Source organism: Neomonachus schauinslandi, chromosome 11 (genome assembly GCF_002201575.2).
Source record: "Neomonachus schauinslandi chromosome 11, ASM220157v2, whole genome shotgun sequence".
Taxonomy (NCBI): Eukaryota; Metazoa; Chordata; class Mammalia; order Carnivora; family Phocidae; genus Neomonachus; species Neomonachus schauinslandi.
Window position 1 is genome coordinate 97,820,943 of NC_058413.1, and position 63,890 is coordinate 97,884,832.

Here is a 63,890-nt window from a genome sequence, read left to right on the forward strand (position 1 = left end):
TAAAGCATTGAATTGCAACTACACGATTATATGTTATGTACCAAAATGTACTTTTAAAAAACCATGATGCTTTTTTGGCACAAGCGACATCTAAACGCTGGTGATAACATTAATATGAAACAACAGGCCAGTTCCTAGAAGTTCCAGGTAAACAAGCTTCTGCTATATTTCCAGGTCCCCAGACACCAGCAGGCCTTCTCTTTTCTGTCAGCCTAGAAACCCCAGAGGCTTGTAAGCCTTCTCCTTTATGCGTGGCCAGCTCCTGTTTACCCTTCAGGTTTCAGGTGAAGTGTCCCATCCTCCAGGATGCTTTCCTCAATTCTCAAGGGCCCCAGTAGAGGATCAGGTCATGCCATTCTGTAATTGTCTGCTTCCTTGGCTCTGTCCTCCACTAGACTGTAAAATGAGGGCAAGACCTATGTTAATTCCTGTATCATCCTGGAACATGGTAGGCACTCAGCTCTTTGTTGGATGAGTGAACAAAGATGAATCAGAGGAAGAAATGCAAATTAAAATCACCTGAGCGAGGTAAAAATGGAAAGCTAGAAAGGCATATGAAAGTTCCGTATAACCCAGGGGCCCTAGAAAAGTTTTGTAAATAAAATGAACAGAAAGGCCTGTCCCCATCCCCGTTTCTCGAACAGGCGGTATTCCGGAAGAAGCGCCACCTTGAGCTTTTCCTTCCTGTCTCCCTGCAGGCAGTGCCGGCAGTTACCCCTGTGGACGAGGAGAGCTCGGATGGGGAGCCAGATCAGGAAGCTGTGCAGAGGTAATGTGACATCTGGCGGTGCTTGCAGAACGTCCTTGGGCAGGCTCCCCTGCAACCAACGAAAGGTCACCTCTGCCCAAGGAGGTGGCACAGTGCAGCTTCAACATTTGTGTGGTCTCTTTGCTCAAGCCAGATGGCGTGTTCCCACATGGAAGTAACAGAAGACTACCCAGAAAATGTCATTTCTGTAAGCGCCATTGGAAGTCCCCTAAGTGACAGCAATAACCATAAGAACTTTTTCTCTCCTCCCTCCTTCCTTATTTGCCCCCCTGCCTTCATATTGCAACTCTGATAGTATTCACAAGGCGCAAAGCCTGCTCCTACCTGCCAAGAACTGTTTACTGAAAAGGAATTGGAGATTTGTGATGACAGTGATCCTAGCTAGTCTGGCCATGGACCTCTGGCATGGACTCTTCCTTTCCAGGAGAATGAATACCTCTTGTACTGTGTGCTGTATGCTTCTTCCATCCCCTTGTACCAACAAAGAGATAATGAAAAAAAGAATATGGGATTCGGGCCAGGGACAGATGCAAATATCTATTGTTGGCAGAACCTTGTTGAGAGATGCCTAATTCACAGAAAACGGCAGTGACCATCAGGCATGCTGTGCTGTTCGTTTTACCTCAGTCCCATTAGCCGTGGTCCGCAGCTCCATGCATGCCCCCTTGTGGCAGTCGTCTTTCTTATTTTCCTGGGAGGGGGGGTTTGACCAGAATCCAGCATGTATTTTCCCAGAAATACAGGTGTTCTTCAAAATTATATGTTTTTCCCTGAGGGAAGTTGAAATAAAATGGTTTTCACGGGCTCCTGGGGAAATTTTGGGTGTCTTTATCAAATGGGTATTCAACCACTCATGGCTCACCCTTTGGCAAGTTTACGTACCACTAATTGCTGTATAGTCTGTTAACTGGTTTTAGCTGAAAGAGGCAAAGTAGTTAAGAACGAAGCAGGAGCACTTTTTCAGAACCTGACGGTGGCTGGCCAGTACTCTCTTCTTTACCCACCGTAGCTCTGTATGGGGGCTGCTATTCAAAAAGAAGCTGGCCCCTTTTGGAAAGAAGAGTGGAGAACAAGGTGGTGGCCGGTGGGCCAGCTCCTCCTACAGTTTAGCCAATAGAAGAAAAATCGTCGTAACCTTTTTTTTTTTCCCCCTCTTGATGCTATTGTCTCTATAGTTTGCTGATAATAGGGTATATGATGTTGCAAACGGGCCCCTGCTGGTGCCATGAAAAAAAAATTAGGAAACTTACTGCCTTTGTCCCTTCATTATACAGTAGCGTTTCACTTTATCTTCTTTGTCTTGGACTTCCCTTCCTCCAGCTCCACCTTCTTTCTTCTTTAGACCAACATTTAAAGGGTAAAGTGCCCATCAGTCCTGACATCATGGAGAGGGATGATGCTTCTTTTATGCATGCCCAATAAGAGCACAGTGACCGAGGAAGCCATCAGCTAGATGGAGGGGGACCCATGGCTTATTTTTGGTATTAACTAAGTAGTGGATCCGATAGATCTTTAGAACGAAAGTCATCAGCTTGTCAACTCCTTAGCTTTGAAACTTCTGTTTTCTTGCCTTGCCTTCCTCCCCCCCCGCCCCGCCAAAAAAAAAACAATTCTGAATATTTCATGCAGTTTCGTTTCTTCATCCTTTAGAGAATGTGGTTCCCTTGGGACAACATCAGTTTTTCTTCTCTGATAATTGACTTACAATCATGGGGCATGAGAGGAGGGGGGGTAGTTTTGGAAATCACTCATCCTCAAAGGGAAGGATCTGTTTGCTGTGACTTGTAAATGAGGACAATCTCAAGACCTGGGGGGGCCGTTGGGATCTAGAGACGTACTTGGAGTCCTGAATATCTGTCTCTCTTGGCTCATCTCTAGGAATAATACTTAGGGCTCATTTCCTCTGACTTGTATTTTGGAAATTTGGAGGGACAAGAAGAATAACAAGTGGAAAATAAATCCTTCTATCGAATGGAACGAAGGAAGGAAAATCAGTCTTCTTTGTGAGCTACATCTGTTTTCTCTCTTCTCTTAGTGTCTACTCTTAGGTTCGAAATTCAGCCACTTGAGTGGTAAGCCAGCTTTTCTTGGCCAGCTGACCATATTTCACTTTCATCCAGCCAGGGGTCTGTTTGCCATGGAGCCCTTTTTGCTCTGGCACTATTTCATTCTGAGTGCTTTGGATTAACTTCTAATGCTTCTTGCAGAGGAATATTCCTGTCTGTCTTTTTTACTATGAAATGTGCTCCTGCTTGTTGCAGGTACTTGGCAAATAGGTCCAAAAGACATACACTGGCCATGACCAACCCTACAGCTGAGATCCCACCGGACCTACAACGGCAGCTAGGACAGCAACCTTTCCGTTCCCGGGTCTGGCCCCCTCACCTGGTACCTGATCAGCATCGGTGAGTAGCCACATGAGCTATGTGAGCTCCTTGAGGCTCATCGGGCAGGCACCCTTCTTGCTAATCTTACAGTGATGGTGACGAGCATCGAGGCTTTAAGTAGCATCCTGAGCTTACATCTTCTCAGCTCCTTGCACTAAGCAGTGCACAGGGCCGTGTGAGATTCTTCTTTCCCATTACCTCGTAGACATGTTTACGGTCTGCAGTTCATTCTCGTGATTCTAGGTGTTGACTCATAGATGAAATTGAACTTGAAACCTGCGAGGAAGTGAAGTTCTCAGAGGACAGCTGGACATGGGAGGATCTGTAGCCTTATCGGTAGACTTGACCGTTCATAACCCATCACCTTCAAAAGAATGAGCATATCTTACCATGTTACCACTGAACAGTGAGCTTGGACATGGAGGAAGGTACATCCCTTTGTGAATGGTAGAGCAGAGGTACTGCATTCTCTTGAGTGTTGTGCTCAAGAAGTCATTCTTGCATATTCTGATGGCTGAAATCTTTTACTAGGTCTCTCTTACATTTGTACTTCATCCTCTTGAAGAAATAACAAGCTTAACCTTCTTCCTGGCCAAGAAAACTTCTTAAAACTGAATATCCAAGTAAGCCTGGAAGCACAGGGGTGTGACACTTGGCTAGATTAAGAAGGTGATTACCTTCTGTGAATACTTCGATGACTAAAACCCTTGGCTGTGTCCCCTCTAAAGCTGTCCCTAAGCTCGTGGGCCACACTTTCCAGGCCACCACCAACTGCTGAGCTTATTTTATTTCAGTCTTGCTGGGAGGACAATGAAAGCAGTCTTACTTGAGAAAGTTGAAAAGCAGTCAAGTTCTAAGGAAATGAAATTTATAAATGTGTTGTTATGAAATCTCATAACCAGCTCACACTGGCAAGCTTGACACAATGTTTTTATTGTGGTGAGTTACCCATCGGGCGTCCTTATAATCAGCAGAGACCGTGGACTCTGCGCAGACGGAGTCTGAATTAGCGCCCTGTTGGCACTCTTGGAAGAAGGGAGATAAGCTATTAGAGACGACTGTGAATAACAGTCAGAATGGTCTGGTCGAAGTAGCAGGAATGACGGCTCTCCAACAAAAACTCCGGCACAGAAGGACAGTATTTTCCTAAGGAAAATCTCTCCAAACCTACACTGTGAGGGCACTGCAAGAGAAGGGACTTGGGGTGATGGTTGGAGAGGTGCCCTCCCACAACCCCCCCCCCAAGTCCCCCCCCCCGGCTTAAATTTTCCATGATTTCTCAACAACGCTGAGCTCACCACTGTTAGCCAATAGAACCTTTATTTCTTTTTTCTCCCTGTCTCTGTCTTCCCTGCCTCCACAGCCTGACAGTTGTTGAGACTTTGTCAGGGTCTGTTGTCCAGCCGAAGTCCCTCGGGTATGCTTGTTTCATCGTCCATGTTCCTCAGGAGACCCTCCTGTCGGGGGAAACGTGGAGATTGGCGCCTCTCCACAGCCTCTCTCACGGGTCTTCTACCCTGTGTCCGTGTGTCTAGTGAGGAAGGCTACGTCGGCCACAGCTCCCTGTGTGTGTGGTTGCCGCCCTGCCTACAGTCACCATCCAGGCCTTGCCTGCTGGAAATGTGTCCACCGTCTGTGTTCGTGTGAACACTCGTGGTGGAGTGTTTCAAGGGTTTCCTGTGGCCAAGCCAGTTTGAACTGGAATGAATACTTGATGAGCGGCAGACTGTGCAAGGTGGGGCATTTATGCAAACTCAGCCATTCTTGGTGGGATTCCTGTAAAAACACGGCAGCACGAGAGACTGAAGGTAGTCTGCAGAGGACAAGAGCGCCTTTGCAGGGCCAGAAAACACTGGAAATGGGTGGCCTAGACAGATTACTGAGTTCCTCTCGTTTTCCAGAGGAAATGATTCAAGAATAGCATATATACATCTATTCTTCTGGGGTGTAATTCATGAAATCCAACACGGAGACGGAAGAGGGCTCTGATCAACCGTTTCGATCCTGGAAATGTGTAATTTTAAAAGCTAAAAAAAAAACCAAAACGTGATTTTAAAAAGCGAACACAGGATGGATTTTATCTAGGTGGGGAATCAAGTTCCTATTTGAAAAGTGTAGTGGGAACGTCAGCCTGATATGGGGCTGTCCTGAGTTTGAACATGATTGCAAATAAGAATAAAACACAATGGATCCTGTGAGTGCTTCTGAAATGAGCAACTCCATCAGAACTCTTCCTCTGAAGTTCCTGTGCCCGACTGACCAGGGTCAGTCTCTGCACAACCCGAGCTTCTGGAAAAGTAACGAAATACCCGGGCCTGGGAGAGCAGCTCTGAGGGGGGAGGGTGGGTTTTGTGCAGACAGGCTGAATGAACCCCTTGCAGAACACAGCTTTCTGAGTGAATCAGAAATGGGTCCATTATCAGAAAATATCGAAAGCGTAAGGGTCGAATGTTAGGAGAAAGTAGTATCTGCTGTCTTTGACTCCAGACCCCTGAAGTAGAAACATAGGAAGTACGGAGGAAGTGCTCCCGAGGGCGGCTTTCGTGATCCCCATTTCTGGAGAGTGTCTGCCAAAACCATGCGTCTTCTGTGTTACGCATGTGTGTTTGTGCTCATTTCATCAGCGCACCACTGTGTCGAGCTTCCAGTAGAGCCTGAAACCGAAGTGAGGGTAAAGGGCTTGCCCCCACGGCCACAACCCTGGACCACTCCGCACAGTCATCAGCACCCCCCCGCCTTCCCCAACCCTCCCCGTCTGCATTGTATTTGAACTCGCTTGTCCACCTGCTTCCTTAGCCTTGCTCTGCTTCAGTCCAGAGTGAGTAGCTGGCAAGGGGGTACATCATTTCACCCATAGTTCAGTGTGATACCATCTGCCCTGGACATGAAACCCTGGTCCTTCCCATCAGCTGCTGGAATGCTGCCTTGGCAGTCATTTATCTGCTTACCTCAACCCATAAGCATCTCTTTCTGATTAGGTAACGGGTCGAGGTGTTAGCGTCTAACTCTCATGCTGTCTTCGGCTTTCCTTATCGACAGCTTTTTCTTTCTTTCTGTAAGATCCCGGCTCTGTTCTGACTGAGCAGTGGGATTTTTGTCCACATGATTCCTCTTTCGCTAGGAGGTTGGGGGGAGGCGTGCTGCTCTGGGAAGTTAATTTTCACAGTGGCCAACTGTATTTGCGTTGACCAGGTACACACGCAGGATCTTGAGGCCCGCATTCCTTGAGAGTGTGCCGTCTCCATCTGGGGCTCAAAAGTCCCCCCATCCTCCCGCTTGAACCTCCACCCTCCACTTTCTAGCCCAGAACCTTTGACTTCCGAGCCAGGCCTTTGCCACAAAGCTGACCATAGTTTCCTTCTGGTCATTCGGAGAGTGCTGCTCAGGGAAAACTGGGTCAAACAGTGGATTTGAAGTTTCGAGAGGCACTAGACAGACGTGATTATAAAAGCCAGATCTCCTATGCAGCTTGGCCTGAGGGCCACTGAGAAGCTCCTGTCTCTGACCTAGTATATTTGTAAGAACTTGGATGTATTTGATCCCAGGACCTCACCAGGCTTGGAAAGTAAGCCAGCTAAAGGTAAGTGGAAGTGGAAGCTGTGCAGCTGGAGTTCTCGGAAGGGCAGCAGGCTAGGGCCGCGGCCGGCCTCTGGAGACGGCCTGGAGGTGGCGTAATGCGCAGGGCTGCTCGAGCAGCCAGCCACCTTTGCGTTCTGGAACAGCCGTCCCTGGGTGATTTGGTCCGAGCCGCTGAGTCCTCGCCCCTAACCTTCTCTTCCCATGTATTCAGCTCCACCTACAAGGACTCCAGCAGCCTGCACCTCCCCACGGAGCGTTTCTCCCCCGTGCGCCGGTTCTCAGACGGGGCCGCAAGTGTCCAGGCCTTCAAAGCTCACCTGGAGAAGCTGGCAAGCAGCAGTAGCATCAGACAGCTGCAGCAGGTAACGGCGGGGGCGGCAGCCCCTCCGGAGAAGCGCGGGCACGCCGAGCAGTCGCGCGTGCAGGAGCGGGCGGGCAAATCGCCGCCCCGTCCCCGTCAAGGTTCAGATCCGTGTAGCTTCCTAACGCTCCTTCCCTACTCCTTGGTACGTACGGCTTTCCCCAGGCTCAAACAGCCCCCACGTCCTCCCCCCGCCCCCGAAGGGCCTAGATTTTCCTCCCGTCTCTGTAATTTTCAGAGAGGGATTCCTGGGCATGGGTTTCGGTGGGAAGCCCCAGGGAAGGTGCTTCTAAGCAGCCTTGGCATTCCTCTAATGAGTCATGGGCACTGGGTCTTGCTGGAGCCTGCTCGGCGTTGTTGCCACCTGGCATGGTCTGCAGTGGGTATGGGATGGGGCTCCCAGAGGAAGGAAGGGTACCTCCAGGCTTCCGTTAAGGGCCAGTTTCCTTTCTGCCTTCCCGATGACCAGGCTTCAAGCGACAGGTGCTCTGCACACAGATTTCACACCGGACACTTCCACTGGCCCACGGGCCACCCCTGGTGTCTTCCATTCGTTCACCCGGCACGGAATGTGAACGTATTTAGGACACGAATACCTATATACAGCTGGGTCGGTTGTTCATTAAGGACACTGCTCTTCTCTTGGGGCTCTTCCTGCCCCTGAGACCTTGGGGCAGATCTGCATCTGCTGACGTCCCTGCATGGGGTGGGCCCGGCTGCGCCCCATCTGTATTACCTGCTTTCCCTTCAGGAGTGCGAGCAGCTGCAGAAGATGTACGGGGGGCACATTGATGAGCGAGCCCTGGAGAAGACCCAGCAGCAGCATATGTTATACCAGCAGGAGCAGCACCACCACATTCTCCAGCAGCAGATTCAAGTAGGCCTTCACTCTTTGCTCGCTTCAGCTTGTTTGGAGTTTGCTCTCAGGCTGATTTGCCTGTGAATTTTGGAGGAGATCACGCAGGGCAGAATGGAGTTATGTTTATGGTTGACTTGTTTGAGTAAAGGTAATCAAACTTTTGGACAAACCACAAAAGCATAAACCTCAGTCACAGATAGTTCTTTCTGTTTCTTCCCTTCCCGAGAATAGCTCTGATTGATCCTCAAGCTGACAATTATTTTTCTCCTTTCCCCCATATGTTTAGGATTCTATCTGTCCTCCTCAGCCTTCTCCGCCTCTTCAGGCTGCATGTGAAAATCAGCCAGCCCTTCTTACCCACCAGCTCCAGAGGTAATGAATCACTGGTCTCACGCCTCAGCCGTTGTCTCTCTAATTGCTATCCTTGGCCTGCCTCTTATGGGAGGGATTGACTGACTTCAGCATTCATCTTGGAAGAACCTCTGTGAAAAGCAGAGAGATCAGTTTAAATGTTAGCTGCCTCCCTGAAATCCTAACTGTATTCAGTCCCACGCCATTTCCTTTTCTTAGCCCCACAGACAAAGTAATCTGACAGGCATACCAGCCAAGACCCAGGCCCACATGCCCTCTGCCTCTCTTTGTCTGGGAAGTCTGGTAAACTAAGATGTGGATAGGTCTGCGTACACCGTGGTGGGGGATGTACATATGTTTTTCTAGCCTGGAGCCTTATCAAAACTTAAAAAAAAAATCGTTTCTGCTTATGTGTAGTGTATGGCTGAGAGTAAGGTCAAGGTTATACTGTCACCTCAGGAAATTTACTTATTTATCTGGTTTTGTTGTTTTTTAAGGTTAAGGATTCAGCCTTCAAGCCCACCCCCCAACCACCCCAACAACCATCTCTTCAGACCACCCAGTAATAGTCCTCCCCCCATGAGCAGTGCCATGATCCAGTCTCACGGTGAGTGTGGAGGTTTAGACTGAACCATGATAAGCCACATGGAGAAGATGAGTCCTAGTCTTGAGTGTTGCAGGTGTGCAATAGTATTTAAGGGTATAGGCTATCGAGCCCGGCAGCCTTGGTTTGAATCTTGGTCCCACCAACACCTTAGCTGTGCCACCGCAGGTAAGTTACTTAACTTCTGCATGCCTTAGCCTCTTCAAATGTAAAATAGGGATAATAATAGTATTTAATGAATAAACACATGAAAAACACTTAGATAATAGTTCTCAATAAAGGGTAACTATTACAATTATTTTCAATAAAACCCCCGCTGACCCTACCAAATAAAAAAAGCTGCTACCAGAACCTCCCTTACCGTCATGCCTCTAGTTGGTTCTCCATCATGTGGGGTCCTCTCTTGTGGGTGTTTGGGAGGAGGTTGAGATGAGTATACCCGAATTGGTACGGGTCTTTAGAGACCAGTGAATTGAGGATTTAGTATTCCCCAAACTGGTAATCTCTTAAGTAACGCCACACAATCTAGAGCCCCTGAAGAGTCTGCATTGGTCTCTAGGCCCTTCCTACTCCGTATGGGGTTCCCTGACTAACGGTATCAGCAGGAAAAGTAGAGTCTCGGGTCCCACCCCAGACATGCTGAATCACAGTCTGCATTTCAGCAAGATCCCTGGGCCATTCGTATGTCTGTTTGAGTTTGCTAAGCTCTGCCCTAGATCAGAGCTACTCAAAGAATACTCCAGGACCACCTTTCAGAGCCACTTACTGAAAATACAAATTCTTGGGGCCCCACCTGGACCCCACCCAGAATCCTGCGGGTAGGACCCAGAAATCTGTGTTTTAACAAGTTCTCCACACGCTGCTGTTTGCGAAGCGCTGATCTAGACGGTGTCCAGTGTGAGTGTCCTCGCCATTTCCTCCTGCTTCCAGCCGGCAGGTGACCCGGGCATCGGGTCACGCTGGGTTTCCTCTCTCTCCAGGCGCCGCCTCGCCCTCCCAGTTTCCAGGCTTACCGTCCCGAGGCGCAGTCTTCCAGCAGCAGCCCGAGAACTGCTCCCCTCCTCCCAGCGTGGCCCTAACCTGCCTGGGCCTCCAGCAGCCTCCACAGTCACAGCAGGTGACCATCCAAGTACAGGAGCCCGTTGACATGCTCAGCAGTATGCCGGGGACAGCTGCAGGCTCTGCCGGGCGAGGCCTCTCCATCAGCCCCAGTGCCAGTCAGATTCAGATGCAGCACCGTACCAGCCTGATGGCCACCTTCAGCTACGGGCACCGCCCCTTGTCCAAGCAGCTGAGTGCGGACAGCGCAGAGGCCCACAGGTAAGGCTGCGGGCAGGCACCGGCCGTCTGTCCAGGTGATCCGGGAGGGAGGAAGCCCCTTAGCAGGGCGAGAGAGGAGAAGGGGAGGAGAGTGAGTCTGGCTGGGCTGTGCTCGTCTCACCCTTTCCAAAATCAGGGGGGTGGGTGTGGGATGAACTTGAAACCTGTTTATTGACCCAGGATCAAAGTGCTAATAATGAGACAGAGAAGGAAAATGACAGAGCTACCTTCCTATTTGTCTCCAAAGAAGAAAATGGCCTATTAGAGGCATTTCTAAAAATGCCAGGCCCCTTGTCTATTTTTTTAGGATTCTTTCCCTCTGTCACTTTTATTCTAAGAGCTTGGTGCTTCTTAGTAGCTCAGAGATGCTGTAAAATAGGCCGAGTTCCTCTCTTGAAGCTGGAGCTGGAGCTGTCCCCCACACGGTGCCCCGTGACCCCTGGAGGGGACCGGAGAAGCGAATGCGAGGACGAGTCGGGATGCTGCGTGCATCCCCATCTTCCCCGTCACACCGCACTTCCCTGTCCCGGGGAGGGGGGCTCCCTACTGAGGAAGAGGAGTAGCTGTTCCCCAGGGGACTCTCGCGCACTTGTCACGCGGATGCCTGGTACTCACTCCCTTTTGTGTCTGCAGCTCGAACGGGAATCGGTTCTCCCCTGCTAACTACGACCAGGCGCACTTACACCCCCATCTGTGTTCGGACCCGTCCCGGGGTTCCCCCAGCAGCTACAGCCCTTCAACAGGAGTGGGGTTCCCTCCAACCCAAGCCCTGAAAGTCCCTCCACTTGACCAATTCCCCACCTTCCCTCCCAGCGCCCATCAGCAGCCCGCGCACTATGCGGCGTCGGCCCTGCAGCAGGCCCTGCTGTCCCCCACGCCGCCAGACTATACGAGACACCAGCAGGTGCCGCACATCCTCCAGGGACTGCTCTCCCCCCGGCACTCGCTCAGCGGCCACTCGGACATCCGGCTGCCCCCGGCGGAGTTCGCGCAGCTCGTGAAGAGGCAGCGGCAGCAGCAGGACTACCACGACCTGTTCCGGCACGTGAACCAGGGGGACGCGGGGAGCCTGGCTCCCGGTCTCGGGGGACAGACCTTGACAGAGCGCCAGGCTTTACCGTATCAGCGTGCTGACTCGTATCACCAGCACCACACCAGCCCCCAGCATCTCCTACAGATCAGGGCCCAGGAATGCCTGTCGCAGGCCGCGCCCCCCAGCCCCGCGCACGGGTACGCCCAGCAGCCGGCCCTCCTGCGCTCGGAAAGCATGGAAGAGGAGTGCTCCTGTGAGGCAGCCAAGGACAGCTTCCCGGACAGGAGGAGCTCAAACACAGTGACCAGAGGTTGCCGTGACAGCCCCCTGCTCTTGAGTACTGGCGGACCCGGGGACCCCGAGTCTTCGCGGGGAACTGTGAGCCACACGCAGGAGTTGGGGCTGCATCCCTACCGACATCAGTCAACCGCTGCATTCAGTAGAAATGAGGTGTCCACCCAAGGTAAGAGCCCCTTCGGGGTAAGCGTCCCGGGCCAGTCTGCCCGAATTCACGTAACTCAGGGATGGTGTCTTTTTCCAGTCAGGGCTCTGTGTTCCTAAGAGAAAAAGAATTCCTGAGAAGGCCTGCAGGACCTTATGGGGGAGAAGGATGTGGGGAACGGGTACTGGTCCTTAAGGGGACTGCTTTCAAAATAAAAAGATAGCGATAGGAAATTAGCGCTTACATAATCCAGTCAGTAAAGATAGTTCCCATTTCTCCTATTCGTACCGTGGTTCCTTGGAAACCAGAATTTCCTGTCATCAAAATAGCCCACTTTAACGTCTGCAGTAGAACAAAATCAGCCAGTGCTAAGGAAATACGGCTTTGTGTAAATGGTGTTGGACCAAGGGTCAAAAACGCCCCTCGATTCCAGACTCGCCTCTATCACGAATGCCGTAACCTTGTCACTTAAACCCCAGGTTCTTAAGTTCTCCTCTGTGAAAAATGGGCAGGAGGAATAATGATGCTTTGCAGAGTACTTGGGAAGATAAAAACATGCACGTATGTGCCGTGTTTCACATAATGTGTGCGCGCACGCACATGTGAGGATGAGAGAAGCACTTGCTACTCAGCAAGGATGATGGAAATGTGAGGCATTATTATTACTCTGCTCCTCTCATTAACAAGCTAAGTACAGAATATCCCAGCGTCATAAGGGATCCCCGGTGTTTTCCTGCATCACTTTGTATAATGCATGAGTACGTTCATTTCCATCCTGAAGGAGATTAGGATTACCAGCAGTCAGTTATACTCCGAAAATCTTCTTCCATCGTCATCCTAGCATTCATCCGAGACAAAAGCTGCACTGACATCCATCCCATCACCATAGATCACAGAAAATGAGCCTATCCAGAAAATAAACTGTCTTGAAACTGAGCATATCTTCCATCCTCCCCGTCTTGGAGCTACCTGCATCTCCTGGCCTGCCCTTTAAGGTCAACACACAAACTCCTGGGGAGTTAGGTCCTATGGAACAGAGCAGGACAGAGGCCTTGCTCTGAATCAGTTTATGAAGAAGACTTGGTGCTTTCCGGTTGTGCTTAGTAATGCACGGCTAGGGAGGGACATGTGCTTGCCTAAAACAGTTTAGAATCCTGGGTTTTTGAGCAAATGGGTGCCATTCGGCTTAGAGGCCTGCACCAGTCAGACAGACTGTGTTCGCCTGTGGCTGCTGTATTTGTAGGTGGGCATAGGATGGTGGGAGATTTCAGAACCAGGTCATATGTGGAATGGCTGACAGACCTGGCAATGTTTAGGCTTGGGAGGAAAAAAGAAACTAAGGAGAACCATCATAACCACGTGGAACAAGGGATTAGACTTTTTGGAGTCCGTATTATGGGCCAGGACCAAGATCAGGATAGAAGTGTCAGCAAATGTCAACTCCTGTGGAAGACCTTCGTAAGAGCTTTCTAGAATAAGCTGCTTCAGCAGCCTGGGAGCTTTCTGTCACTGGGAGTGTTCCAGCAGAGGCAGGATGATAGTATCAGGGATACTGAGGAAAAGCTTCGTGCGTGAATGAAAGCTTTTCACCAGATTAGCATGTTGTAGTTGGTGTAAAAAGGAGGAGAATGGTGAACATCTCTCCAGGGCTTTCCATGTGCCAGACACCCACTGCTATTCACGTACAAGTTCATTTAATCCTCACAGCAACCCTATAAGGCAGTTAACTCTTCCTGTCCCCATTTCACCAGTGAGACAAACGAGACACAGATTAAGTAATTTGCCCCCAAGGTCAGCAGCTGTTAAGTGGCACATGAGCCCAGGAGTTATCCCGTTCCCTGCAGGAGATGCTGACTAAGCACGTCCCAGGTGTGCAAGGCAGTGAGGACTGAGCAGAGCCGGAGCAAACAGCGTCCACTCCCCGCTCCCCCCGCCGCCCCATCCTGGAATGCCATGTATGGAAACATCTTCCGAAATGTTTTTCTTCAAAAATTCTCATTTCTGCCCAGTTTTCCCTCCTGTGTGACTCCTGTGTACAGAAAGGCTGGGGGGCTTGAATTCGCCTGTGTCCCATAATTGTCCGAGGAACACCCCCCCCGCCCCCAGCAGGCTTGCTCGTCTCCTTGGTGCCTACGGTAAGGCAGACTGTAGTCGGCTCGCACGGGGGCTGTGGGGGCACCAGAGGGGGGAGAGAGAGTTCTCAGTCAGAAGAATAGCACAGGTTTCCAGCAAGAAGCGCATTTGAGTCGGGTCTTGGTGGATGAAGAGGAATTTGCCATTTGGCCGCAAGGGAGAAGCCAGGGGAAAGACCAGCAGGCGGGGTGCCTCGGTGGTGTTCTGGGAAAGCAAGCAGGTTTGATGGGTTTGAAGTGTGCACATGAAGGAAGGAGTAGAAGCTAAGGACAGAGGTTTCCTTTTTTTTTTTCCCCACTGTAAAATGCTCATTTATTAAAGTCTAAGACAATTATATGTTCTGTAAGAGTATGCAGCATGTTCTTATTTTAGATGCAGCCATAAAGGGAGCACAGCTCTTAAATGCAAACAGGAATTGTATCTGATAATTAATAGAGCCAAAGTCCACAGCAGCAGTAAAAATTAAATTGGCCTTAAATCCCATTTTATAGATTGTTTCTATGTGGGCAGAGGTTTTCAGAGATCCAGAGTATGATCTAGATCCAGCTGCCTTGTGCCACAGGAAGTCCTAAGGCCTTCCCTTCTGGCCAGAACTTCACGGTTCTGTGGTTCTTTTGACAGATCTCCCCTACTTCTTCTCCTGGCTGATTTACTCTCGTTACTTCTGTCCTCCCTCTCCCTTCTCCCTACCTTGTCCCGTTCACCACCATCACCACCCTTATCCCCTCCAGACATCTCTTCTGGTCTCCGGAAGAATCAAGCAATAAGTATCTCCCTAAAGCTTTTAGCTCAGGACTACCCTGTGCCTGGTTACCGGCTTTGCCAGTACCTTCCCCTCCGAAAGCCCTTTATTTCTTGAACCTTCTTTTCCTGACCTTTGATAACGAGCTTTTCTAGAAATTGTAATCTTAGCTCCTGCCCTGCTTGCTAATACATTGTAGAGATGATTCTTCCTTCTTTCTACCCAGTTGACTCTAAACTTATTCTTTTTAAAAATTTATTTTTATTTAATTTCAATTAACATATGTTATTGGTTTCAGAGGTAGCGGTCAGTGATTCATCGGTCTTCTGTAACACCCAGTGCTCATTACATCATGTGCCCTCCTTAATGTCCATCACCCAGCTACCCCATCCCCCACCCCTCTCCCCTCCAGCAACCCTCAGTTTTTTGTTGTTGTTGTTTTTTATAAAGATTTATTTACTTGACACAGAGAGAGAGCACAAGCAGGGGGAGCGGCAGGCAGAGGGAGAAGCGGCTCCCGTGGAGCAGGGAGCCCGATGCGGGGCTCGATCCCAGAACCCCGGGATCATGACCCGAGCCGAAGGCAGATGCCCAACCGACTGAGCCACCCAGGATCCCCCAGCAACCCTTAGTTTTAAACTTTTTCTTTAACTTAGCCACAGAGGATGCCTTTTCTTGCTTGAATACTATTCATCTTGTCTCCTTCTAACATCTGTTCCTATTCTGTGACTCTTTAAGCCATCTACAATTGTCTTTAATGAATAAAGCCACAAGTTGATTACTGTGATTTTATGACCCGGTATAGTGAGATAAAGCAGTAGGGAAACGACTGGCCTCGGGGAGCCCCATGCTGCTCAACAGTTCTAGTCACCTGCGGGCGTGGACATCTGTGTGTTTAAAATGACGTCTTCCAGGGCGCCTGGGTGGCTCAGTCGTTAAGCATCTGCCTTCGGCTCAGGTCATGATCCCAGGGTCCTGGGATCGAGCCCTGCATCGGGCTCCCTGCTCGGCAAGAAGCCTGCTTCTCCCTCTCCCATTCCCCCTGCTTGTGTTCCTGCTCTCGCTGTCTCTCTCTCTGTCAAATAAATAAATAAAATCTTAAAAAAAAAAAAAAATGACGTCTTCCTCTGAGGTGTCCCATTGTCCTTACCTTAGACGACACGAGCTTCCTCCATGACCGTGGGCCTGGCACATCACGTCTCCTCTCTTTCCTCATCTCTGTAACGGGGGACGTTAAGCTAAATGCCCCCAAAGAGAAGGAGGATGGGATTCATGTCTGTAGTACTTCTGCTCCATGCCTGAGGCTCTCAGCTCGGTTACTCCTTTCTTTTCCACAGCCACCCTGGTGGTATATATGTATGTTACAATCCCTTTTACGGTAGAAACCATGGCTCCACCATCTTTTCCCGCTTTAACCTGACATGATTCTGTTCTTTAATCACAGACCTGTACCTCTGAAACAACTAATACATTTTATGTTAAAAAAAAAAAGAAGAAAGTAGTAGGAAGGGAAAAATGAAGGGGGGGAATTCGGAGGGGGAGACGAACCCTGAGAGACTATGGACTCTGAGAAACAAACTGAGGGTTCTGGAGGAGAGGGGGGGTGGGGGGATGGGCTAGCCTGGTGATGGGTATTAAAGAGGGCACGTTCTGCATGGAGCACTGGGTGTTATGCGCAAACAATGAATCCTGGAACACCTCATCTAAAACTAATGATGTAATGTATGGTGATTAACATAAAAAAAAAAAACAACACAACTTGAGTGCTCATAGTGTTACCCTACCAAAGAGCCACCAGATAATTGGCTGTCACTTTTGCCAACAGGGGTTCTAATGCTAGGCGCCCCCCCCCCCCCCCCCCCCGCAGGCCAGTGCGGGAGGCTCATGCTTGTTTATCTCTTTGGCCAGAAAGGAATGCCCGCTGTCCTTGAATGACCCTTCCATCTCTGTGTGGTGACACACTAGTCCCAAGACCCTTCACCTGTTATTCCCATGACAGCAAATTCAGCAGTTTACTGAAGGACTGGGTTGCACAAGATGGTCTTGTAGGAGCTGTGGGGAGTGCAGGCATGGAAAGATAAAGAACCTGCCCTCAGGGGGCTTACACTCTGCTGGGGAAAGGACGTCAAGCTCATAAACAGCATTAGCCTGAAGTGCTACAGAATGAGTGCTGTAAGAGGTGTAATTATTAAGGAATAGAGCTAGTGAGATCCTCCTAAAATTTCGTAAGGCTAGAGGAACAGGGATCAGTGGTGACAGTCCGCTATAGTCCTATTTTCTTTGTGGCCGCCTGCTACCAATCAGTGCGGGGCCAGGCCCTGCCGGGGCGCTGAGCTCACAACATGCCAGAGGCGTGTCTCGAGTGTGGCAAGCTTCCAGCACTGTCCATGCCCCGTGCTGCCTGTGATTGCCCTTGTCTGCCACTCCAGAACGAGAAAGAAGGTTTATCTCCCTTCTGTGCTGTCGGTACACTTGATTTTTTTTTTTTTTTTACTTTGCAAATAAATAAGTACAATAGCATAATGGGTTTACACAGTGAGATTATCAACTGAACTCACAAAGAAACCACATCCTCCCCCCCCCCCCCCCCCCCCCAAGCTTCATCAGCTTCAGCAATATTTGTGGACTCAGGCCTCACAGAGGGGTGAAACAATGACAGGACAGGAGGGTTCACCCCTCAGAACTTTTGAGAGGAATAGGCACACATGGCATTTTTGCTCTCCTTTTCTCTTAGAGCCCAGTAAATGAGTAAGGGCGAGTCAACATTGACAGATTCAATAGAGAGTTGTGCAAGCCGCCCCCAGAGTCCCCAGGGCAGGGGGGCAGTGTGCACGGGGCCCTCTGGGGATGTGCCCCCCGCGTGATCGCACGGCCGCCCCCGCACTCTCTCCGCCTGACTTTGGTCAGTACCCGAGAACGCTGCTCTCGGACGTCCTCTCTCCCCCGTTATTTCTGTCGCCTCCGGTGAGCGTCACCGTTCCTCTAGCTGCTCATGAGGCAGAAGGGACCACAGCCTGGAGCTTGGATTTCCTGTCCCTCGGTCAGTAGGTTAGTCGCCTGACCTGCCCCCCCGCACACCCCTCCCACGGGTCGGCAGGTCTCTGTGGCGTGTCACAAAGGACTGGAGACTCAGGACGCAGCATTCTTATTAAAAAGGACACTTGACTCGTGTAATCCCTCACAGCTTGTTCAAGAGCTTTTCACCTGTGGTGTCTTTGGAGCCCGCCAACAACCCTCATTTTTCAGATACAGGGAAATCGCTGAGATTACGTGTGGGAGCCAGGCTCGTGCACTGTCGGGGATGGAGCTGGACCCCGACGTCGAGTGAACCTTCTTCCCGGCAGGCCTCCGGGCCTCCCGTTCTGCACCGCGCACGCCTGTCTGCCAAGCCGAAGGTGCCAGTCCTGCCGGCGCTTTGGCCTGTGCATTATACGGAAGCTTTGTCGCCTAACTCCTGTTAATCTGTTTTCATCTGGTTTTTAACTTGCATTTGTCTCTCCTAAACCAGAGGAAATTCAACCAATCTCCTAAACCAATCTCTGAAAGTTGAAGTGTCTGTAACTCCTTTGTTTCCGTACATATGGACAAATTGTCCCCACAATTCTGGAAGCAGGGTTTCCTGTTTGTGTCTGCCAGCTGGCTCAGTATGCCCTGTGCCCTCAGAACCACCACCTCTGGAATGAGTGTAATAAGTGTAATAAGAGCTCGGCTGAGCTCTCACAGTGCACCGAGCGCTTTGGGACCTGTGGGGTGAGTCCCGCTTTACCGACACACTGAGACCCACGGAGGCCCGGCGGCTTGCCCGACGTCCCACTCCTCGGGAGTCCTGGGGAAGCCAGGATTCAAGCCCACGCCTCCCCAACCCCAGAGCTTGTGCTCCTGAGCTCTAGGCTGGGGAGTCCGGAAGGCTCGCTGCACGGTTTCCCAAGCAGTCGCTGGCCCCCCGTGAGGCCTAGGAGGAGCGCAGCCTTCCTGGCAGCAGGGCCCAGGCGAGGGTGGGTGTTTGGGTTCGGGGAAACGCCATTCTCAGGGATAAAAAGAAGTTCAAGAGAAGAGAGGGAAAGGTGACTATAAACTCTCGAAGAGGTGGGAAGGAGCTCACTATCAAGATTGGGATCCTGTACATTTCGGAAGCTTTGCTGTCGCCTCATGTTTGAGGAACTCTCTACACGGGGGAGCTCTCGTGTCGTCCTGGGCAGAGCAGGCAGGTGCAGCGGATGAGGTTGGCGTCCAGCAGGAAAGAACCCCAGGGAGGTGAGCAGATGGTGTGAGCCGCAGGGAGGAGAAGATAGGCACTAGGAAATACCTCGAAGAAGCAAGCTGCTGCTGTTTGTGTCGCTTCCCCGCAGGGCAGACCGCAGAGCCCGGGCCACCCTGCACCCTGCCTGCGGCTTTCGGCGGTCATGGGCCGAGCGCCAGAGCTGTGCCTGTGGAGGGGCCCCAGGCAGCCGGGCTCAGATGAGTGAGGACTGGCCCACACGGCGAGGCCCGGCGGAGGCTTTCCTTGCTCGTCCCCTCTCTTCTGGCTTTGAGCTTTCACTAGCAAAAGAACTGGCTTCTGGCTGTTTCTTTGGCCTCTTCGCTCAGAGAACTTCCAAAAGATTTCTCACTTGCCTTCCTGCACCTTTGGCAGCTGGGAAGCCTCCCTGCTCCTCTTGTTCTCCAGAATACGCTGCATTACCAGCCACATGCATGTCAGTCGGCTCCCCTCCCAGCCCGTCCTCCCTCAGCCCCCGAGCCAGGCCTGACCTCGATTGTTGTACGAGACCTTTTGAATATGGAGACCTGAAACCCTTTACCCAACACTCACGCGGTACATTTTACTTTCATTATTCAAATAAACATTGGAATGGCATGGTTAGCGTTATTGACAACTTTTTAAAAACCTGGTCTCGCCAAGGTAGAGTTCATCAGAAGATAAGCCCAGTGGTTGCCAAGGAGCTTTGACTGAAAAAAATCAAGCAAGCAAACAAAACGTATGTTCGAGTGCCAGGCTCTTAAGGACTGGAGCCAAAAGTGCTACCGAGAGGGTCCTGTCAACTTAGGTGTGGCCCTGGTATTCTTCTTGACCACCTTGGTCAAGAGGAAGTATTCAGTCCTCTCAAACTCTCTTTGCTCCTAAATCCAGTCTGCAGGATGCATGACTCTGACAGGATACCAACCCAAATAAAGAGAGCATTTATTAATATCCGTTACAGAGCTAAGTATTACATACCTACTGGGGGTAGACAGTGTTCTGGAACACTGAAGGCTCACAGACATGCATAAGATACAATTCTTGTTCTCAGAGAACAGGCTAATATGAACAGCTAAAGCAAATACACAGTTGAACATGGTGTCAGGAATAATGTTAGAGTAATAAAGTTTTATATACTTTATTTATTTATAACTTTATAACTTCTGTCACTTGAAGCAAAAATCTTTTTCTGTTTGAAAGGGAAAGTTTCATCAAGATGTTAACATTTGAGACGGACCTAGGAGGATGAGTTGATTTGGATTGGCTGGAACAGAAGGAGAAGCAAGCATTTCCAGGGAGAGAGAGCAGGGAGGCTACCTGCTTGGGATCCTGAGTGGGTGGGGAAGAATCAAGTGCTCCCATTTGACTAGAGGGTAGCATGTAGGGGAGAAGGAGTGTGAGGTACTCCCTGGAAAGTGGGCTGGGACAGCGCTGTGAAAAGTGGGCTACTCTGTGAAAAGATGGATCTTTGTAGAGTGGCGGTCCGGGGATGGTGAGGAGGGAGGGTTAGTAACCCAGGCAAGAGGAGGAAGCAGTGAGATTGGCAAGGGAGGGACTCAAGTGACCAACATTGCAGCGGGAGATTCGTTAGGCTTGAGGTGATGTGGAACCAGGAGGAAGGAGTCAGTGGGGGACCCATGAGCTCACATCAGGAAGATTAGGAAAATAGGCACCGAGATAAGACTTACGTCTGAAAGAGGACCGGGGGTGGGAGGTGTTGATGAGTTTGGAGCTGGGCATGTTTAAGTGTTAGATGTCGGTTAGCTCTCCAAGGAAAGGTAGCTAGTAAATAGTTGGAATTACAGATGTGGAGCTTATTAAAAGAGCATTTCAGTAATTCTTTACCTAGAAGCAATATAGTTGAAGCCATGAAAATAGATGATATTACCAAAGTAAGTGTGAGGAGAGAGAGGAGGGCAAGGTAGAAATATAAACTGTGGAGGAGCCATGGAAGCAGCTGGGGACAGCAGTTCAAAACGTGGAAGAGGGGCCCGGGCTGGTGCACTGAGGTGGAAGCCAGGGAAGGAGAGAGAAGGTGTCCATGGAATAGAGGCCATTCTCCCGGGATACAGGTTCCTGCAAGCTCCAAGGAAGATTCTTACGTGCATGTAGGTTTGGGAAACACAGCACTGTCAAATCGACAGAGGAATGAAGGAAAAAGAAAAGGTTCAGTGTGATCCAGCCAACTGCCATTGTATGGAATTTTTCTCGGGAGGGTTTATGATCCCTCCATAAAGAGGCTCATAGCTGCCATAGGACTTGGGGTTGGCACCCGGGTCCAGGCTCCTCTAAGCACCATCACTAGCCGGCTGAGGAATTGCAGATCATGCCCATGTGGTCCTCACCATTGCTCGTTGCCTCTGGCAGGACATTTCTTTGATGGCAGTTGACGTGTTGGGAGAAGCTCGAGATCTGCTGACCCTCTTTTGCTCTGTCTCCTCAGAGTCTGTCATAGGGAGCTGCATGGATAGAAGTTCTCCAGGAGAAGTAATGGAGCTACCCGATCACAATGGACTTGGGTACCCAACACGCCCCTCTGTCAGTGAGCACCACAGGCCCCGGACCCTCCAGAGACACCACACGATCCAGAGCAGTGATGATGCTTATGTATGTTGGCCTCCTCCGGCTTCTCAGAAGTGGGATCCTACCAGCCCCACCTTGACAACAGAACTTAGCAGTGGGGGGTCACACCTGCCCTTCTGTTTTTCTCAGCCAGAGTCCAGCACCTCTGGGAACCATGCAAGCATGTCTCTGAATCAGCCTCACAGACTAGTCGAATCTGCGCTCCCAGCTTTAGACTGAGGAATCAAGAGTAGTTGCTCTCTGTTCCTTCTGGGCTGAGTTCTTGAACTTCTCCCCAAACGACCTAAGCTCCAGCCCAAGCAGATGAACCCCTAGGCTCTTGGTTAGTTTTCTGACAGCTCCACTGAACTTATTCAGATAAAGGGAACTAATCTAGCTCCGGAAACCTTTGCTCTCCTAGGGCAGCACTGTCTAATACGGTAGCAGCTAGCCACAGGTGGCCCGCCAGATTTACGTGTATTTAAAATGAAATAAAATTGAAAAAATTTAGTTCTTCAGGCACACTAGTCACACTTACAAGTGCTCGGTAGCCACTTGGGACTGGTGGCTCTGTGCTGGACGGGGCTGATGTGGAGCGCTGTCCTAAGACCAGGTCCTCGGGCGCTGGGGATAGGTCAGAAACCTGGTTTTGGAAGGCCATGCCATTGCCAAGGGCATGTGACCACCAGCTGAGGTTTGCCGTGTCCGCCCCCACCCACTCCCACCCCACGGGCAGCTTCCTGCGCTGTCACCCCTTCAGCCTCCCCGTTTGGATGGCACCGCGGAGGAAGGGAGTCTGGGTGGTCCAGCCTGGGAGGGGTGCCTGAGGCTGCCCTTTGCCTGCGCTCTATTCGAGGGAACCGCTGTCTTTGGGGGTCACCCGAGAGTGGCACATTCTCTGGTATCCTGACTTCTTTTCCTAATTGTTTTCTGCAGGTGCAGCTGGATAACTTACCGGGAATGAGTCTCGTGGCTGGGAAAGCACTCAGTTCTGCCCGGATGTCGGACGCGGTTCTCAGTCAGTCCTCGCTCATGGGGAGCCAGCAGTTTCAAGATGGGGAAAATGAGGGTAAGGGGCCTTATGCATGGGGCGCCCCTCCCCCTCTTCACTAGTGACTCTTCTCCTCTTCTGTAGAAAGGGTTCACGGGAAGATGGGAAGCCAGAGCTTCCCCAAGGGGTCTGGACCCAAAGCCCTTCCCACTTCTCTGCATCGAGAATGAGCGCACAAAGTATCTTCTGGTTGAGTGCAGGGGTATCACATCTGTCTTTGTAATGCTTCGATAAGATACTGCTTTAATAACTATTTTTCTAGTTCTCATTAGAGGGCATTGTGTTGTAAGGGACTGTGTCTCCCTCTCCTTGGCACCAGTAAAGGGAGGGTATCATAACAGATACAAAGCATAGGCTCTTTGGAATGGACAGGTCTGCAAGAAATCCTCACTTTGCCCTTTACAGGCTCCACGGACGAGGCACTTCACCTTTCTGAGGTGAAGTGGCATGACTCCAGCCAGGCCGGTCAGTGTACCTGTTTTCTACCACTGGCCTCTGATCGTGGCCAGACGATGTGGCCAGCCAAATTGGCCTGGGAGGACCCTCCCATAAAGTGGCAGAAACCATAGAGCCTAGATTCTAGATGGTGCTGTGAGCCTTAATTGGCTTAGTGGGTTTAAAGTGCTTAGAACATCGCCTGAGCCTACTAGCGGTAGGATTACCAGCTCCCTTCAAGAGGTAAATCTTCCTGCAGGAGCAGTTCTGTCTGCTTCCACACTGCAGGGGTTGATAGTGCCTGAGGTGGGAGATAGTAAAGGAACGGGGCAAAGTGGAACCCGGCGAGACTACGGGAAGAATCCTGGCTCAGCCCACAGCCACTGACCACACGGAGGGCCCGCTGTGAGCTAGAATTCAGGCCTGGGAGTCCAGCTCCAGGGGGCTCCGATTTCTCTTCCTCCTCTCTCCCCCTTGCCCACCTCCCACCTCCACCCGCCGGCTCCCTGCAAATCTCACGTGTTCTTTCTGGTCTTGCAGAATGCAGGGAGAGTCTAGTCGGTCACGAGCACCCAGACCTGACTGATGGCAGCCAGCATTTAAACTCCTCTTGCTACCCATCCACGTGCATTACAGACATCCTGCTCACCTACAAGCACCCCGAGGTCCCCTTCAGCATGGAACAGGCAGGCGTGTAACAGCAAACGGAGAGTGAGTATCGCCCGCCAGGGCCGACCCAGCCCTTGGGCCCGGTGCCAGCCCCTGATCTGTCCGGGGCTTCCTTTTGTGCGGGGTAGCCCGCGAACTTGACGGCACCACTACCCCCAACCCCTTGGTCTTCGCCTCTTCCTGCCCTGTCAGACGAAGCTGTGCAGCTATTCCGGGGAGCGGGTAGGGCGCATGCAGAATGCATGCTGGCCATAGTCCCTTGGTTTATTACGGGGCAAAGACACACGTTGAGGGTGCCGTGGAAACATAGAAACAGGAAGTGAGCTGGGGCTTCGGAGGACAGGGGACCTCTGGCCGCGGTAATAAGGAGAAGACAGTCCTTGACCTCAGTCCCGAAGCAGGAAACCCAGCAAGAAAACGTGTCCGGCCATAGTTTCCAAGGCTGTGCTGCAAGTGGAAGACTGTTCCAGGCAGGGGAACGATCAGAGGCCAGTGGTAGAAAACAGGAGTCATGCCTGAACACACAGGAGGTATAGCATGGCTTCTCTTTGAAAACTCTGACAGAAGCCTGTGAATGAACGTTAAGCCATCTGGCCAACCCATCTTCGGGCCTCAGCGTGGCAACCCTCTTGAAATACCTGAGGTCAAGTGAGCCGGTTGCATGTTGTGAAAGTTTTCAAGTGAACGTGCGAGCCTCTTGCTGCACACTAATCCTCTATGTCTGCTCCATTGCAGGTTTGTGTACAGCGCGGGGATGAGAAGGTTGACTTTAAACCAACAGTATCTAGCAGCATTGCGCCAAATTGCCATTGTGTTTCTGTCCACCCAGAATGTCGTGGCCCCTTACCTCACACTGGTTCATCAGTGTGCGGTTCTTTGGGTTCTGAGGGGGTTTTGCCATGTATACTTGTATGACCAAGTCACCAAGGAAATAAACAGGATATCCATGTTTGCCACCCTTTGTGGACGTGTATTTGGTATATTTGAGTTGGTGGTTTGGTTTGGTTTTGGTTTGATTTCTTTTTTTTTTTTTGTATGTATTCTTTTGGAGGTGATTTTCTCTCTTTTCTTCTTTGTTTCTCCCTCTCTTTTTTCCCCTTTCTTTCCTTTGTTGAGACAGAGGAACAAAGCAGTTAAAACTTCCAAGGCCAGAGACCCAGAGCCAAGCCCCTCCCCTGCCTCCACCCCCAGAGCAGCCTCCATGCCTTCGCATTGCTGATCCACAGGGGCAAATACTAACAGACAACAAGTCTGGAATCTTAGTGGTTAGGGAAAGGGAGAGAAGAAGGGGTGACGGCCCCTGGCACTTGGAGACCAGAAAGAGAGCAAAAAACAAACAACCCCCAAGCCTGGAGGGAAGCTGGCAAGGTCTTTACTGCTGGGATCCCATGAAAAACGTGTCTGGCCCGGCCAAAATCGCATCAGACCGTTCGCATGGAGGCCGAGGGTGGCCTGGCCTTGAGCGGTTGCCAGTCAGAACGTCTCAGTGGGAGCCTTCTCTTTGGTGTATAACTCAGCTCCCCTCTTACAACCTAGAAAGTTGGTTGCTTTTATCATCCTGCGGGTCCTACCCACAGACTGAACACCCAGCAGTGGTACACGGTGCTTGTCACCTGTCATTCTCTCTTTATATTGTGCTGTACACGGGTGGTTCTTCAGACACACACATACACGCACACGCTTTTCCCCGTCTGCCTCTTTGACACAGGCAGGAAGAACGGGAGGTTGTCGTGGGCCCTGCCTCCCTCCTAACCTTCTCCTCCTCCCCGGGCATCCTCAGCGCCTGTTTTAATTCTTGATCATGTAGGAATTGTTTTGGGTAAATGTTGATATTATTGTTATTATTATTGTTATTATTATTAATAAATAAAAACAAAAGGAGTTTTTGTTTAAAAGAGAAATGTTTAACCAGATTCTGTTCTATTTGAATTGTGACTTGCACCTTCTGTTCCAAGTATTTTATGTAGACGCTGTACTTGTGAGCAGCTCTTACCTGTGCCAGTGACAGGTGTCGTGGCCCCCCGCCCCCCCCCCCCCCCCCCCCCCCCCCCCCGGGAAACAGTGCGCACGCAACCGCAATCGTCGGCCGCTCTCTTTGTGTTTCTTCACTGTTAGAAACCAAAGTCTTCTCTGCCAGCTGGGGGCTGACAGCATCTGGTCCGTCTCCTTCTGATCGTCAGAGCAAGAAGGAGATGTTCAATATTCTGACTCTTGATCCTTTTTCCTGGGAAAGCAGAGTGAAGGGTCCCCCGTCCGCTCCTAGTTTTTCACCCTGAATTTGCACAGAAGAAAGCGGGTGTCCAGCATGGCCGTCCTGATGTTGCTGACAGGATTCCCATGCAGCTTGTCCTCACGGATTCTGGCAGCTCAGCTCCTGGACCTGAGGTCCTGCGAGTGGATTTCTGCAATGCGAGAGCCCTTCTCGGGATCTGTCCACGTTTCCATGGTCCCCAATCTCCCCTCCGCTTGGTGAGGTCTCCAGCTCCCACCAGAAGGAGGCGACCCCGAAGGCCCGAACAGCTACCGTGACTTCTCTGGGCTTGTTCCAGCTCCCAGCCCCCCCCCCCCCCCCGCCCCCTCGCTCCCGCGCTCAGCCTGTTCTGTTTACATGGTACTGTGCGGATGGAAGAACAGGCTGCCCCCTGCCAGTGACCCCCGGGTGAGAGCCAGTGAGCCCGTTAACCGTGCCATCTTGCGAACTACACTTGTAAAAGATCATTGCTTTGTATCGTAGTAACCGATATGCGCCGTATATGTTGAATGTATATGAATATAATTTCCTATTTCTGCTCTTTGAAAATGTCAGAAGTATTTTTTCTTTCTCATTTATGTTGAACTAAAAATGGATTAAAAAGATCTCCAGACCCAAATTGTGGCATTAAGACTTCTAGTCTTTTTTTTTCCCCCTGGTGGGCAACTTACAAACTTACAACTTAATCCCTGGGTTGGACAGTAGGGGTTTGTGAAAATAAAAACCTGATTACGATCTTATGTTGATATACTGTTTGCCTTGTGGTTCAGAGTCTAGCTGGGAGAAGCATCCAGGTGGGTGGAGGGTGGAGGCTGAAGAAGCCTACTAAGCATAGGGTGGAGCTTTGAGCAATCCATTATCTCACTCCACCTTGTCAAGGAGCATTCTCTAGAAGCCTGAACTCGGCCCACACTGTGTCCCCAATCACCCAGCTTGGACTCTGCCCCCTCAGAAGGGAGCCTTTGAGTGTACTGAGTCAGAGGGAGAACAGACTCCTTGGGAGGGTACTTTTCAAGGAGTGGAAGGAGGTCCTCAAAGACCTGGGGCCTTGGCGAAGTGACCCCAATCAGCCCAGTGATGGGGTTGCCAAATAAGTGTTGGGACAGAACATTTCTAGCTTTCCTCTTTTTTCCCACCAGGACTCCAGAGGGCAGGGTGGAATTTCCAGCATGGCCCCAGGCCTGGCTAAGAGCGAGCTGGTTGAGGTGCTCCTGTGAAGAAAGATTACTGACGCTGGAAATACTGGGTTTGTAGAAAGAAGAGTGGGAAGAGGGAACTTAGAAAAGCGTCGGCATCCATGGTGGACTAGAAGGTCACTGCGGGACGGTTTAGAACAGAAAGAGCCTTCGCAGAAGGGTCTCCTAGAAATCGTCTGAGTGTGTACACACCCCTGGAAGGCTTGAGTGAGCATCTCTGGAAGCACGCAGCGGCACACGAAGGTGCCTTCCACATCTCGTAACCACCTCTGCAGCGGTACAACCCCCGTGAAATGAGCCCCGGCGCCTTTGGGCCAGAGGAGGGATGAGCTTCGAGGGGAAGGAGGCTGCTGCCCTCCTGGAGGAAGGCCAGAGATCTGAGTGCTAGAAGGTAGAAGCCATGGCCGCAGATCCTTCCCGACCCTTCCTTCTGACTTTGTGCCGTCCCCCCGCCCCCCCGACCGCGGAGGCGAGCACTCCGAGGGCTGATGTGCCTCTGCTTTGCGGGCCTTGGAGGAGCGGCCTGCACCTCGGTCTCCTGAGCCGGAGGGCAGGAGAGAGTCGCGTTTGGCGGGTTACGGGGCCCTGCCCTAGGGCCGAAATTGGGGCTCTGTCACCAGGAGCTGCGAAACAATTGCCGAAAAGGAAACGGGGTGGGGGCTCCTTCCCCTGCTCCATCTGAACCGTCCCAGCCCCAGGTCTCCCGTCTCTCCGTTCAAACGTCCTGAGCGAGGTCTCTGATACAAGGCCAAAGCCTCAAGAGTTAGTCACTCTTGGGGCTCCTCCCAAGGCCCGCTCCTTCAGATGCCCCTTTACCGTCCTGGTGACCGTTCCTTTCCCGTGCCAGTGTCATTCATCGAGCAAATATTTGTTGAGTGTCTGTTATGTGCCAAGCGTAGCAGGGGACAGAGTCCTCCCAGGTGTAGACTGACCAGTATGACATGGGGACGGGAATTGTGAAATGAGTGGCTAATCATTCTGAGCAAAATCCACTCCTGCATCGGCTAGCAGCTCTCCAGCATATGTCCGGGGGGGGGGGAGGGGGCTGGGTCGGGCCCTTGGTGACCCTCTTCAGAAACGGTCACTCTGGAGAGTCCCAAGATCAAGGAAAGAGGGTGCTGGGACTAAGGGCCCACACTGGTGGGCCTTTGCTAAGCAGCTAATGCAATCCGTGGGCCCTCGAGGCCTCTCCCAGGCTGGCCCCCAGGCTGATTCTGACATGCACAAAGCCTTCCTTCCCCTCCAAACTCTTAGTAATGAGGGGCTTGAGCTAGTTTGAGGCAAACATCTTACAACGAAACGGAGTAGACAGACACACTAGTGAACAAGTACAGTGAAAAAGACTTGCTGCTTGTGAGGATGCTATCAACAGCGCTCCCTAGCCCGATGCCTTCAGATCCCTGAGCTGGGAAACTGAGAAGCCCCTGATCGGAACACACGGGCTAGGGGCGCCGGGGGCCTTGCTGCTGGTGGCCTGACAGCACCAAGTGCTAACGGCTGGAAGCCACGGGCAGCTCTTGGCAGCCCTGAGCGGCTCTCTTCTCATACACAAGACAACAGCGAAAATATCTGGCTGCCGGGCCTTCCAGGGACGATCGTGGAAATGCTTTGGCCACTGAGGAACCACACAAATGTTGGAATTAGGTTTAACCATAATAATCGTTTCAGTAATAAACCAAAGTATAACAATGGCGGGTAGCTTGGAGTCCAACCAGTAAGCTTCTGAGATTCCCCCCGTGTGCTGGCTGGGGCGAGCTCTACCCCCAGAAAGGAAGGAGCCTCTCTTGGCCCCAGGAGGGGACCAGCCTCCCCACCCCCCACCTCCCCAGCTCTTTACACCACAGGCAGAAAGCTGGGCTGGCTAAGTGGCAGCCCAGGCAGACTGTTCAAGGAGACCGGCTTCCTCTCTGCAGGGCCCCATGGACCTCTGTGGCTGGGTTGGTCCAGGAGCAGACGTCCCAAATCCCAGCAGCTGCAAGTCAGGGCCACACAGAGAAAATATGAGTCCTTGCCACATCTGTTTCCAGAAGCCGGGGTCCTAGCTCCAGTCTGAGAGGGCACGTGTGTTCACTGGGAGCAAGAATGGGGAGAATGCCAGAAATTGGGATTCGGGGACACAGAAGAGTTACCGAGTGCCAGCTGCCTTCCGGTTTTGCCGCAGATGTTCAAATGCAGTGCTTAAAACAACACACATTTATTATCTCAGGACAGTTGTAGAGGTCAAAAGTCCCAAGAGGTCATACTTGGTCATACAAAGCTAAAATCCTGGTGTCAGCAGGAGAACATCTGTGTCTACCTCGTCCTGCTTCTGGAGGCCGCCCACACCCCCTGGCTTCCGGCCCCCTACACATTGCTCTGACCTGAGCTGCTGTCCCCTTGTCTCCTCTGACCACGTCTCTTGCCTCCCTCTCGTATAGTTAGGGACCCTTGTGCTGACATCGGGCCCACCTGGATAATCCAGGAAAACCACCCATCTCAAGGTCCCTATAATCACATCTGCAAAGTCACGGGTTCCAGGGCTTAGGACCTGAACATCTTTGGGGGGGAGGGGTATTAGTCTGCCTGCCGTGCACACCACCCCTGCCGGGACTCTAGGGATGGGCTTTTCCGTCCTTGTCTTCATTTAGCAGATAAGGGACTGAGGAGGGCAGAGGTTCTATAACTTGCCCAGGGCCACACAGCTAAAGGGGCAGAGCTGGGATTCAAGGCTGTCCAGCCCCAAGCCTTCTTATCTGCGGTGAAGGACAGGAGACTGGCTGCAGTGGCGGAGGCCCGGGGCCCGGCAGCTCTGGGACCTGGCTGACAGTGGGGAGTTTCCTGGGTAGACGGTGAAGGGCACATTGCTGTCCTGGGTCTATACATCCAGAGCCCCGCGTGCAAAGTTTAGCCCTGCCTCTCACTTGCTGAGAGACCAGAGACGTGGGGCAAATTTGGTCCCCACCCTCCCTCCAGTTTCCTCATCTGTAAGATGGCAGGGAGGGGAGAGGCCAGAGTAGTTGATCTCACAGTCCTCTCGGCTTCTGTGGGCCTCCACCGCTTCTGTGACTCAGGGCCCATCAGGGAGCTGGGGCTGGAGGTGCTGGGCCTTCCGGGGGACCCCTTGCAGAGCGGCGCTGCAGACACCATTGAGCACACAGCACTTTGCACTTAATTTACACAACTCCCCAGGGCCTCCAACAGCCCAGGCCATTGTTGTCTCCATTTTACTGGTAGGAAACCAAGGCTCAGAGAGATGACCTAACTGGCCCGAGATCCTCCTCCAGGATTTTGCAAGTGGGAGGCGAAATGAAGTGAGTAACCAGGTCTCCTGCGGCCTCCTTCTGCAGAGGTCCTTCCCCCGCCCCCGCACCGGGGACCCCTAAAGTCTGGTCTCCACTCTCACTGTGCACGCCCACATGTGAACACCGACAGTGCAAAGATACATGGATTCACTTAAGTGACTGCCCTTTGTTCTGACATGATGCCCTTTCATGACGTTAAAAAAAGATCTTTTCTTTTGTGAAGTCCTTGTCACGGGAGACGGGTGGGGTTTGGGGGGGATGAGGAGACCGTGGGTAACGTTTTTAGTATATGTGCTGCCGAAGCGAGCACCGTGGGTAACGTTTTTACATGACAAAAAAACCAACACGGAGTTGGTTTTTAGAATTTGTTTTGAAATGTCAGAGGTCCCGGAAGTCTCAGTCTGGGAGCCACGAAGCCCTCTCCACTCTGCCCAGGCCACTCCCTGGCCCCACAGTCCCCTTCGGGTGAGCGTAAGGCTTTGGGAGGTCTGGGAGAGCCTGGAGAAAGGTCTGCTGACCTGTTGGGACAAAAGGTGTTGGGTGGAAGACCGTCTGCTGCCTTTGGAGGGGAAGGCCAGGGTGGGGGCAAAGTGATCTACCTGGAACGCAAGGGGACGGTGGGGGAGGACATCTCCCGAGGGGAGGAGTCCCAGCCATCCCTGGCCAGCCGGTGACTCGTGCTTCTGGCTGCACTCGCATGGCGGACAATGGCGGGCACACATCCCCCCTGGGAGAAGCCATGGGTGCAGATGACCCCGACCCTGAGGGCCTGCAAGCCTGCACCCACCCCCTCTGGCCCCCGCCTGAACCCTTGATCCCTGTCCCTGCAGCCCCCACAGCTTCCTGTTTGCCCATTCTATTTGTCCGGCCCTGGGGACAGAGCTGATCCTTGAACTCTAAGTTCCACATGGCCAGGACCAGGGAGCTGCAGCAAGGCCTGGGCTGGGCTTATCAGCCTCCCAGCCCAGCCCCTGCCTGGAGACATAAATAGGCTGGGAGAGTGGGCAGCTCAGAGACTGCTGGAGTCCTCGAGGTAAGTGCAGCTGCCTGCTCCCCAGCTCTGGGCATCGGAGGCTCAGGCTCTGGGGTCCAGGCTCTAGTCTCTGCCCCATGCTGGGGCTCTGGGTGCTGAGACCCCTTCCCACTCTGTGCCCTGCCTCCTCCACTCCTGGCTAAAATGAGTGGGGGGGCATTGGGCTCCTCACACTAGAGGCCTGGCCCACTCAGCCGGGACCCTCTTCTCCTCCAGGTCACCCACGTCCCTTCAGGATGAAAGCGGTGGTGCTGACCTTGGCCGTGCTCTTCCTCACGGGTAGGTGCCCCCCAACCTAGGAAGCCAACCATTGGCGGGGGGAGGGGGGGCTTCTCCCTAAGCCCCTGTGGGCCACCCTCCTGAGCCCAGGGAACAGGATTTCTCACTCATCCCCTTGCCCCTGCCTCCAAGCCTGGCATTTCAGCTCTGAGCCCAGTCCGGAGCTGGCCTGATCTGGGTCTCTCCTCTCACCTCCAGGGAGCCAGGCTCGGCATTTCTGGCAGCAAGATGAACCCCAGTCACCTTGGGATCGAGTGAAGGATTTAGCCACCGTGTATGTGGACGTAGTCAAAGACGGCGGCAGAGACTATGTGGCCCAGTTTGAAGCCTCCGCCTTGGGAAAACAGCTGAAGTATGGACCCAACCTGGGGCTGGGGCACCGGGGGACTGGGGACAGGGGCAGGGGTGGCCGGTCCTGCTGGGCAGAGAGGCCTGTGGGAAGATGTAGCCAGACTGGCCAAATCCCCACCTGCTATTTCCTGGGCCCCATAGAAGGCCTGGAAAAATCCAGAATGGGATCCCCAAGCAGGAATGAGATCCCCCAAATAACCAGCATCTCACAACCCATTTTAGGGAGAATAAGATCTGTAGCACCCTAGCGAGGGGCTGCCGGGTCAGCAATCACAGCACCACCATCTGCTTGCGAGTGCGACAAGCCCCTTCCGATTCTTAGCTCCCTCCTCCTCTCCTGGCCAGCAACAGGGATGGCCGTCTCCAGAGAGGAGGATGGACTCCAAGTATAGTGACGAGGTCCTTGAGGCCCAGCTTTGGGGACAGACAAGACAGGGCACCCAACCCAGCTCTGTCGCTCCTAGCTCCTCAGTCCATCCGAACCGTGGGACCCAGCGGTGGTGTGTGCGCGGGAGGCTGTCCTGCGGGAGGAGAGGTGTGGGGAAAGCGAGGCCGGGCGCCGGCCCCTCGGGTTGATGCCCAGCAGGGACAGGTGCTGCTCGGGCCTCAGCGCGGACGGGCCGGGGCGCCAGGCCCGCAGCTCCGGGGCTGTCCGGGGTGCCGGGGAGGCCACCCCTGAGCCCCTCGCTCTCCCCTCCTCGCCCCTTCAGCCTGAAACTCCTAGACAACTGGGACAGCTTGAGCAGCACGGTGGCCAAGCTGCGCGAACAGATCGGCCCGGTCACCCAAGAGTTCTGGGATAACCTGGAAAAGGAGACAGAGGTGCTGCGGCAGGAGATGAACAAGGATCTGGAGGAGGTGAAGAAGAAGGTGCAGCCCTACCTGGACGAGTTCCAGAGTAAGTGGCACGAGGAGGTGGAGCTGTACCGCCAGAAGGTGGCGCCGCTGGGCGCGGAGCTGCGCGAGGGCGCGCGCCAGAAGCTGCAGGAGCTGCAGGAGAAGCTGAGCCCGCTGGGCGAGGAGCTGCGGGACCGCGCGCGCACCCACGTGGACGCGCTGCGCGCGCAGCTGGCCCCCTACAGCGAGCAGCTGCGTGAGCGCCTGGCCGCCCGGCTGCAGGCGCTCAAGGAGGGCGGCGGCGCAGCCCTGACCGAGTACCACGCCAAGGCCAGCGAGCACCTGAGCGCGCTCAGAGAGAAGGCCAAGCCCGCGCTCGAGGACCTCCGCCAGGGCCTGCTGCCCGTGCTGGAGAACTTCAGGGACAGCCTCCTGGCCGCCGTCGATGAGGCCACCAAGAAGCTGAACTCCCAGTGACGCGCCCCGGACCCGAGGGACCCCTCCCGGGGCTCCCCTTTCCGTGCATCGGGTTCTTAGAATAAACGTTTCCAAAGCGGGATGTCTGTGTTGGGCTGTGTTTTGAAGCTTCAGTTATGATTTTTAAACAATAAAATGGGCTCCGAAAACTGTAAATTCTTCTTTGGGAGGATGGGAGTGGGTGCGGGCGGAGGAGGGACATCCCTGGGGCAGCCCCGGGGGCGGGCACCAGGGCCTTTGGCCGGAGGACAGGGACTTCCCTGCCGATTTTGCAGCGGGAGCCCATCAGTCGGAAGCTGGGGCCCTGAGGGCCTTCATTCAGGGTCGGGGACTTGCGAGGCCCGGCTGCTAGGAGGGAGGTAGTGTGTGGAGCTCCCTTCCCAAGGAGGCCCAAACAGAAAGGAATAAGAGAGGATCAGGCGAGGGGACAGACAATGCATGCTAAGTGCCCTGCAAGAGGCTCAAATAAGAACGGCAGCCCTGTCTGAGGACGGTCAGGAAACAGGGCTCTCTTCCCCCCATATGTCCCCCACCCCCACCCCCCGGCCCCCGCAGGCCAGGACAGGAGTCTCTGGCAGCCCTCTGGCTTGGGGCCAGCTGGGGTGGGCCTCAAGGAGCCCCTGGGGCTGGAAGGATGGGGGCAGGCTCACATGAAGAGCTTGGCCTTTGCTCCTTCCTCCTTTAGTAATTCAAAAAATGAAGAAACAGATGCTTCGCTTTTCTTTTTTTACAAGGGCAGCATGCCACTCCTCACAGTCCTGCCCTCTCCAGAAAAGGCCGATGTTTCCTCCTTCACAGCTGTCAGCCAGCCATCCCACCCCTGGGGCTCCAGGCCTGAGTCGGAACAATAATCCCCACCTCTTACAGGTAACCAGCCCATTTTTATTTCCAAGATGCATTCATATCCATCATCCCACTGCATCCTTCCCCAAATCCTGGCCAGACAGCCACCATATCCACGGCTCAGAGGAGAAAGCTGAAGCTTGAAGTCACTCGCCAAGCAAGGCTGAAGAGCAGGATGGGCTGAGTTGCCCCTTCCAGACCCATCCTGGGTCTTTTTTTTAAAAAGCGTGTGGCCAGGCACTCAAGTTCACACGGCTGTGCACACAGACATGCCCATTCTCAAGCATACACCCCGGTCCACAGCCGGCCCCTCTCCACACTCAGGTACACGCACCCCCGTGTGCATGCACATGGCTTCACAGATCAGAGACCTGGGCAGTGAACTGATGGAGCATGTTCCCCCAACAGGGCCTTTGGCGCCCTGCCCCTCCCCCAAACACCAGTGTGTCTTAAAAACTCTTGGATAAAGTTTGTTGTTCCTAACCATCCGGAGCTGCAATGGGTGTCAAGGCGAGATTTGGGTGAGAACACTGTCCAGGTGTGGATACTGGGATCCCTGGCCCAGTTGGGCCAGAAGAGAAGCCCAGGTGGATTTCCAAAGAGAGAGCAGATGTCTCCAAGTGGGACTAAATGTGCTGATGCCCCCCAGATCTGTCAAGGAGCCCTCTGGCTCCCAGTGTCCGAGTAACTGAGTTTTTTCTGTGTCAGCCGAGCAGAATAGGAGCAGCTAACCCGGGCTTGGGGCCCTGCTCTGTCGTTTGCAGACTCCTTGACATTGGGCAAAGGCCTTCATCTTTCAGTTTTATCACTGGAAGAGCGAGGGCCTGCTCAAGTAGTCTGTGGTTCTGGGACTCCCTGACGTGAACATCTGTTGGCTGGTGGGGACACAAGGCAAACAGCCGCTGTTGGGTAACTTTGGGGTTCTTCTTAGCTTCCGGAACCCTGGAATCCCCCCTCCCCCACTCCGATGCTGGTCCGAGGGGTAATTCAGCTCAGCCTATAGCCACAAAGATGACCAGGTGTTGTGCACAGTCTTATTTCATTCATTCATTCAACAAATCTGCAGTGGGGGTGGTATTGTTGCATCCACTTTACAGATAAGAAACAGGCTGATACAAAATGATGGGGCCAAGACCAGAGTCTAGTTGTATCTTACTCCAACCACCCCCCACTCAAGTCTGGTTGAGAGGGCCAGCGGCCTGGGTCCCACAAGTCAGCTCAGGCAGCCTGCCTGAGTTGGAGTCAGCCCCGTGCCCACCCACAGAAGTACCTTGGCCCATTTCCATGCCAAAACATACATGGCAGACATGGGACATCCCACTCACGGCAGCTTCTCATCCAGCTTTATTGGGAGGACAACAAGCTTGGGGGTGGGCCAGGTCTGGGGTGGGGTGGGAGGTGGGAATGCTGTCACTTTCAAGTGACTTTCGGGGCTGCCCAAGGAGCTGGCAGGGTGGGTGGGCAGGAAGAGTTGGGCTGTCGAGGTCTCAGGAGGCATCAGAGGCTGCGGTGGTTTGGACCTCAGAAGCTGAATCCCAGAACCCAGAGAGCTTGCCCTTAAACGTGCTCCAGTAGTCTTTCAGGGAACTGAAGCCATCGTTCATCCAGTCCCTGGGGGTCAAATCAGTAAGGGAAGCAATGGAGGTGGGGGTGAGAGCTCATCTGCCTCTCCCCCGACCCTCTCAACCTCACCCAGCAACGCCCCTGAGACCTCCGGCAGGAACCCTTTCAGCTGCCAGCCCAGGCAGAAGAGATGCTGAAGGGGGTGAGGGGACCCTAACACAGGTCCAGCCTATTTCTCCGGGTTGGGGCAGAACTTGGTGCCACCCTGGGTCTGAGGCAAGCTGGACAGGAGTGACTGAGTGGGAGATGCGGAAGGCCCCGGCTGTCAGTCTATTCCAGGCGAATGATCCCACTAGAGTTGCACAACCTGGTGGCTCTGAGTGGGGTGGGGCAGAGGGACGCAGTCTCTCATTTGGACAATCATCAGAGCATAAATAAGCTGTGTGATCTGGGGCGAGTCATTTAACGTCTCTGAGCCTCGATTTTCTCATCTGTAAAATGGCAAATATAATACCCACTCCACAGCGAGTTCTGAGGACTATGAGAGTCTGAATGCCTCAGCTACGGAACTGTTGGCTGACGCCCAGGGGTGGGGGCGTGGAAGTGGGAAAGGATGCTGGGAGAAGAGAGGACTAGAAGGCAGGGCAGGGTGGGAGAGGAAGGATGGATTCTGCTGGACACCGGCCCCAGGGCTTGGCACAAGGCAGAAACACACTCACACACACACACACCAGCCGAAATTGGGTTGGGTGGAGCCTCCATGCCAACCTCCACCAATAAAGAGAATGGCAGCAAGAGCTAACCTGGCCTTCCTCAGAGCCTTGCAGGGTGCCTAAAGGAGCAAGGAGGGCCCTCAGAGGGAGGGGAGGCCAGGAGGAGGAAGGAAGAATGCAGGCCCGCCTCCGCCATCTCTCCCCTGGCAGCCCGAGAAAGCCCTGTGTGGGACCAGCTCATAGAGCAGAGCACGGAGGCTCAGAGAGGCGCAGGTCCTGGGAGAGCCGCAGTCCACTGCCAGGGCCCTCCTGAGTCAGGGGCAGGAACTGACACCGAGCACGGAGATGTGGGGGCATACCTGGCCCGCTGAGCCACCTGGGACTCCTGCACGCTGGTCAGCGTGTCCTGGGCAGTCTTGGTGGCGTGCTGCATGTATCCCTGCATAAGGCCCAGTAGGGAGGGGTCCTCTGCCTCCAGAGCTCCTGCCAGGAGAGCAGGGCTGAGTGGGATGGGTCACCTCTAGGGAACCCTTGGCTTCTGCCTAGCCACCCACCAGGGCCCGGGATCCTCAAGCCATCCCCAAGGATCCTCCAGGCAGAGGGCCACCCCCACCCGAGCCCTAGCCCAGTCCCCACGAGCTGCTTACGGGCAGAGGCCAGGAGCACCAGGAGGGCAGCGATGAGGAGGACCCGGGGCTGCATGGCACCTCTGTTCCTGCAAGGAAGCGTCTTGTGAGGGGTACCTTAGCTCCCCCCACCTCTAGACGCCCCCCCCCCCCCCCGGGAAAGTAGTGTGGCCCCAACACTAGGTCCTGAGCTGGGTCAAGCCAGGGGGAGAAAGGCCCCGCTGTCAGCTAATGCGGGAGATGAAGGGCTTTCAGCCTCTGGGGCCTCCAGAGCCAGACTGAGGGAGAGCGCGGGCCACAAGGGAGAGAGCAGAAAACCCACTAGACCAGGAATCAGGACACCTGGGTTCTGGCCTGGTTCCTGCCACTAGCATGCTAGGTGACTTGGGGTAGATCTTTGCCCCTGTCCAGGCCCAGTTTTCCTGTCTGGGGAAGGACGGGGCTCTAAGGCTCCTTGCGGTCCTAAACATGCAGAATGAGGGCAAAGTGTGCCCACGGGCGTCCCAGCTGTAACACTACACTCTGTGTAGCTTTGGCAGGTGTCCTGCCTTCCGCGAGCCTCGGTTTCCCCCCAGCATGCGATTGGAGGTGGGGGCTGCCCCCCAGCCCTGCGGCTTCCTTGGCCCCAGCTGGCTCTTCTCCGGACTGTGCTGGCTGGTCTGGGCAGGGACGCTCCTCTGCCCCTCTCCATGCTGCTCTCCTCTAGCCCCCCCCCCTCCTCCTCCCTGCGGGGCATTACCTGGAGCAGATGCCTTGGGATGAACTGAGCAGGCAGACAAGAGGGCTCTGACCTGTTTTATATTGTCCCCAGGGCAGGGGGCACGGAGGGCTCAGTGAGCCGGGCAAAGGTCACCTGCTGATCAGTCTAGACCAGGGCCCGAGGCAGGCTGCCCAGATGCAGCCAGGCCTGCTGGGAGAGTTGGGAAATCTCTGGGTCCCCCCATGCCCACCCTGCTCTCCTGCTACCCTGCGGCCCAGAGGGGCTCAGGCACTGGGGAGACCCCATTTCCTCCAAGCAGCCTGGCTCCCCAGGGAGAGGCTGGTGATAGGGGAAAGGGATTAGGGCACAAGCCCTCTGGGCCCACCTCAGCCCTTCACACCTGGCTTGCAGATCCCTCCCCGCCCCCACCCTCCTCGTCCTGCAAACCGCCTGGAAGGGGTGGGGCTGGACTGAGAAGGTGATGGGCTCCTTCAGGCTAGGGAACAACTCAGTGTTGGGGTGTGGTGTATAGAGTGAGGTCACAGAAGACCTATGGGCAGAGGCTTGTGTGGGGAGGGCGAAGCAGTGGGGATTACACAGTCCCCTCCCCAGCATCTGCACCTCTGTACTTCGGTCCGGCTGCTGCTCACCCAGGAACCTCCCCGAGCTGAGCCCAGGGTAGGGGTTGGTGGGAGAATAGCAAAAGCTGCTCGGAGCCCAAGGCCTTTGCCCCGCCAGTTCCTCCCCTCCTCCTCCCCCTGCCCTCTGGACCCACTGATAACATTCCCTGAGGCAGGAGCTGCGGCTCAAGGCTGAGGCCTCTGGCTGGGATTGATTTCCAGCACTGAGCACCTCTCACGTTGGGTCTTGGTTTCCTTAGCTTTGAAATGGCAGCCCTCATGGCTCCCTGGCTGGGCGGGGAGCTGGAAGGAAGCAAGGCGGCAGTGGCCAGTCTGGTAGGGAGAGGGTGAGGAGGAGCTCTGCGGGGGCCGTCCAGGAGAGGCCTCGGGCCTTTCTTGGGGTGAGGTGTCCCTGGGCCCACACTGGGAGCCATAGCCTGGCTAGCAGGATCGGGGAGGCTAAGACTTTGGAGTCAAGAGATCCTAGGTTTAAACGATGCCTTTGACACTGACTCATATGACCCAGGGCCAGAGACCTAACATCTCAGAGCCTCAATTTTCCTCCCTTGAAAAAGGCGATAGAACGCCGATATGCCAAGAGTTGTGATGCAAAGTAAATGAGATAAGTCCAAAGGAACTGGTGTGTGGAGGGGGCCTGATAAATCTCTCTTCCTCCCAAACACCTTGTCCATCCCCAGACAGCATAGTCTGAAGGCAGGAGGAGCCCCCAAGGTAGAAATAGGGCTTTTGGCAGGCAGCCATCCTCTCAGGAAGAAACAACTAACCCGACAATGTGAAATCAAAGCCCCAAGAAAGTGGCCTGGCTCCACCCTCAGAATTCTTTATTATTGGCTGAGACTTGAAGTTTCTCCGTTAGAAAGTCATTCCTTTGACTTAGATCTTGTATTCTGTTAAAATGCAAATAGATTCCTGTGAAGTAGATACTAATAACCCCATTTTGTAGGTAAGAAACCTAAGGCTTATGGGGCTGAGATGTACCCAAGTACACAGAGCCCATCACTGGTAGAGCAGGGAACCAGAATCCCGGTCTTCAAATACCTACACTGGTACCAAACAGCTTGGAGATACGAGACCCTCGGGGATTTATCAGTCACTCATACACCTCTTCCTGAGCAGAATTTAGGGATGGGGTGGGGGAGAAAAGGAAGCTGATTTGGTCACTGAAGGATCTGAGCACTGGGGAGGGCAGAGAGCCCCTGTGCCCATGTTGCTCTTCTGTTTTGGCCTGTCCCTCAGCCCCAGAGGTGAAGGTCACAGTGGGAATCCGGATTCCAGGCTGGGCTGGAGTACAAAGTCCTTGGCCCCTGGGTGTACTAGAATGGGCTGCCTGGATCCCTTGGCCCTGGACCTTCCAACTCCCTTTGCCTGCGTGTGTGCAGGGTCTGGAGGAACCTGTCCTCTCTCTCCTATGTAGCAATGGGCCCCCTGAGGCCAAGGAGGTCAGAAGATGGGGGCAGAGAGACCCAGCAGGGGGGTGCTAAGCTGGGTAGAGAACCCAGGTGTGTGGGCCCATGCAGCAGGCGTGTGGCATGCCAGGAGTCCTGGGCCGTTTTCTCTTTCTTTCTTTTTTTTTTTTTTTAAGATTTTATTTATTTATTTGACGGAGAGAGACGCAGCGAGAGAGGGAACACAAGCAGGGGGAGAGGGAGAGGGAGACGCAGGCTCCCCACGGAGCAGGGAGCCCGATGCGGGGCTCAATCCCAGGACCCTGGGATCACGACCTGAGCCGAAGGCAGACGCTTAACGGACTGAGCCACCCAGGCGCCCCATGGTTTTTTTCTTTTAAAGACACTGAGTTTATTCCAAAGCTCACCATTCTTTTTTTTTTTTTTTCTTTCAAAGACTTTATTTATTTATCTGACAGAGAGAGACACAGCGAGAGAGGGAACACAAGCAGGGGGAGTGGGAGAGGGAGAAGCAGGCTTCCCGCCAAGCAAGGAGCCTGATGCGGGGCTCGATCCCAGGACCCTGGGATCACGACCTGAGCCGAAGGCAGACGCTTCACGACTGAGCCACCCAGACGCTCCCCATTTTCTCTTTCAAAGTGCTCAGGGCACTTGAGTGCCTGGACCCCTCTGGGCGGTCTCAGTAGGGGCTATCTCCGTAGGGGCCCTCTCAGTGGCCAGCCTAAGCCGCCTGGCCCTCCGTATTCTCTCCCTCCCTCCCAAGCTGGCTCCCCTGGAACGAGGAGACTGCTCTGGGCCTGGCCCAAGACTGGCTCTAAGGAGTAAGCAGCCGCCGCAGTGGGTGGGGAGGGGTGGGGGGAGGAGGCTTGACTAGCGGGGGCCAAAAATGGTCCTCTGCGGTTGGGCAGACTCTCCGAGCTTACTCGTGTCTGGGTGAGGCTTAGCACCCGAGGCTCTGTGACCCAAGCCCCTGCCAGTAGGCTGAACTGGGAGCCCCAATTCGGCCCTGCCCACCGGAGGACCTGGAAATGCCAGCATCTGAGCCCAAAGAGACCCAGAGGCCCAGCTGGGGGCAGAGTCTCCTACTTCCATCAGCAGCTCGAACACTCTGAGCCTGGGCGCTCATTCTCCCCTGCTCCCAGCACAAATCCATTCACAGCCTGATACCAAAGATGCCCGCTGACGTCGGGAGAGAAATGCATTCATCGATGGCACCCCCGGACCACACGCCAGGACGCAGCACGCCCCCCTCAAGGCTGTGGCTGCTCCATCGGCCGCACAGCTCTGCGCCAGTCTGCACGGGTCCCCTAGCGGCAGGCCCCAGCTTTGTGCCCCCAGACAGCGGAAGTGGTGGCGCACTTAGGCGACTCTGTGCACGTCCGGCGGATGCTCTCGGGCATGCGCGGATAGGTGCAGACACTCCTGCTGCGTGTCCCCCTGGGCGGGCGAGACGGAGCCTGTCACATGCTGGTGGCACTGGCTGCTCGGACTCCAATTGCAGCTGCGGTGTCCTCGGTGACTCATTGCTCTTTTCATCTCCGGCCCCAAGGGAAGGGATGGGGGCACTGAGCACTGACCTTTGTGCCCACCCCGGGCCGGACTGTGCCTGACGTGGGAGCAGGAGCACGAGCGATAGGCCAGTGTTGCAGGGAGGGAAGGCTTTCAGGGGTGAAGCCTGGCTTGTGCTGGATGAGCACCTACTGTGCGCCGGGCATCGTTCCCAGCACGACACCGGTTGTCACTCCGAATCCTCGAAGCCCAGCGGGCAGGTGCTCGTCCCTGCCCAGCGGGGGCGGCTGAGGCTCGGAGAGATTAGGAGATCTGCCCTGTCCCCACGGGGACGGTGAGTGGGGAGCCCAGCCGCAAACCCAGGGAGCCCGACTCCAGAATCTGAGCCCCTCACAGCTGCTGGGAGGAGGGAAGAGCCGCTCCGGGGAGGGGGGAGCTCCCTGGCACTGGAAGCGACCGTGGGGGGTGCGGGCAGCAGAAGGCCTTCTAGCTGTCTTCGATCCCCTGAGACATCAGCCACTGCTGGAATATGAACCAGGGAGGCCTGATAAGTCAGGGTCAACACAACTGTGGTCTACGGGAGCCCAGCTTCGTGCCGGGCACTGTGCTCTCGCGGTGTGGGGGGGCCGACAGTGCCGTCGGTGGGATGCATCTGGTGGTCAGTGCAGGGGACGTGGTCCAGCAGAGCTACCCACGCTGACCAGGCTGCGTTGTCTTCTTGGTGGATGGCTTTCTGTAATTGGGTGTACGACCTCAGTTGTAGAGAACATTAGACGTCCTATAGAAGACCTCCTGCCCCCCACCCTCATCCCCTAAGAGGCTCAGGTCCTGCGATTCAGCATAGGCTGGCTGCTCCTGCCCAGGGAGTGTGGCTGGGCTGGGGGTGGGAATCAGGCCTCAGGCCAGCCGTTCTCCCTGCACGGGGCCCCCTGGGGTGAGCATTCTACTGGGCCTCCTGCCATGGTCCAAACCAGGAAAGCAATACTATTATTAATAACAACAACTATCTGTAGTGCTAACTCTGCGTCAGGCATTATACTACTCACACCATGAGCAGCCCCATGTTTCAAAGGAGAAACTGAGGCTCAGAGCTAGGCCAAGCTGAATCACGAGGCCCGTGACCCACCTAGGCCGTGGTGGGACAGGAAGCACACTTAAAATGAACCCGTTCAATACAGGGCCCTTGCCCACTCCACCAAACTGCCCAAAGGCTTGCAAGAGCCCCCTCCTCCTGGGCACACCTGGACCAGAGCTTGCTGTCCGCAGCTGTGGCCCTGGGTGTCCCAGCCCAGTGTCTTGTGCTCTGAGATGGATGGAGTCAGAGTGGGGGATGTCGTGGGGCAGGGCTCTCTTCCCTGACGCAGACAGAGGAGGTGTGAACTTTGCCCCCCAGACCTGGCTCAGACCCAGAATTGCCAGCAGGGCCTCTGGGGCATTAGTCCCTGGCTCAGGGGTTCCCAAGGCCTCCTTTCTCCCACAGCTCATGGCTCCCCACCCTCCCTTCCATACTGGGTGGGGCACAAATACAGAATAGTGTCTTCTGAATGCTACCCGAGCCCTGGTCAGCTGTCAGCTGCCACGTTGTCTTGGGTCACAAAAGTCCAAGAGGCCTCCTGGGCATGTGTCACCTTCCAGCGTGGAGTCACACTGGGGAGGGAGGCGGGGAGGGCAGCCTGGTGGGGGTTTAAATGTCTGGCTGGCTCTGAGGTTCAGTCAGTTCGGACAACAGCACTGGTGAGCTGCCTGAGAGCCTCTCTTCTGGCCCCCTTGACTCCAGGAAGGATCCAGTGCAGCACGAGCCTCTTCCAGCCCAGCGAGAAGCCCAGGATGTTCCTGAAGGCTGTGGTCTTGACCCTGTCCCTGGTGGCCGTCACTGGTGAGTAGGAGTTGCCTTTGGATGGGGATCTCGGGCAGGAGCCATCTGCTGCATCAAGTGGGCAGGGTGGAGAGTCTGGAGCCCAGGCAAGAGGACAGTTCCAAGTGCCTGTCATCCCCCAGCTGGACGCAGAAGGCTGCCCACCTGCCACGCGGTTCATAGGAGGGCTGGCCTCTTCCCCAACGTTCTGCCCACTGGCATTGGCGCTATCCCAGTTTTACATGCCCCTGAAGTGGCTTTATAACGAGGGAAGCACAGAGGGGGAGATCAGCAGTTGGGCTCCCCCACCATCAGCCAGTCTGCAGCTCAGGGCTGGTGCAGAGGGGCAAGGAAGGAGATAGGTCCTCATGAATCACTCTCTGTTTCCTGCCTAGGTGCCCAGGCTGAGGTCAGTGCCAACCAGGTGGCCACGGTGGTGTGGGACTACTTTAGTCAGCTGAGCAACAATGCCAAGGAAGCCGTGGAACATCTCCAGAAGTCTGAGCTCACCCAGCAGCTCAAGTAAGAGGGGCACGACTTGTGGGGCGGAGCTTCTTAAAGGCCATGCAATGTGTTGGCAAGGGCTGAGCTCAGAGGCCGGGGACCTGAGCTTAGGATACCCACTGCCCTGCCACTAACTTTCCCAGTGACCCTGAGGTCTCCAGATCTGGGATCCACATATCTAAACAGGGGGCTGGACTGATAATCCCTAAGGAATCTTCCTGCTTGAACTTTCTAGAGTGTGACAGATGGCCACATCCTAGCATTGAGAGTCATGGGAGAAAGGGAGGGAGGGAAATGTCATGGGAACTGGGTCCTAACACATTCCAGAAGGAGGGGCCCCTGTAAAGTCATGGGAAAGGAAGTGGGGATATTTGGGAAGCCTCTGAGGGTGGGCATGTGCAAGGAAACTAGTATTTCAAATCCCTAAAAGACTGGAAGAGGTCCAGAGCATAACATTCTATTAATGAATGTGATCTGGGTCCCAGCACACCTGAGCTGGGAAGGACTTCAAAGTCTGCCCTTTTTACTGTACAGGCAGGGGGAGTACAGTAAACTGTACTTGACTTGACTGCTCGACCCACGGTCTCCAGAGTTCAGGAAAGCAGCCTAGAGACAGGGACCCTCAGAGCCTCAGAGGGAGGGAGACCCACTATTAGAGGTGGGTCCTGCGACTCAAGGTCAGGGGGAGAGTCAGAGATACAAGGTAATAACTTAGTCTATTACATCCACTCTCTCAAACCATGATCTACCTGTGAACTCAGTACCCCTGAACACTCACTCACCCGTCTCAGGCAGGTGTGTGTGCGATGAGGGGTGTATAAGGAGACGAGGTCCGGGCACGTAATGCCAAGTGTAACGGTGGCCCCCTTGTGTCCTTCCCCTGCAGTGCCCTCTTCCAGGACAAGATTGGGCAAGTGAACACCTACACCGATAACCTGCAGAAGAAGCTGGTGCCCTTTGCTACGGAGCTGCACGAACGCCTGCGCAAAGACTCTGAGAAGCTGAAGGAGGAGATTCGGAAGGAGCTGGAGGAGCTGCGGGCCCGGCTGCTGCCCCACGCCGACGAGGTGAGCCGGAAGATCGGGGACAACATGCACGAGCTGCAGCAGCGCCTCGGACCCTACGCAGAGGAGCTGCGCACCCAGGTCAACACTCACGCCGAGCGCCTGCGGAACCAGCTGACGGCCCATGCGCAGAGCCTGGAGACCACGCTGCGCCAGAACGTGGACAACCTGCAGGCCTCCCTGACACCCTACGCCGATGAGTTGAAGGCCAAGATCGACCAGAATGTTGAAGAGCTCAAGGGGCACCTCACGCCCTATGCCGATGAGCTCAAGGTCAAGATCGACCAGAACGTGGAGGACCTGCGCCGCAGCCTGGCTCCCTATGCGCAGGACGTCCAGGAGAAGCTCAACCACCAGCTCGAGGGGCTGGCCTTCCAGATGAAGAAGAACGCCGAGGAGCTGAAGGCCAAGATCTCGGCCAACGCCGATGAGCTGCGGCAGAAGCTGGTGCCCGTGGCCGAGGTCGTGCGTGGCAAGCTGAGGGACAACACCGAGGAGCTGCAGAAGTCGCTGGCCGAGCTGAGCAGCCACCTGGACCGGCAGGTGGAGGAGTTCCGGCGCAACGTGGGGCCCTACGGCGAGACCTTCAACAAAGCTCTGCTGCAGCAGGTGGAGGAACTGAGGCAGAAGCTGGGCCCCTATGCAGGGGATGTGGAAGACCACCTGAGCTTCCTGGAGAAGGATCTGAGGGACAAGGTCAACTCTTTTTTCAGCACCCTCGAGGAGAAAGAGAACCAGGACATGCTTGTGGCCGTCCCCGAACTGCAGCTGACCCCAGTCCCTTTAGAGAGCTGAGCTGTCCCCGGTGCTCACGCCCTCCCATGGACACCTGCCCTGCCCGGCCACCTGTCTGTCTGTCTGTCCCAAGGCAGTTCTGGTACACGCTTGAGGACACATGTCCAGTGGAAAATGACACTACCTCTCACTACTTAATAAAGCTGCTAAGAAACTAGTCCAGTCTGGTTGCAATGTGACTTCTCACTGTTGGTACGCCTGAGGTGGGACAAAACCACTGGCAAAGCTTAGCAGGGGCCTGCAGGGGAGGCTTGGAGGGACACCAGGGCTGGGGAGACGAGATTGCCAGAGGGGCAAGGGCAGGGTATGCTGAGAGGGGTGGGGGGGTGCTCTAAGAGGAGGTGGAAAAAGATGTCACACATTACCCAAAGACGAAATACGCAGCCCGCTTCTATTCACTTAGCCAACAGCTGTTTATCGAATGCCCTCAGTGGGGACGCCACTATTCTAGGCAGCAGGACAGTGAGCAAAAGAGCTTCTGTGGAGCATGGGTCTGACACCGTGCTTCATTCTGAGGGGGCCACGGAGGTAAGCTTGACAGGGTCCCTGGCTGTGAAGAGCTCACGGCACAGTGCGGGAGACTGTCCCTCCTTCCATAAGCTCTTCTGGGCCTTTAAATTGACTTATTTATGTGAATGCTGGTTTATTCCACGCCATCCCACTCCCATTAGAGGATTGATTCGTGCTTATTTCAGAAATGTCTTGACTGCTCGACCCACGGTCTCCAGAGTTCAGGAAAGCAGCCTAGAGACAGGGACTCTCAGAGCCTCAGAGCCCCCCTCAAGGAGGGAGTCCCAGAGAAGGGCCGGTTCAAGCTTTGTCTCAAATGACGACATCCTGGCTGTTACCTCTGACCCCAAGTCTGCAAGTCCAGCTGAGCATCCCTTTCCTTCCCAGAGTGGGGCGCCGCCTTTTTAGGGTTTTCCTCAAAGACACCCAGAACATGCCTGGGAGTAGGTTCTGGGGCCTCCATCCCTCTATCCCTCCATGCCTCCATCACAAGGTGCCCCCAGGACGGGGGCCCATAGGCCTGGCCCACTCTGGTCCTGGTGTCAACCTGAGCACCTGCCTGTGGGGAAGGATTATGCTTCAAAATTAGGTGAACCTAAATTCAAATCCTGGCTTTTCCGCTCACTCCTGGGTGATTTGGGACAGATCATTTGACCTCTTTTGGAAAATGGGGATGAGTTTTGTGGTGTTTGGTGGAACAGTGCATGCCAAACACTCAGCACAACATCGAGCAGAGTCCAGGAGCAACAACTGTTCACACGTGGCCGGGGTTGCTGCCGCGGCACCACAGAAACCCAACAAAAGTGATTTCCTCTCCCTGCTCACTCCTCCTCCCCTCTGTGCCAGGTCACACACGCCACAACATGAGGCCACTGGAGCTGGTTGAAGGCAGACCCCGGTGTCCTCCCGGCCCCAGCTGCTCTCGTTCTCACGCCCTGGGTCAGTAAGGCTGCTGCCGCCCCCCACGCACCCCGCCCCCCCCCCCCCGCGCAGCCGGCCCCCTTGCAGGGCAGGAACCTACCTGTGAAGACGCCTTGACAACCCACCAGGCACTTGGAGGTTTACTGGCTGGCTTTGGGGAAGGACCAACTAAACAAGGCACTAAAGGAAGTGGGGGCAGAGGGTGGACAGATTTCTGAGCAGATCTGGAAACTTCAGAGATAGTCCCAGACCTCACCTGAGGGCCACTGGTTGAGAGTTGCCTCTGGGACCCCTGGAGGCCTTAGCGTCTCCTGGAGCGTGGTCCATAGTATGAGTCCTAGATAGTTACCCCCACCCCCGGGCCTGCCTGTAGGTCTCGGAGGGTCCTGTCAGGGCCCTGGTCCACACTGGGTGACGAGTGAGGAATGATGAATGCCTTCTCTCTCCTGCACCAAGACTTCTCACCTGGTCTCCAGGCTCCTGGGTCCCTGACCTGGCAGAGATCTGCCAGTGATGCCATGGCTTTTGGCTGCCCAGACTCTGAATCCCCCTTGCTTTGTTTGAGGAATTTCTCACGTCCCAGTCTTGGCGGGCCCTAGAGTCTGCCTTCCATGAGAGATGCTGAGCCTCTTGCCACCCAGCCCCCCCTTCCTCTGGGGGGTGGCATGGGGCTACGCTCAGCAATCAGATGTCAAAACCCCAGACTCAGAATAAGGCCGGAATGCAGAAAAAAGGAGGGTGGAGAATCCTTTCTGGAACAAGCAGGGCAGTAGCCACCCCTTTGCAGCTGGGCTGGAGCCTCAGTCCGGGGCCGGTGCGGGCGGTCGCTGCCAGGCGTGCCGGGCTGGCCCAGCTCAGTGGTGGCAGCAGGCTTGTCCCCAGGGGTCTCATTTTGGGGAGTCCTCTTGGCCATGTTTCTCCCTTAGCTTTCCTCATTCTTATTAAGTTTCCAATACTCTAGTTTTCCTCAAAGTTTCCAGAAATATCAATTAAACTCATTTTCTGCTCATATCTCCCACAGTAGGTTTCTGTGACAAGCAATCCAGAACCTTGATTGACGTGTTCCTTTTCTCCTGCAGTGTTTTCTCCCACTTTGGTCCTTGGAAGCTGTGCTCCCATCCCTGGCCTGTTCCCGTTGGTCCCGTTGGTTTCTCTGAGACATAACTTATCAGTCCTTGTTAGGGCTGGTTCCATCTTTGAAGGAAAGCTATCTTGCTCTTTTGTTCTAAGCTGGTGTGTGGGGCTGTGTCCCATCAACCCAAGGGACGTCTCTAGCATCTAAGACAGTTGGACAGCCGTGCCCAGCTTGGGCAGCCAGCCCCATCCACCCTTTCCATAGGTGCTCTGACAACCGGGCTCAGGTCTCTCGTGAGCTCCTGAGTTCAAGAAGCTCTGATTTGGTTTGGGGAATCTGTTTATGAGAAGAAGTGCAAGCTCTTTTAAGCAAACAAAAGCAAGGCTCTGAATATTATGCATTATACCACGCTGTTAAGAAACACATATGTGTATTTGTATGTGAATGTGTAAGGAGGTAAAAAGTCTCTTAGGTCAACAGCTAGACCTGGAATTCTCATCAGAGACAGAATCCTATTTGGTGGTCCATGCTGCCTGCTAAAGAGGAAACACTGGGGAATTGGCTAGAAGGAAACAGATGGCTTCAGCTGTCCCGTGCATTCCCTGTGCAGGTGTTTGAGGTGGTCACAAACAGCAGGAAAGGAGGGGAGGCCACAGAAGGGAAAATAGGGAATAAAGGCTAAAATTCCCCCACCCCCCCCACAAAAAAAAGATGGCCAATGAAGACTGTCCAGGGACAGAAGGTCAGAACAGAGGCATGGCAATAAAGTGATGCTCTGTGCTCACTAGTGCTAGGTGTTTTTAAAAAACACATCGACTCGGGCGCCTGGGTGGCTCAGTTGTTTAAGCGACTGCTGTCGGCTCAGGTCATGATCCTGGAGTCCCGGGATCGAGTCCCACATCGGGCTCCCTGCTCATCAGGGGGTCTGCTTCTCCCTCTGCCCTCTTCCCTCTCGTGCTCTGTCTCTCATTCTCTCTCTCTCAAATAAATAAATAAAATCTTTAAAAAAAAATAAAAAAAAATAAAAAACACATCGACTCATATAATCCTCACAACAAACTGTGACATCAAAGATGCAGACGGGGAAAAGGCAGTTCAGAACAGTGGAGGTACATCTAGCAAGTGGTGCAATTGAGATTCGAACCTGGGCCATCCGGCTACAGAGCTATACCTTTAATTCCCAGGCTGTGGTTCCTCTAAGGGGAGCCCAGCATAGTGAGAGAAGTGTAAGCCCTGCTGAGAACCTCCGTAGCGCAGCGGGTCCCACCACGCAGCGGGCAGGTGGGTCGTGCCGGCTCACGTTCGAATCCCCATAACCGGTCTACGGGGAAGAAAAAATCTGAAAGCTTAGGTGGTAAATTCATCAGGGCTCATCTCAGAAAGGTGAGGTTTTGCTTTCCACTTTATATATTTTATATAGTATTTGGGATTTTAAGATACTATTCAGGATTACTTGTGGGGTTTTTTTGTTTGTTTGTTTGTTTTTTAATTTATTTGACAGAGAGAGAGAGACAGCCAGAGAAGGAACACAAGCAGGGGGAGCGGGAGAGGGAGAAGCAGGCTTCCCGCGGAGCAGGGAGCCCGACGCGAGGCTCGATCCCAGGACCCTGGGATCATGACCTGAGCCGAAGGCAGACGCTTAATCGACTGAGCCACCCAGGCGCCCCTCCATAAACTGTTTGTTTTTTTTAAAGGGGGAAATGTACAACTGTGAAGCTTTTTATTTCTTTTTTTTTTTTTAAAGATTTTATTTATTTATTTGACAGAGAGAGACACAGCGAGAGAGGGAACACAAGCAGGGGGAGTGGGAGAGGGAGAAGCAGGGTCCCCGCGGAGCAGGGAGCCCGATGCGGGGCTCGATCCCAGGACCCTGGGATCATGACCTGAGCTGAAGGCAGACGCTTAACGACTGAGCCACCCGGGCGCCCCTACTTGTGGTTTTATATATATGTGTGTATATATATATAACATAAAGTTTGCCATTTTAACCATTTTTAAGTATACAATTCAGGGATGTTAATTACATTCACAATGTTGTACAATCAGCACTGCTATCTCCCAGATTTCTTTATCATCCCAAACAGGAACTCTGTATCCACTAGGCAATTCCCCATTACCATCCCCCAATATCTATCCTTTTGTGTCTGGCTTCTTTCACTTAACATAATGTTTTCAAGGTCCATCCTTGTTGTAGCATGTATCTTTCCTTTTTAAAGGCTGTATAATATTCCACTGTATGTTTAGACCACATTCTGTATATCCGCTCATCCACTCATGGACTCTTGGATCATTTCCACCCTTTGGCTGTTGTGAATAATGCTGTTATGTGTAGAAATATCTCAAGTCCCTGTTTTCAGTTCTCCTGTGTGTATATCCAGAATTGGAATTGCCGGATCACATGGTAATTCAGAACTACTCCAGGACCCAGGCTTTACCATGTAGCAAGCCCGAAGCACCTAAACCCAGAAGAACCAAGTTCTAGAGGCCCCTGTGAGTGTGGGGCAGGGGGTGCTTCCCGGTCCTTGGTGCAGCCCACATCAATATCTCCCCGAGCAGGACTCCGAGAGCCCAGCCCAATCTCAGGCCTGAAGCTCCCCCAGGTACCTCTGGCTCCTCAGGTGACCTGGATGTCTCTACGGGCATGGGTCAGTGCCCCCAAAAGGGTGTCAGCCAGCACTGATGTGGGCCAGGCTGAGATCCTAGCCACACACCCACACCCATCCCCGAAGCTCAAAGGTCAGAAGTCATCTGAAAACATCAAAGGGGTCACTACCCCCAAGGTGTCTGGTGTATGGAACGGCCCCGATTAGGGAGAAGAAAGCCCAGCAAGGCCAACGAAGGGTCTGGGGGTCTGTTCTCCTCCCGTACCCACAGGGCCTGCTGCTGTGGAAGGATTGTCCCAGCTCGGCTGAAAGCAGCTCCTGCCTGGGAATGCTGTGTTCTCTTGGTGTCATCATAGGACACCCTGTGCTCCCAGAATGGAGAGCACAGGCAGGGGAATGCTCTGGGGAGAGAAACAACAAGTGTGGGGTTATCTGGGGACTTCTGTGTCTGAGAGCACGGAGGACAGAACCACGGTTATCTGCTGTGTGACAAGTGGCTAATGATGGAGGGGCAGTCAGAGACCCTAGCATTGCCCACATCAGAGGGGTGAGGATTTGGGCAGCTGGTTCTGAGATGGGAAGTGAGGGATGTGAGCTGGGACCAATGCCCCAAATCACAGGCCATGAGGTTTGGAAGGAATCGCCTTGTCTCTCAGTCCAATTCCTTGATACCATCTCTAACACATGAACACGACTCTTCACTAACAGGTACCCCATTCTTTTTTCCATCACTATCCAGCTTCCTGCCTGGCTCCAAGATTGATCCTCCTCTCTGGCTCATGCCCTGCACGGTCTCTCTCATAGCAAGAGGGCTGACCCGTGTGATCAAGAGGCTACTGTGGAAGTCATGGTGTATGACCCCCAAGGCTGGGTCATCAAGGGCACTGTGGTTTCCACCTTGCTCTTGCCTGGATCATTGATGCTGAGGGATGATAGGGAGGAAGAGCCACCCCTCCTCAACAGCCAGCACCCACTTGCCGGCCACATGAGTGAGCCACATTGGAAACAGATGCTTGGCCAGGCCTTCAGATGACTATAGCCCCAGCCAACATCCCGCCTGCAACCTCGTGATAGACCCTGAAGCAGAACCACACAGCCTCTCGCCACACACCCAGAGGAACTGTGAGGGATCCTATGATGTTAAGTTTTGGGGTGATTTGTTACGCAGAATAGCTAACTGATACACATGCCTTGCACAGTGCCTGGAACCCGGTCAGCTGTTGAGTGAATGGGTCCTGCTCATTATCTGAACACCTCCACTGACAGCCAACTTACCATCTTCCCAGACAATTGATTTTATCTTTGAACAACTCTGTTACAGATTATCAAAATTACACTAGTTCTTTCTCAGTATGGCTTTGGTAGTATTTTTATTCCTCTTGTGAACCATAAAATAATTATAATCCCTTTACATATACATTCTGCCCACAGGCAATCTACCCGGACACCCCTTTCATGGAACCCCAAATCTTGTGGACAAAATTGAGCCAGAGATGTGCCATACTTCACAGCGGCCTTGGGATGAACCATCTCGGTTGGTTTCTGAGAGGGCGGAGGTTTTGCCGATCTTGCTTATTCTCATATGATCAGTGCTTAGCACAACGGCTAGAACTTAGTAGGTGCACAATAAATATTTGTTGAATAAACTAACGCATTCAATGAATCTTTGTCTCATGTTCAGTTGCACAGGACAGGTATATTCACCTTTACCAGGTAATGCTGAGTTGTTTTATAAGCTGATCACACCCTTTTTCTTTATCTCTTCCAATAATAGGAAACTTCTGGACAAACCTTCCAATTTTCTTATCTTTTCTCTCATGTCTTCCTGCTCTGTATGCTCTATTTTCTGGGAGACTTCTTCACCCTCTATTCAGTTTTTTTGTTTCTGCAATCACATGTTTATTTATTCATTTATTTTTTAAAAGATTTTATTTATTTATTTGTCAGAGAGAGAGAGAGAGGGAGAGTGAGTGAGCACAAGCAAGGGGAGTGTCAAGCAGAGGGAGAAGCAGGATCCCTGCTGAGCAAGGAGCCCAATGTGGAACTCGATCCCAAGACCCCGGGATCATGACCTGAGCCGAAGGCAGATGCTTAACTGACTGAGCCACCCAGGCATCCCCACAATCACATGCTGCATTTGTAAGAGCTTTTAAAACATTCTGTGAAGTTCTATCATATCCTGTTCTAGTTTGATCAGTGTAATATATTTAACTCTCTGATGATATTCATGGTATTTTTAAGTGTTCTTCTGTATAGCTATTGCTTTCTTCAAGTTCTTCTTTAAATGTTTGGTTTGTTTTGGGTCTCTATCTTTCACATTAGGACCTGTCCTCAAATGACTGGTAATCTTTGCTTGTCTGCTTAAATTTAAGAGTGGGGATTTTAAAGCTGATGTGAAGCTCCAAGTACATGAGTGGTACTTGTTGATTGTGAGCATCACTGTAGGGTGATACAGTGGGATGTTTAGTTGGGGAACCCCTAACATAAAAGGATTTAGGTATTTCCTTTTGAGTTGGTCCTGTGTCCTTCGGAAGTTTCTCCCATTCTTCTGCCTGGAGGGTAAAGGCCTGGAGACCAGTGTTCTTGGGGCTAAGTGGAAGGAGCAGTATGGGGCTCAGCATTCAGAGGGCATCCTCTGGTTTAATCCCTCTATTTCTAGTATGGCAACCCTGTTCTCAACTCTGCCTGCCATTCTTTCCCTTTTCAGAAAATAAACCTCCAGTCTTCTGCCAAGGTGAGCTAAGGGAGCTAAAGTTTCGCCTGCTTTTTAAAATAATTTCAACTAGGAGCACCTGGGTGGTTCAGTCGTTCAGCCGCTGCCTTCGGCTCAGGTCATGATCCCAGGGGCCTGGGATCGAGCCCTGCGTCGGGCTCTCTGCTCAGTGAGCATTCTGCTTCTCCCTCTCCCTCTGCCTGCCGCTCCCCCTGCTTGTGCTCTCTCTCTCTGTCAAATAAATAAAATAAAATCTTAAAAAAAATAATTTCAACTAATCTTTCATATTTGATAACACCCTCCTCATTCACCTTTACTTTTAGTGGTAACTGGTGCCTTGAGTTCAGGGCTGTTATGTATGGCCGTGCAAGCTGTGCACTGCCCAATTCCGAGGGCACCTTTCTCACACTGTAGACATTATGGAACTGTATATTTATTATGACAAATTTCTGGCAGATAGCAATAGTATATCTCAAGAATGGGGAGGTTAGTTCTAATTCACTCACAGGTGCAACATGGGCTAGCTGCGGATTTACTAGAATTCCTTAAGCCTTTCGTGAATTCAGTGCAAGAAATCAGGTTGGAGCTCATCTTTCCCCACTGCCAACTTAAGATCAGCTCTCTTAGTCCTGCTAGTTGCAACTGGTCTGCCTGTTTTCTAGCTTTACAATTTTGCTGGCATCTTTTCTTCTGTTCTTGCTCCTACGGGTCCCCATCTTTTCTTAAACAAAACAAAGCAAAAAACTCTTTACTGTAGTTTGAGGGAGGTTTCAGAAAAAAAATGAAATCAGATACATGCATTCAGTTTGCCATGTTTATCTGGAAGTCCACAAAAGTAGCACAGATGGAAGATGGAAGATCATTGAGGGTTTTGTGGTGCATTCATTCCTCTAGAGTCTAAGCCCCTTTGTTCCGACCTACCTGGGAGGTCTTCTGTGTTACTGCGAACGGTTTGTGAATATGAATGTACCTGTCCAGAAAATATTCTTCTATTTAAAAATGTATGTTAAGGAAATAACCATGGAATGCATGTATTTAACTATCAAGATGTTCATTGCAGTGCTGCTTTAAAAATTAAAAACAAAACAATGAGATTGTTAATTTATGGTACGTCCATACTCATCGCCACTGAAAATCAGATTGTGAATGAACATTTATCAACATAGATGTAGACATATGATCTACTCTTGAAATGATAAACAAGTCACTAAACAGCGCGATCCTATAAAAATAAATTGTCCAAAATGTATGCAAATATATGCCTAGATAAAAAAAATATGGAAGAAGGAGCTCTTGGGTGGCTCAGTCGGTTAATCGTCTACCTTCGGCTCAGGTCATGATCCCAGGGTCCTGGGATCAAGTCCCACATGGGGCTCCCTGCTCAGCAGGGAGCCTGCTTCTCCCTCTCCCTCTGCTGCTCCCCCTGCTTGTGCTCTCTCTATCTCAAATAAATAAATAAAATCTTAAAAAAAAAAACCTGTACTCTCTTTTAAAAAATATGGAAGAATATACAAGAGCTGATGGTGGAAATGTGGGTGATTATATATATTTTTGCTTCTCTATATTTTATACTTTTCTACATTATACTCTTAAATATTAACAAAATAAAAAGCTACTGATGTAAGTTAATATTTTAATAGACAGGACTTCCTACTCAAACATGTCAGGCATTCTTGATCACAGCCATAGATCTGGTCAGACCACCAGAAGCTTAGATATTTGGGCTACCTCACCTTGATCTGATGCAAAATTGCCATTGGTCAGGGACTTTTGGATACAGCTCTAAGGGCCCTGTATATAAAGTCCCATAGAGATATTTAATTAGCTACTCAGTGTTTGGAAAAGCTTTATTTTCCCTCTGAGTCTGGTGTGCTTCCTTCTTCTGATGATGACAATTATGTCACTTACTGAATTTCCCTTTTCATAGGTTTCCACAAAACCCAAAACCAATGTGAAAGTGAACGATTACAACTTTGTCATCTGTTATGGCCTCTGTGGTTGTGTCTTTTAGGTCTTGTGCTTTGTCAGGTTCTCAGATTTTCTGCTATTATTTTTATTTTCACTGGTTCTAAGGGTCTCCTCCTTCCATCATCATGATCATCATCTAAATTTTCACTGCCAGTAGCCTCAAATCTTTGGCGATGAAAAAGGATATATGTAAACAAAACCCAAACAAATAAATAACCAAAACTCTTATCTCTGTTGGCATGCCATCACTGTGCTGACTCAGAGTGTGCCCAGGACATTTTGTGGCGTTAGAGTCCACATCACTGGCCCCACCTGGCTGTTGCGCCATCAGCAGGTGTTTCTCAGTCGTGATGGGTCATGGACTGCAGAGGGTAAACAGGCCATCGTGACAAGGCTGAAGACCAAAGGACCCTGTTGCTCTGGTCGTAGCTAGAGCTGGTTCTATCTCTGCAGGGACAGGAGAGGAGGGGGACTGAGGGGGCCTGTTAAGTGTGAGATGGGATGAAGAGGGAGAGGTGGACTCCACTCCCCATGGCAACTTGAGAGCTATTCCTGGACTTGGCTGTCCTTCCCCTGGCTGGCTCTGAGCTACTGTTCCTGTGTCCATATCAACTTACACATGGACCCTGGCTTCCCTGCGTTTCAACAGCCCTCTTTCTCCCAAATCATAAACCCCTTGGGGTGAGGGGGCAGGACCTGGCTTTCTTCTGAGCACGGTGGGTTCCTGGCTTCTCCCAGTAAGGAGGGTAGAGGCTCTGTTGTGGTTCCGGTCCCCAGAGCAGGGTTCTCTCATCCTGAGCATGGCTGATGTATTGGAGATACATGGTGTTGGAGATGGTGTATTGAGCATGGACTCCAGAGACAGACAGACCTGGGATTCGCGCAGGGCAAGACCCTGAGCAAGTTACCGAATCTTTCTGAGCCTCAGTTTCTCTGTAAGTAAAATGAGGATAACAGTATCTACCTCGGAGCATTACAGGTGATAAAGGTTAATACCGGGCACATGGCAGGTGCTCAATAGAGGGGTCATTGTGATCAAGTTTTTCAAATCCTACTGGGCCCGACTCTGAGGGCAGAGAGACTTTCAGGTATGCCCAGGCTACTTTTCCAGGGTTCTCTGCTGCTGAGAGCTGGCCAGACCGAATCCTTCACTGTTTTCTACCCCCCAACTACAATTGCATAGCTTCCTGCCTCCACGCCTTTACCCCTGGCATGCCTGCCGCTTCTTCACTTCCTCACCCTCTGGACCAAACCCCTATGTGTCTTCAGCCTCAACCAGGGCATGCCCTCCACTCCCTGGCCTTTGCTGGCACCTGGTCTTTGCTCAGGACACCTGGTTCCCCTGTGGCCCTCCTTGATAGGGGCTGATGATCCTCAGGCCTGGTTGCTGTTTCCAGACCACTAAATCTTTGAGGCTGGTTCTGTCTGGCTCTGTTCCTAACTCACCCTGGTTGCTGATTTCCACATTCACCGAGCCTTGGCCACCTGGTTCCTAGTGGAGCATCTATCTCTTCTCCGGGGAGCTCACCTTCGTCCCGGAGACATCAAAATCCATGTGGAACACGTGACCAAACACCTCCCCTCTCAACGGATCAACCTCAATTTTTCTATCCTTTTCCTCCGACTCATTTCAGGTGACCAGACACGTGTGCGCTGGGGAACCTGGAGCAATTCTGCCTCTGGCACGTTTCTCTCAAACATTCTCCGGGGTCGTGCATCGTGCGCATGGGGCTCTGTTTTCTCGCTGCTTCCCTCGCCCCCTCTTGGGCTCCGGCCTCACCCTCCATCCTGCCCAGTGCCTCAAGTCTCCTGACATTCCCTGGGCCCCCGGACCCCCTTGTCTTTTTCGTTCCTCTGGTAAAACCTCATTCAGAATAAAGCAGACTTCTGGCTTTTCTAGTTCACCTTGTGGAGCCCAGTTAGAGAAAATCCTGCTCTGATTTATGCTGCTGTGAATTCAAGGCCTCCGGCTTTGGGTGGGCCCATGCTAGAGTCCGGTCAGCCTTCTGGGAGTTCCCGCTCAATTCTCTCTCCCGTTCCCCAAAGCAGGTACCCCAGGGCCACTCAGGCCCCTTCCTTTCTTCACTTCTGCTCAGGGCTCCACAGCCCAGGTTTTCTTTTTTTAAGATTTTATTTATTTATTTGCCAGAGAGAGAGAGCGTGAGCACAAGCAGGGGGAGCAGCAGAGGGAGAGGGAGAAGCAGGCTCCCCGCTGAGCAGAGAGCTCGATGCCGGGCTCATTCCCAGGACCCTGGGATCATGACCTGAACCGAAGGCAAGACGCTGAACCGACTGAGCCACCCAGGCACCCTGTCTTAGAATCTTTCCTCGAAGAAACAAAATGTGGTAGACAGAGCACAAGTCCTTGCTGTTGCTGTTCTCCCCCCAACCCCATCTATTTGCTTTCCCTCCCCAAGGCCATCATGAGCCCGAAGATGGTGAGTCTGCTTTCCACCCACGGGTTTATTATTCTATTATATGTATTTTTGGAGCCAAATTCATGAGCAGTGCTGTTTCACATGCTGTAAAAATTCATGTAAACAGTATAAAATTATTTGTATCCTCTTGCTATTTGCTTTCTTTCACTTTACATTACACTTTGGGGATATATCCATCTCTCTCTATAATGTGTTCATTGTTACCAGCGAATGTAGTACTTCATTCTGTGAATGTACCAGAATTTATTCATCCATCTATTGATGGACATTTAGGGTGTTTTCCGTTTTTTTTGTTTTTTCAATTTATTTTATTATTATTATTTTGCTATTACAAATAATACTTGGATTTCCCTTGAGGCCTACTATGTACTAAATTATGGTAAGGATTCTGTATTTCCTGAGGTACAGGTTCTTATATAGATCGAGTTTGTGGCCTATTGTTCACATCTTTTATTTTTCTGTGATTCTATCCATTTTGAGAAAATGGTACTAAACTCTCTCAGCAAATGTGTCAAGTTCTCTTTGAGACTCAGCAGCTTTTCAGTTTATCTCTTTTGAGGCTATGATGTTAGATTTCATTTACCTGGTAAATGTTTTTCCCTGTTTTTTTTTTCCTGGTAAATTTTGTCTTTCTGTTAATCCTTTTTGCCCCAAAGCTTATGTGCTCTGATATATTGTTATACCTGCTTTCTTTTCATTAAATTTTGTCTGGTATGGGTTTTTAAAGTCCCTCTCCCCTGCTATACTTCTTAGCTTTTCTCTGATGTTATATTTTCAGTATGTCCCTTTAAGTCGTGAATGACTGGAATTTTTATAAAATCTAATTTTTATAAAGCAAATTGTCACTAATGACAATAGAAAACCCTTATGCAGCACTTACTATGTGCCAAGCAGTGCTCTGAGCGTTTTTTATTTCATGTATTAATACATTAAAACGTTCATTTCCCACAGAACCTATGAGGGAGGTATTATAATTATTCCCAGTTTACTAATAAGGAAACTGAAGCACAGAGAAGTTAGGTAACTTGCCCCGAGGCCACAGAGCTAATCCACATCAGCATTGTAACCCACACTGTCTCGCTCCAGAGTGGTGCTCTATGGCCTGGTTTAATCTATTCCCCTCTATTGGGATTACTGATTGATTTCTCATATTCTTTTGTATCTTCTATTTACCACGGTATTTTTTTGCTTCTTTTGTCTTCTTGCTTGCCCTTCTATTGGTTTTATTATGTTCCTTTAAAAAATGATTTTATGTACTTTTAAATTTTTAAAGTTTTTATTTTATCAAACTCCATGGTTTAGAGAATCAAACAATACTACAAGTTAGGATAAAAAAAGTAAACATCCCTTAAACTCATCCCCATTTTCCCTTCTGCATAAACACCTTTTGGCTCTTAGAAAATTCTGTTATTATTCTCTGATTTTCCAGTTTTAGGCTTAGCTTATCTTTAGGCTTATCCTTGCCCACTATGGCCAATAAAAATGGGGTTCTCAATTTACAAAACAAAACAAAACAAAATAAAACCCAGTTCCCCAGACATGACATAGGAGGCCAACTGGCACCTGGGGATTAAGTGTAAAAATAAATAAAAAAATAAAAATAAAAATGGGGCTTTCTTTCATATATACACACCTTACACACACACACTTTCCAATTTATCATGTCATAGGTCTTATTTAAACTATGGTATCATAGCCAGTATTCATATTATCATGATTATGTACATGGTATTCATATGTGGTTTACTATGGTAATTTTTCCAGTACTTTTTTTTTTTACTTGCAGTTAATAATTGTCTTTTGTGGTTGTTAATTTGGTTTCCTATATGTTTCAATGATTTACCCCCAGATTTTTGCCCAGTTTGCATAAATCTGAAAAGTAGAGGGAAGCAGGTTAGGGAGCAGAAATCAAGCATACATATGAAATACACATATAGAGAGAGGAAGCAAACATGGCAAAATATTAATTACTATATTATTAATATACAATTACTGAACCTAGGTGGTGAGTAAAAGGATGATCACTGTACTTTCAACTTTTCTGTAGGTGTGAAAATTTTCATAGTAAATTAGAAAAAAAAATGAAGCTGATATGAAGCCTTGAGTCCATGGCTCACTCTCAACCACAAAGAACCCCCGAAATTGTTTCTTTTGGCCTATTTTCTTGGGTTAGCCAAATTTCTCAGGAGAATATTCCAGTCTCCTTCCTGGAGGGTAAAGTCTAATTGGCCAACATTTTGACCAAAGGAAAAGATGGTGTAGAGGGATGCATCCCATAATTCAATATATAAAATTTTACTTAAATGTTCTTTTTTTGTGTAGAAGAACCCTGGTGTCAATAACACCATGTTTTCTCCAGGCCAGAGACTGCCGCCCCTTTAACCTCTCCAGGGAATACACCTCTGGTTTCCCGCTGCTTTGGGGGAAGGCCGTAACCCAGCTGAGTGGTGTTGGGGAGGATGTCTGCCTCTCAAACAGACTTGCAACCAGTTGCCACATCTTGAGACCCACTGTCACCTGTGCTTCTAGAAGAATCTATCGCTGCTAATGTCTGAGCTTCCAGGGCATTCAATAGTACAGATCAGGGGGTTTCTTGGCTTTCTCCAACACTGCTGCAAAATTCATCTTCTCAGGTGTGTGTAGTTATTACCATTTGACCATTTGGAAGTTTTCCAACTTCCAAAATATCTTGTCTCCTATTCTCTTTGTGCATTTATGCATTTCTTTTTTTTAACAGTGCCCTTTTATGCTGCTTTATTGGGATTTCAGAATAGGTACAGGCTGATGCATGCAATCAATCCACCACCCTTTACTAAAAGTCAATCTGGTGTTCTTTAGTCTCAATCCCATGTACTAGTTTGTAAGTTATACATTCTTCATTTCTTTTAATGGGTTATCCTTAAAATTTTAATATTCCTGCTTGACCTCACAAAGTCTAAAAGATAATCAATATCCCTATCTTCTTACTGAATAATGCAAAGACTGCAGAATGCTTTAACTTTGATCTCTGCTTTCTCGTTTTCCACGCTACTTTGGCCTAATATTTTAGGTCCTCCTTGTTTATAACACTTCCTCCAAAGTAGTCCCTTCATCAGTATATATTTATTGAGGCCGCCTACCATGTGACAAGCAGTTTTCTAATTACTGGAAACAGCAGCTAATGAGATGAGCTACATTTAAAGGTATTTTTTGTTAAGTTGGACTACATGAAATTGCCAATATTTGACCAATTTTTAGTGGCAAAGAAGTGGTTTTACATGGTTTAAGTATATGTATGTTTAAATACATACACGTTTCTCTTTCTATTCTCTTTGTAGAAATCCCAGTAGGTGTATGTTGGATCCTCCCATTCTGCCCCCCAAGTCTCTTATCTTCCATTTCATAACTTTGTTCTCTTTATGATTCTTTCTGGGCAATTTTCTGATTGCCCTTCTAGTTTACTAATTCTTTCTCCAACTGTAGCCAAATGATTTTTTTTTTCATTTTAATGACTATATTTTCCACTTCTAGATGGCCTATCTAATTGCTTTTCTTTTTGACAAATCATGCAAATAGATCATCTTTCAAGACAAAATAGTGATTACACAGGTCACTACTAAATATGCTTGGCTATTTCAGTGCTGTGTTAAATACCCCCCCCCTTTTTGGGTGCATTTGAGGTATATATGTTGTTGTTGAAGTGGACTTGCATTTACGCCTGGTGAGAGAAGTAGAACAATGTACAATGTATCCATAATGAATGGTTACTCTATTCTACCTATGTTTCTGGTATGTTCTGGGACGGACCCTGGGATGCTGCCACACTGAGTAAAGACTACTCCACCCCAGTTTACACCTGAGTTATTGGCAGATAAGACGGAAGGAGAACAATCTGCAACAAGTTTGACTAACCACAGATGGTCCCCAACTTACAAATTTCAACTTACCAATTTTCGAGTCTAGGATGGTGCAAAAGAGATCTGCAATCAGTAAAAACCAAACTTCAAATTTTGAATCTGGATCTTCTCTCAGGCTAGAGATTCACAGCACGATCCCCTCCCTTGATGCTGGGCAGTCTTAGAGAGTGGTGGCTCCCAGTCAGCCCTGCGATCACAGGGGTCAACATCCGATACACTGACAACCATTCTGCCCCCGTGCAACCTTCTGTTTTATCACTTTCAGCACACTATTCAATCATTCAATATTGTTAGGTTAGGTGTATGAAATGTATTTTCTTTTCTTTCTTTCTTTTTTTTTTTTTTTGAGATTTTAGTTTTAAGTAATCTCTATTCTCAAAGTGGGGGCTTGAACTCAATCCCGAGATCAAGAGTTGCCCACTCCACTAACTGAGCCAGCAAAGCTCAATATTTTCAACATATGATATGTATTTTCAACTTACAATATTTCCAATTTGGGATGGGTTTATCGGGATGGAACTCTATCATAAGTCGAAGGAGTTCTGTATTTAGAATGAGGAGTCACTAATGTTCCCTTAAAGAATAGGTCAAAAGAGGAAGACTGCCTAAGAAATCTCATTTGGTGCATGTTGACATTTTATTTGAAATCCATATACTTGTGTATTTCATGTGTTTATAGCAAAACTGCTCCTACAGAACCTTAAAGAATAAGATACCTTTTAATCTTTACAAATACATTTTAAAATTATTTTTACTCTACATCCACATTATGTTGGCAATTCCTGGATTAAAAAAAAAATCCAAATGGGTAATTCTCTTCTAAAAATTCAGCTGAGAGTATCAGATACTAAGCAACAAAGAAACATGAAGAAAAAGGAAGTGCAAACAGCTTCATGTGGAAATAATCTGGTTCAAAATACTTCATATCTGACCCTTCTTACTGCACCACATCTGGAGATACAAAATGTTAGGTTGTCTTGCTATTTGGTGATGCTAAGTTTGATCACTTGGTTAAAATGATCCACCAGGTTTCTTCATTGTAAAAAATAGACTTAATAATTAATAGGTCATCTATCTGTGGGGTGATACTTTGAAGGCATGTGAGCATCCCTTTCCTCAACAGTTTTTCACCTATGGTTTTAGCATTCATTGATAATCCTTGCTTGAATCAAATATTATCTGAGGGCTCAAAATAGTAGTTTTTAAAAAAGATTATATCATTCCATTTACATGTAGTAGCTGATTTCTTCCGTAAGCAAGAGCTTTTAGGAAGCTTGTGTTCACATTCAAAGATTGGAACCAAAAATGTTTAACCTGAATCTAATGATGAGGAAACAGTCAGTCAAATCCAGAACATTTTACAAGACACCTCCCCTGGACTCTTCAAAAGGAGCAAATGTCAAGGGTTGGGGAGTACTGTTCTAAATGAAAAAAGACCATAGAGGCATAACAACCTGATCAGATGTGTTGGATCCTGAATTTAAGAAGCAAAAAAGAAAGAAAGAAAAAGTAGCTGCAAATGGTATTTTGGGAGAATTGGGAAAATTTGAATATTTAATATATCTTAGGTGATATTAAAGAATTATGTGAATTTCATGGTGTCATAATGGTATCGTGTTTATGTAGAATTGTCCTTATTCTTAGGAGATGTATGCTGTCACACACAAAGCACATAACACATACACAAGCACAAATACCTCCAACCAACCCAAACAGTTTAGAAACTAAAACAATAAGATGGCATCAAATAGAGAAGCAGGAGTGTGTCTTGCATCTACCTCTTGTATTAATGTAGGTTCGATCAGAAAAGCAGAAGCCACTGTGTGTATTTCAAGTGTGAAAGGCTTTGATATAGAGAATTCAAGGTTTATAAAACTCTTGGACGTGATGGAGGAGTGATCATCTCAGCTTGCACTTGAAGGAGAGATGCTCAAAAGTTCACCTGTTAGTAGCTAAAAATGAGAAACTCACCTAATTGTCTTAGGCTACAAAACCAGTGAATGTGATTCTTAAGAAAGTCATCCAGAAGCTGCCTTAAACCCCAAGTCTGTCTGCCTATGCATCTGCCTGCAACAACCAAGGAAAATAACCGTCTCTCCTCTTGCCTGTCATACTGACTGACTCTAACCTAGGCCCAGAGAGGGAAGGGGATTCTGGGAAATACGGTTCCAGGTGTCTCTTCTGCATTACCGACAAGACCTGAGAAGGTGTAGTGATGAGGGTCGCCTGGGTGGCTCAGTTGGTTGAGGGTCCGACTCTTGACTTCGGCTCAGGTCTTGGTGTCAGGGTTTCAGGGTCACGGGATCGA

The 63,890-nt window shown here is 51.4% G+C and overlaps 4 protein-coding genes across 4 annotated transcripts in view; 3 read left to right on the forward strand and 1 right to left on the reverse strand.

Moving 5' to 3' along the window:
* SIK3 (SIK family kinase 3) overlaps window positions 1–24,556 on the forward strand; it is a 242,595-nt gene extending 218,039 nt beyond the window's left edge. Inside the window, exons 14-25 of the mRNA XM_044919695.1 lie at window positions 699–769; window positions 3,031–3,174; window positions 6,947–7,097; window positions 7,848–7,973; window positions 8,242–8,327; window positions 8,804–8,913; window positions 9,891–10,230; window positions 10,864–11,726; window positions 21,261–21,424; window positions 22,316–22,448; window positions 23,406–23,576; window positions 24,270–24,556. Coding sequence (XP_044775630.1) covers window positions 699–769; window positions 3,031–3,174; window positions 6,947–7,097; window positions 7,848–7,973; window positions 8,242–8,327; window positions 8,804–8,913; window positions 9,891–10,230; window positions 10,864–11,726; window positions 21,261–21,424; window positions 22,316–22,448; window positions 23,406–23,563 — 2,346 coding nt within the window. The 3' untranslated portion in view covers window positions 23,564–23,576; window positions 24,270–24,556. The remainder of the gene's footprint in view (window positions 1–698; window positions 770–3,030; window positions 3,175–6,946; window positions 7,098–7,847; window positions 7,974–8,241; window positions 8,328–8,803; window positions 8,914–9,890; window positions 10,231–10,863; window positions 11,727–21,260; window positions 21,425–22,315; window positions 22,449–23,405; window positions 23,577–24,269) is intronic.
* A 6,580-nt stretch (window positions 24,557–31,136) lies between these two features.
* APOA1 (apolipoprotein A1) lies at window positions 31,137–33,388 on the forward strand. The gene is made up of 4 exons (XM_021696430.1): window positions 31,137–31,295; window positions 31,512–31,574; window positions 31,773–31,926; window positions 32,636–33,388. Exons 2-4 carry the CDS (start codon window positions 31,532–31,534, stop codon window positions 33,237–33,239), a joined length of 801 nt encoding a protein of 266 aa, XP_021552105.1. The 5' UTR covers window positions 31,137–31,295; window positions 31,512–31,531; the 3' UTR covers window positions 33,240–33,388.
* Window positions 33,389–35,403: 2,015 nt separating this feature from the next.
* Window positions 35,404–37,886, reverse strand: APOC3 (apolipoprotein C3). The gene is made up of 4 exons (XM_021696390.1): window positions 37,724–37,886; window positions 37,006–37,073; window positions 36,718–36,841; window positions 35,404–35,693 (listed from the first exon to the last, which is right to left on the reverse strand). Exons 2-4 carry the CDS (start codon window positions 37,058–37,060, stop codon window positions 35,570–35,572), a joined length of 303 nt encoding a protein of 100 aa, XP_021552065.1. The 5' UTR covers window positions 37,061–37,073; window positions 37,724–37,886; the 3' UTR covers window positions 35,404–35,569.
* Window positions 37,887–42,799: 4,913 nt separating this feature from the next.
* APOA4 (apolipoprotein A4) lies at window positions 42,800–45,620 on the forward strand. Its single transcript, XM_021696523.1, has 3 exons — window positions 42,800–43,116; window positions 43,491–43,617; window positions 44,486–45,620. The coding sequence occupies exons 1-3, from the start codon at window positions 43,068–43,070 to the stop codon at window positions 45,456–45,458; spliced, it is 1,149 nt and encodes a 382-aa protein (XP_021552198.1). The 5' UTR covers window positions 42,800–43,067; the 3' UTR covers window positions 45,459–45,620.
* The last annotated feature ends 18,270 nt before the right edge of the window (window positions 45,621–63,890 follow it).

What these genes read in the sequence shown, in the direction of transcription:
- APOA4 (XM_021696523.1), top strand. Translation starts at nt 43,068, where the DNA reads ATGTTCCTGAAGGCTGTGGTCTTGACCCTGTCCCTGGTGGCCGTCACT. An exon ending in GTCCCTGGTGGCCGTCACTG is followed by an intron (nt 43,117 to 43,490) that starts GTGAGTAGGAGT and finishes TTTCCTGCCTAG; the next exon opens with GTGCCCAGGCTGAGGTCAGT. An exon ending in GAGCTCACCCAGCAGCTCAA is followed by an intron (nt 43,618 to 44,485) that starts GTAAGAGGGGCA and finishes CTTCCCCTGCAG; the next exon opens with TGCCCTCTTCCAGGACAAGA.
- APOC3 (XM_021696390.1), bottom strand. Translation starts at nt 37,060, where the DNA reads ATGCAGCCCCGGGTCCTCCTCATCGCTGCCCTCCTGGTGCTCCTGGCC. An exon ending in GGTGCTCCTGGCCTCTGCCC is followed by an intron (nt 36,842 to 37,005) that starts GTAAGCAGCTCG and finishes CTCTCCTGGCAG; the next exon opens with GAGCTCTGGAGGCAGAGGAC. An exon ending in CAGGTGGCTCAGCGGGCCAG is followed by an intron (nt 35,694 to 36,717) that starts GTATGCCCCCAC and finishes TTTGACCCCCAG; the next exon opens with GGACTGGATGAACGATGGCT.
- APOA1 (XM_021696430.1), top strand. Translation starts at nt 31,532, where the DNA reads ATGAAAGCGGTGGTGCTGACCTTGGCCGTGCTCTTCCTCACGG. An exon ending in GGCCGTGCTCTTCCTCACGG is followed by an intron (nt 31,575 to 31,772) that starts GTAGGTGCCCCC and finishes TCTCACCTCCAG; the next exon opens with GGAGCCAGGCTCGGCATTTC. An exon ending in GCCTTGGGAAAACAGCTGAA is followed by an intron (nt 31,927 to 32,635) that starts GTATGGACCCAA and finishes TCGCCCCTTCAG; the next exon opens with CCTGAAACTCCTAGACAACT.